Genomic DNA, 72,089 nt, shown 5'->3' with positions numbered 1-72,089 from the left:
CCCATGACTAGCAGGAGAGGACTGCCCTGTGCAAGTCCACAGGGTCAAAGATGTCGGACTGCATAACTGCAGCTATGAGCATGTCCGGCATCATTGCACCAACCTGCTTCGCCATGTACATTGGTGTGCAGCTGCTGTAAGGGGGGACCACCTCGCAACAGGGGGGGGAACCCACCCATCCACCCCTCACCCGTGTGGAGGAGCTTCTCAGCAGCCTTGTGGCACCTGGCCACCTGCAGCAACAACACCTGTCAGGGCACATTTTGGAGGTGGGTGTCAACGACACACCAGCTGAGGAGCATCAGGTAAGGCCCCGGGGCACATTGGTACACCACTCTTGTGTATGCATCTGTACAGGTACATCATGCAAATCTGAGATGTCATATACATAGTCTGCTGCTGTGTAGTAGTAATAAACAGTTGTGTATAAGCTGTAATATTGTGGAATTCTACTGTTGATGTAGCTTAATGCTGCTCTCACATTTTATGAATGCCACAGCTGTGGTCACTGACATAAACTTTCTCACACTCCTATGTAGGTCCCTCCATGATACCACCATGGCAGCAGCCCATAGCCGGTGAGTATGGTTCGTGTTCATGCATGATGATACACTGGGCATGTATTAGCTCTGGGATATCCCATGTGCACATCTAACACACCTACCCATATTGCATGCTGTACACGTTCACGATTTGTTGCTGTGAAATGCACTACATCACAGTAGAGACCATGCTGGGGTATCAGAAGGTTACAACAGACACATGCAAGGTAACTAACATCCTGTCAATGTGCAATGTGTCCACAGGGATGTGAAGTATGGCAGGACACACAGCCTACAGTAGGGACGTGTGAATCATCACCACCATGGCTGCAGCTGCACACAATCAGGTTAAGTAAACGTGGCAGACATAACCCTGACCCCACAGCACTCATGATAGCAATGTGTGCACTCCATGGGATGTGCACATGAGTAGATCTTGCAACCATGCAGAGGTCTGGGACATGTGTAGGGCACCCCCTACAGCCATGGTAAGGTCCACTGGTTGTCAGTGTAATAGTCTTGTACTGGTCATACATGCACTGCTGATGATGTGATCTGTAACACAGACATCAGGCATTCACAAATGATAGCTGTTCACTTATCATCCCAGGTATGAGTTGCTATAACACATAGAGGCTGTGAGCAGTGGAGCTGACATAACCGACACAGTACTATATATGCAGCAGTGGTTTCTACACCTGTGAGGTATGGTGTACAGTACAAGGCAGGGTGTGGAACAGGTCCACAGTAACACTTTGTACATGGGTGCAGTATTAACAACGGGAAGGGCCATCACCTACCAACACAGCCCATGCCTCACACACATGTATACTGCCACTAGCATAAAGTCACTATAGTTGCACTGCATGCTGTTGAGCACCATATGTAATGCATGTTGACAGAAGTGTAATGAGAAGACTGTGTGTACAAATGTTGTGCAAATCCACATGTAGGAGTGTGGGGTGTGTGTGTGTCACGATTGTGTTTGTAAGTGCATTCTAGTGGAATGTGGACGATGCGTGTTAGGTTGTGTGTGTGTGTGTGTGTGTGTGTGTGTGTGTGTGTGTGTCCATATATGCACAGGCAATATTGGGATTGACAACATGGCAGCACTTCCCCTTGGGATTGTGCTGTACATGTACATGCAGTGAGACAGACAACCTGTCTGGTATGTGAACACAGGACAGCTGATAGCATAACAAGGTCTGTAGCATGCATTGGGAGATGAAGTACATACCAGGTATACACATCATATTGCCAGCAGCAGATAGGCAACTTGCTACCCACATAGAGGTTCATAGGTAGGTACCAGGCTATTAGCCCTAGGGCCTATATAAGCCTAGCCAAAAAGGTACCCTGGCTTTCGCCACCCAAGAGAATTATTTTCCTGTGCCCCTGTCGAGCAGAGCCACAGAAGTGATCCCTGGGGTGAATTTCCTATTTCCCATCTAATCATCAAGATTTTTCTTGAAGAGTGCTAATGAGCTCTGTTTGACATAGATAGGTAGTCTGTTCCAGAGTATCGGAAGTCTCTGGGACAGGAATCTATCCCTCCAGCATGTTCTGTTTATTGTGGTGACAAGGTTTAGGTCCCTAGAGTGTGTAGCTTGGAGGGATTGGGATTTCGTTAAGTGGAGCATGTCCAACAGCTCTGGGTTTGACATAGCTTTGTATGTTAGGCAGAGATCGCCTCTGAGTAGGCGATATGCGACAGAGTAAAGCTGGAGTTTTTTTAGATGGTCTGCGTACGGCATCTGAGGCCAGTAATTCTCTTTGTGAGGTATTTCTGTGGCCTTTCCAGTTGTTGTAGATGTCTTGTGAGGTACATACCAAAAGGGGGGGTTGTACTCTGTAATGGGTCTGAGTGATGAGTAGAGGGGAACAATGACCTCTTTTTTTTTTTTTTTTCTGGATGAGAAACCTTTTGTGATGAGGTGAGCCATGTAGAAGGATTTCCTGACCACTGTGGTGATGTGATTACCAAAGGAGAGACTACTGTCCACTTGTGTTCCAAGGTCTGTTATCACACTTTCGGTGTTAAGTAGACTACCACTTATGTGGCAGTTCATGGGTACAGAGTTTTTACCAAAGGTGATGACGATACACTTTTTGGCATTGAGCTTCAGGCCATAGCTTTGACACCATACATCTTTCTCAGTGAGGCCCTTTTGTAGTATGTCCACATCGTTAGGAGTTTCGATTATGGCTTCTAGTTTGCAGTCATCTGCAAACTTTGTTAGCCAAAGACCTTCTGTGTTAGCCTGTACTTCAGAGAAGTAAATACCAAACAGGAGAGGACCCAGGACTGAATCCTGTAGTACTCCACGTGTCAGTGGTCTGAAGTTGGATTTAGAGTCTGCTACTTTCACAGTGTGGGTTTTGTCCATGAGCCAGTTGGCAACCCATCTTGTGACATAGGGATTTATACCTAGTTTAGTGAGCTTATCTACAATTCCAGAGTGGGGGATGGTGTCAAAAGCCTTGGTGAGATCTAGATAAGCTGTGCGAACCACCTTACTTTCATCTATGGCTTTGGTGACTGCTTCAAAGAAGTCAGTCAGGTTTAGGAGACATGATCTGCCTTTTACAAACCCAAACTGGGAAGGGTCCAGAGTTTGGAGATTGCCAATGTCTTTGTTTATGAGTTCCATGATGATACATTCCATGGTCTTGCAGACCAGGCTCGTTAGGCTAATGGGGCGATAGTTCCCGGGGTCCGTTGTGGCTCCTCCTTTGTGGAGTGGGATAACTGTCGTGGTGCGCCATTCAGTGGGCACAAAGCCTGAGGTGAAGCTATGAATGAACATCGTACTTGGGTAGGGTGCCAGTTCATTCTGCAGTTCGTGTAGAAAGCAGCCTAGGATATTGTCAGGTCCCATGGATGCTGTTCTTGGCTTTGGAGAGTGTGTTTTTTACTTGTGCAGCCGTGATTACAGGAACTTTAAATTCTTCCGGTATAGAGATGGGCTCTCTAGGGGATGAGAGGGGGGTAAAGTTAGCACTGAACCTATCTGCCAGGATGTTGGCAATATCAGTTGGTTCTGTATATTTAGTGCCATTGTGCTGTAACTCAGAGCAGATCTGAGTGTTGCCATTGAGATTCTTGACATAGCTATAGAATGCTTTGTGGTTGTCTTTAGAGTCAGTGGCAATTTTGTTTTCGTAACTAGCTTTGGAGGATTTTATGAGGGATCTCAGCTTCTTACTGAGGTTGACCAGGAAGTTCCTCCAGTCATGGGATTTTGCTCCTTTTTGCAACAGTTTCTTTCTTCTGTTTTAGAGTTTATTTATGGCAGAGGACCACCAGATTGGCTTCCTTTTTTTGGAGGATAGCATCTTGGTTCTGTTAGGGATAGCATGTTCCATGCACTCGTGTAAGTGCTTATAAAGTGCATTTGTGTAGGATTCAGCAGTCGTACCTCTGTCCGTCTGCATGGGTGTTATGAAGTTTGCCACTTCTGTCTTAAGAAGTGTGAAGTTGGCTTTGGAGAAGTTTTTTACGGTTTCCCTAATTGGGGGTGGGGGCGGGATGTGGATGTCTAGGGTGATTTAGCTTGTGGTCTGATCTGACCAACGAGGAATTGACCTCTGGTGTGGAACACTGGTTGCCCATGTTGGTAATGATCAGGTCTAGGATATTGCTGCCCCTGGTGGGGGTGTGAAAAAGTTGATCCAAGGCGTTGAAATTTATGAATTCCAGAAAACATTGAGCAAAAGAGTTGGTACATGAGTAGTTTTCCCAGTTAATGGTGGGGTAGTTGAAATCGCCCATTATTAGGGTGTTGGGTTGTACCCTAATACTTTTCAGTGTATCAAGAAATGAGGAGTGGGAATCTTGGGGCATGGTGGACGGTCTGTAGCAAGCTAGGATTTGGATTGGGGTCTTGCCCAGAGTTAGTTGCACTTGGATAATCTCGGATGCATTATGCTGTGCAACTAGCTTGGAGGTGTGGATATCCTTAATGAATATGGACATGCCTCCACCTTAAGTGCTTTGTTCTGGGTTAGGTGGCCGAAAGGTGTGGTATGAATTATAGCCTGGTAACACAGGGGAGCTCTCTGGAGCTTTGAACCAGGTCTCTGTCACTGCACAGATGTCGATGTTCTCCATTTTAAGGAGTGCCTTGAGTGAGTGCATTTTGAGGTTTAGACTTCTGGCATTGAGTAGCATTACTCTCAGATTTTGCTTGCTTGTACCTGTTACCGTGGTGATCTTGTCATTTGAACCTTGCCTAAAAAAGGCACTGTAGGGGTGGCAAGAGCCTTAGCCAGTATGTGGAATCCCAAGGGCGACAGGTGCAGGCCATCTCTGGCAAAGCATCGTAGTGTTTTGATCATGTCGTCCCAGGCAGACAAATGCTGGATCCCCTTAGAATGACACCAGAAGCTTAGATAGTTGTTGAAGTCAATCATTTTGTCCATGTATTGTGGTATCATTCTGCAGCACTACAAATGCAAAACCATAGCACATCAGTGAGTGTATCCAGGTAGTACTGTTGTCCACATGACAGGTTGCTTGTGCTGCAGATGTGGTATGGACTGAGCAAGACTGTAGTATGATGCTCTGATGTGTGACAAATGTAGTGAATGTAACGGCCCCAACCATATAGGGGCCTTGTACACCATTACTGCCCATACACCGGGTAATACGGGATGACAGCAGTGAGGCCATGTACAACTTACTCCACCCAAGTCAGGGAGGTGATGGAGTAACAGGTCAGGTGTTGTAACCACACATGTAGGCATGTAGATTTAATGATATGTTAATGGGCAGTAGTAATGCTTGTATATTAGCAAGTGCCATGCAGGATGGGGAATATATGTAACTGAATGTGGGACTGTCTGAAAGTGAGGTAGTAAGGTGGCTGTCAGTGTGAGTTTGTGTACTGTTATACAATGCTGTACAGGTCTTAAAGTGTGTATTTGTGTCACCCACAGGCGGTGAGGTGGGTCAGGGACCGTCCTGCACAGAAACTGAGGTAGGTGTCTCTACAGACACCGATGATGATGATGGTACAGGTGAGACACAGGTGGGGTTGTCAGAGGCCGATACTGCGCCAACATGTCATCACCCTCCTAGCCACTCCAAGCCCACACACAGTTACAGTGCCCCTAAAAACCCCATCACATGTGGCCATAGCAGAGGGACAGTTGGCAGTTGGTGGCAATGACCAGGAAAGTGTGTTGTCCATGCCAACTGTGTCGGGTCACAGTCTGCATAGTTGGATGTCCGGAAGGCCACCACATCGACTGATGTACCATGGTGCTTATGGGAGGACCAGAGGTCATCATCATGCCCCTGGCAGAGGTGCCACAACTGGTACCATCATGAGCACGTTTCAGGCTGTAATGGAGGCACAGGCACATATGGAAATGCACATCAGACAGGGCCTGAGGCTGCATAGGTCTGCTTTCACAGCTGTAAGTGGCAACCTCTATGAACTCGCTGGTGCCTTCTGTGAATATACCAAGGTCATGGATAGACGGTGGGGTGAGATGATGGGCCTTCTTGACCGTGGTGTGTCTGTGCTAGAACGTGTGGTGGGAGTGGTGCAACAGCCGCGTGGACATAGGCCAGAAACATCAGCAGCTGGCAGTCAACGTGGACATGCCAGGATGCCCAGTTGCTCCTGTAGTGGCAGTACCAGCCCCAGCACACCACTAGGGGGCTGCTGTCCACACCACAGCAGGCCTCGTGTATATGGCCCTGGCCAGTCCCAGGCAGGACATGGTTCCAGCGCACATATGTCATCATCGGGAGAGTAGCACCTCAAGGTCTGTCCCTGTACATGCCCATGGAACCCCTGTTAGGCACAGTCAGTGTGTCTGGGGCCAGAGGCAGTGAACTGCACACTCTGCCAGGTATGCTCTGCAGCTGTCCAACATCACCCGTATAGGGCAGCCTCATGGCAGAACTGTGTGCATGCATACCCACACACTATGCAACCGCACCTAGGGTGACCCCATACCGACACACACTACATCACCACGCCCCAGTCAATGAACCACACCCCTCACCTACACACACATGGTGACACATGTTTGGACTACCCTCAGCCTCTGGCACACCAGCAACACACCCTGTGCATATGATGATACCTGTGCCACATCCCCTGTCATCTATGACATCAATGCAGGGACAGGCTAATATGCTTTTGATGCACACGGTGAGTGTAATAGAGTGCTGCAATGTACTGCAATGTAGAATGTAGTCAGGGGTAATGTGTACTGCATACATGTCAGGTATTGTAATCATGCAGCTAAGATGACTTTCACACACCCTGTGCATATGATGATACCTGTGCCACATCCCTGTCATCCATAACATCGATGCAGGGACAGGCTAATATGGTTCTGATGCACATGGTGACCGTAATAGAGTGCTGCAATGTACTGCAGTGTAGAATGTAGTCAGGGGTAATGTGTACTGCGTACATGTCAGGTAGTGTAGCCATGCAGCTAAGATATTTTTCACACACCCTGTGCATATGATGATACCTGTGCCACATCCCTGTCATCCATAACATTGATGCAGGGACAGGCTAATATGGTTCTGATGCACATGGTGACTGTAATAGAGTGCTGCAATGTACTGCAGTGTAAGATGTTGTCAGGGGTAATGTGTAATGCATACATGTCAGGTAGTGTAGCCATGCAGTTATGATGCATCTCAGCTGTTGGTAATACCAGTTGTTATCCCCATACTGTTACCATTTGTGCTGTAGGCGTACATGTGTCAGCAGGAGGATGGTCTGCAGTCATATTCCACAAGGGTATGTCAGTGTGGTGACACCATGGCTGTGACATATCTGGTGTACAGTTGCACACATGCCACAAGTATGTATAACAGTTATTACCCATGCAAAATTGACCGGTGGCCTGCTGGTACAGGTATAATCTGCACCCTTATGTCAACCCATCCACATGCACACACATCCTTACTTGGTGACACTTTGTCTGGACCCCTACCCAGGTATGTAGTGCTACTGAACTGTGTGGCTGTCATTGCACACACGACACCATCTATAGGGTGAGGTATGTACCAGGTCACATGTTACATGCAGACAATCCACAGACACGTACAATATGTTAATGGGGATGTAATGTTTGTATACGGAGAATACATCGTGTGTCATACCATTATATACACATTGACTGACACATAACAGGTAGACACACATCTTAAGAGACCTGGTTGTATTGTTGCTAACTAACTAGTCCATGTGGCCAGTGTGTTACAGGTAGGCTGCACACAGCACATGTGTAACTGGGCTGTATCCTGTTATCTGTTACCTGTATGGGTGATGGTGACAGTGGCCACCAGAGAGTGGTACGTGGGCCATATACCAGGTGTACCATGGTGTAAAGACAGTGTACACAGCACCCACATCCCCAACTGGATATTGTACACACGAACCCATCATGATACTCTGACATACCCACTATCACACATTAGCCATGACTCCAAAACAACCCATTGCATATTATATAAGTGGTACCACAGGGATATGCATGTGATGCACACGCCACAGGCATAGAAGGTTGTTACATTGCATTGCCACACCTATAGGCAACAACAACAATATCTTTACTACTGTGTGGCAATGTGTATTGTAATAGTAGTATGTGGCCTCGGAATGGTGTACCCTACAGATATGCACACATGCACAAATACACACACATGGCAGACCTCATTGGGATTACCATGCCTACGGACCCATTAGTACAACACTGTTGTGCTGGTACTGCAAGGCACAAGTAGCTGTTAGGGAGAGGAGTGCAACAGGCTGCATGTTACGTTAATGGGGTTGAGAGACACCACACACTATACGAGTTGTACAAATAAGCAGTCAAACACGTCCGTCCTGTATTACATCCAACCTGTATGATGTCAGGCTGGTATTGGTAACATATCATGCAGTACAGTCTGTCTCCCATAGGTAATGTATTATGTGGAAGCCATCAACATTCCCAGGATACAGATACGCAGACACAGATATGCAGATACAGGTATACATCTTTGTGTATAGATATATATACATGTGACTACATATACACACGCAGTTATATGTACAGTTTGATACATAAGTGGAAGATGCACACAATATGAAACAGCCACTATGCCTACAGTTGACCCCTGGATGACTAGACACTGTATGTGCCACCCATACAAATGACAGTTGTTGCCTGTAACATACACCCACAGAGAGGTCATAGGTAAAGCACCACCCACAGGTTTGCAGACATGGAAACTTTTAATCTTGTACTATTACAGTTCTACATGCCATGCCATATAGCTGTTCAGACACTGACAACTATATCAGTGGAGTGATGCTATTGTGGACCAGTTACAGTAATACAGTAGTCTGGAAAGGTTCACAGCTGTTGCTGTCCAGGCCAAGCCATTCACATTGTACACTAGGAAAGACACACTGGGCCACAGGATACTTAATAATCAACAGTATGTAATGCAGGTGTGTAGTTCAGCAGCCTCTATCTACACACTGTACAAGCTCAGTAGGTGGTATAGATGTCATATGACCACATGGGTTGTCACTACTACATAACATGGCATAACTGACACCATCACGAGCACACCAACAAACAGAACAGTTTGTATGGCAGGGGGCAGTAGTCCTGCATTACCCAGATTCACGTCAGTAATGTGTATGTGTGTGTATATATATATATATATATATATATATATATTTATATATATATATATATATATATATATATATATATGTGTGTGTGTGTGAAGTATATAGTATTAAGTATATAGTATTGTCCATCCAGATACCTTAAGGCAGCTCAGCCCTGATACCCCCACATTTTGTAGCAGCCTATGTCATTTATGGTGATCCCTTTAGACTCAATAATACAGGGCCATATACCACTGTTGCATACACTGGGCTCTGCAGTGCATAAGGGCACACATGTATTGTGTAGGTGATGTCCACACATATGGCCTCAGCCCCACCGTATGTGTGGAGGTTACAACGGCAGTGGACTGATGGCAGCACTGGCAGTGTGTTATATTCCCAGCCCACTATGGATCAACCACCGACATCATGACATATGTGCAAAGCTTGGTATGTAGGTGATGGACAGAGGCTGGAATACAGGCACATATGTGGACAACTGTTGCCATACACTACGCAAGGTGCTGGTGTTACAGAATAGTCTGTAACATACCCTTAGTCAGGGAATTGAGAGTAGAGATGGTCATAGATGTAGCCATGTACTGAAAACATGCAACACACACTGCCAGTGTAATATCTGACACGACCTGTGTGGTGGACAGACAAGACATGATAGGCATAGCTCTGGCCAGCATGAGGATAGGCCCACAGTTGTGTGCTATGCAGACGGACTGCATTCCACGGAAAACTACTATGTACCCCCACACCTTATAATACCAGTACTATACAAAGATTAACACAACTCTACTCGCAGTCTGTCTGTAGTTCCTGATTCTCCAACAAATATGTGGCTGCCCTGAGTGTGCAGATTCTTCTGTAAGGGGTATTGATACATGCTGTCGGTAGCACTGCTTCCCACACACAGGACAGATGTCCATCACACAGGAGATGTAATGGGACCACGCACACATGATGTGGGGATCTATAATAGGTGGTTGCCATGACAGTGTTAATTGGGTGTAGTACACATGTGTAATTATGTACATCTGGCTATCTGGATAAGTATATGTACATATATTCCCACCAAATGTCCTGGACATGAAGTGTAGGCCAACCCCAGCCCGTATGTTCCCAATGTCATAGTTGCAGGGGATGTCAGGAATGTATAGCAGGTATACTAGCAGACTGTTGCTACTGTCATTGGGATTATCTTCACAGACATGGTGTGTGTGGAAGGTCACATCTGCCTATAACATATGTGCCATTGGTTACTGGCAGACATCCTAAGGACATCGTACAGTACCGCTGCTAGCACATAATGCCGCTGTGGATTGCAGCAGAGATATTGGCCAATATATGTGGAGGGTCTGACACAGTCTGTACAGTCCAGAGGTATACACATAAGCCCTTAGTGCTACACGTGTACCATGCCTGACGATATGGATGTAGATGGTAATGTAGATGGGTATAACACACAACGACCAGTATATGATGTCCAACATAGGTCATGCATTCACACACCCCTGCCTGGCTTGACATGGTATGACTGCTGGTACAGGGGTGCCATGGCCACATACTACCCAATAGGTATTGACATACATCTGCACTGCATCCCACTGCCTTGTCTGACATACATGACTGTCAAGAGAAGGCCAGCAGTGGGATATCTGGCTGGTATCTGCACATGACATCCCACTGGGTAAGTACACACAGCTGCTAGGCATTTCACAATGCACTGTGCAGGCTGCAGGCAGTCTAGTTCAACACTGGTCTACATCTCCTAAGGGGGAATGCACATGTACCTGCATATAAAGCAGGCTTAACAGGCATGTCACAGGACAGGGTAAGATACACCTATGTGAAAGTGCATATCCACAACCACTGTGAACACAGCCACATATGGTTAGCTAGCATGGTATTACAGTATATGGGCTATGTGTTTTCACCATCCTCATATGTGCCACTCGCAGACTGACCCTACATATACTGGCCTGCTACACAGTTTGGTCTGGTGGCTGTCTGTGGTATGGGACATGTGTTTATGGCCGTACAAACTTGTACGCCACTACAGTACCATACAGTGGGGCAGCATGTAACATCTGAAAGTAGGGGAACTAGAACAATGTCCTCTAGCACAGTCTGTACACAGGCTAAGGTACACATCAATACTACACAAACTGCTGACATTCATCATAGGTACACAGACCTCAGTACTGTACGAACATCCACAGAATGTGCAGGTAATGTCATGTAATGTAACCCCTGCTGTACATAGCATGTGTAGCAGTCGGATATATCAGTGGCTTAATCTCAGTTATGATGCCACAAATTATGTTGTTCAGCACATATGCACCACTTCATGCACAATATGTGCAAAGGTTGACAGAGGTTTGGCAGGAAACACGCAGGGCCAATATTGACATGTTGCTGTGATAATCACATACATTTACTGTTGTTACAGGGTTGTTGCAACATATGTCCTTTGAGGGATATGACGTCTGTGACTATCATGGCTTTCTCCATCTACTGACTGCCGTCCTCACACTAACTTCTGCAGTCGACAGCTAGATTGGGTGACGCATACAACCACGGACACAACACTGCCCAGGCTGCAGATGATCCTGCAGATGGGGATTCCCCATAAATATGGAACTGACATAGCAGGTATTGAGACATGTACAACAGCCATATCCACACAAACTCTGTTAAAACAACATTACTCCAAATGCAGTATAGCAGCACTTAGTCTGTAGTCAGGTCAGGCACATCCCTCTCATGTTTGTTGCACTTCTTTCCCAGTGTATGTTGTTAGAGGTACACCACAGTCCATCTGAGATGCTGTTTGCCACACAACAGATCTAGTTCCTGCTCACAGTGGATGAAAAGGGCCAACACCACCATGATGTTCCTAGGTATTGGAGTGTGTTTTCATACAATTGGCTATGGGAATGTTACCACAGTTGTTTCACATGCAGTCAGCTAGAGAAGGGCTGTGATTCGTGCAGAGGCCATCAGCTGACCATGAGCATCACTTACATTACACATGCTGTTGCCTAAGCAAAGCAGGTGTAGGACTTCATGTCCACCTGAGAGGGGGTGGGGACGCAGACAGAGAGAAATACGTGTCAGGGATGGGTGGGAGGGTAAAACTAAAGCATGTTTGTGTCACACACCTATCAGCACAGGGCATCAAGCCCCTGACAGTTATGTAGTGCTAGCACAGTTCGATGAAATTATTGGATGCACCACATGGGTTACCTGTTGTGGAGCACTTAGAACATATATGTGGTGGTGAGTGACATCTTCAATAGGGATACAGTAGCTGTACTGTAGGTGACATACACATGCCTGTCGGCATGAACAGGTGCCAGCGTCAACACAGCCACATTTTCACAAGGACACATGCACATTGACACACGTGGCAGGGCTAGGTGTACAACTCATCGGTTGTGTGATTGCCACATCACATCACTGTGCAGGTATCCCATGCACCACACAGGTCATATGGGGGCTGTATGGGCGATGGGTATGGGAAGGTGTCTATCATCAGACAGCATGCTGCAGCATGCCCATGGGGGTTGTAGGGAGTGTGGATGTGAACATCTGCAGCATGCAGCACACACACAAACACACAGGGTGCCAGTACTGACGTGCATGGGTGCATGTCCGCAAAGGTGTGTGATGTCCGACTGTGACAGATGGCTGTGCAAGGCTAGGAGATGGGTGTACTTTGTCATCAGGCCACATGACGATGGTCTGCATTGTGGCTCAGAGATGTAGTGTCTATTTGCCCATACAGGTGGGTATTGTATCCCCCATCTGGTCACTTGGGTGACTGTTGTGTGTGGCGAATGCTGTGCATTGCTTGCCATGTCTGTGTTCCTTCATCCATGACATGGACATTGTCTGTGATGTACACACCTCCCACATGCATGTACAGTGACATGTGGAACTGTAGCTGGGGTGTCCTGCCCATTTTGTGAACACAGATTATCATCAGATGTGCCAGTCCTGCCCACCTGTGGCGGGAACTGGTAATGGTCAGCAGCTTTACCCTGCACCTACATTGAGTGCATGCTATCCGCATTTTCTAGTGTCAGTGGTATCTGTCCATATGGGCATGTCAGGCATGGTATGTCCATTGTGGGTCACATGTGATGGCACCACAGGTGGTGCAGGTGTCCATTGGGAAACATGGTGTAGGTGCACTGTCTGCATGTACGTGCATATTGGACAGATGGACAGGGTGACATGACCTCTGTGACCCACTGCTGTCACTCCATAGTTACTAACAGGGGCCAATATGCAGTGTACTACCCACATATTGGCTGTTACCTAGGCATGTGTATGTGTGTGTGTATGACACATGGGTTGAGAGTGTGCTTTGGGTAATACTAGGGTCGCTAATTGTGATTGCCTGCCCTTGATGTCAAATGTCTGGGTATAGCTTTGCACCCCAGCCTCTCAGCCATATCACATGTGTTATCCCTGTATGGTGGACATTGTGATATAGTATGGCCACCATATACGAAATATGCAAAACCAGCTCCACATTGACCACAGGTGTCACACAGTCACAACCACCTCTACACAGGATATGGGTTACAAACACACACACATGCAGATGCACACATGTCATGTTTGGGAGCAAAACCCCTACCTAACTAGTTTATTACATTACAGCACTGCACAGTTATAGTATGTGCCATGGATATTACTGGAGTAGTCCTTCCCCAAAAGTGTATTTCACAATGACTGACAGCAAGATTGCCAAAGTAAATGACTGCGAGAGAATAGCCTAAAATGCATTGCTCCCTACACAGACAGTGACACACACAATACATCCAGAACTGCCATGTGTGGGGATGGAACCCTATGACCGTTCTAACTCACAATACAGCAGTATGCAGTTACAGGACATGCTACGGTGATTACCGGTCTGCAACCTTCCCAGAGGTGTATTTCTAGGTGCGTGACATCAGCAGCCTTGCCAAAGGTGGGTATGTGAAATGTAAGGGGTGTGAGTACCCAAAAAGCATTGCTCTCTACACAGTCAGACATGCACACATACACACATAGTAGTTCTGGGGTTAGAACTCCCAACTAACTCCTTAATCACACTATGGCCATACACTGTTACAGGACGTGCTACGGAGACTGGGCTACAATCATTTCAGAGGTGTATTTCAAGGTGCGTGACATCAGCAGCCTTACCAAAGGTGGGTATTTGAATTGTAAGGGGTGTAAGTGGCCTAAAAAGCATTGCTCTCTACACAGTCAGACATGCAAACAAACACAGACACACACACACACACACACACACACACACACACACACACACACAGTTGCCAGGTTTGGGGTTGGAACTCCTGCCTAACTAGTTTATCACACTACAGCAGTACGCAGTTACGGGATGCGCTACAGACTTCCCAGAGATGTATTTCTAGGTGGGTGACAGCAGGCTTGCCAAAGTTGGGTGTGTGAATTATAAGGGGTGTGAGTGGCCTAAAAGCATTGTTCTCTTCACAGTCAGACATGGATGCATACACACACAGTTGGCAGGTCTGGGGTTAGAATGCTCAACTAATTCCTTAATCACACTATGGCCATATGCTGTTACAGGGCATGCTACAGAGATTACTGGACTACGTATTTCAGGGTGCATGACATCAGCAGCCTTGCCAAAGGTGGGTATTTGAATTGTAAGGGGTGTGAGTGGCCGAAAAAGCATTGCCCTCTACACAGTCAGACATGCAAACAAACACATACGCACATTTGCCAGGTTTGCAGTTGGAACTCTAACTAGTTTATCACACTACAGCGGTACGTAGTTACGGGATGCACTACAGAGATTACTGGGCTACAGCCTTCCCAGAGGTGTATTTCTAGGTGGGTGACATCAGCAGCGTTGCCAAAGTTGGGTGTGTGAATTGTAAGGGGTGTGAGTGGCCTAAAAGCATTGCTCTCTACACTGTCAGACATGCAGGCATACACACATACACTTGGCAGATCTGGAGTTAGAACTCCCAACTAACTCCTTAATTACACTATGACCATATGCTGTTACAGGATGAGCTACAGAGATTACTAGGCTACAAACGTCCCAGAGGTGTATTTCAAGGTGCGTGACATCAGCAGCCTTGCCAAAGGTGGGTATTTGAATTGTAAGGGGTGTGAGTAGCCTAAAAAGCATTGCACTCTACACAGTCAGACATGCAAACAAACACAGACACACTCACACACACAGTTGCCAGGTTTGGGGTTGGAACTCATACCCAACTAGTTTATCACACTACAGTGGTACGCAGTTACAGGATGCACTACAGAGATTACTGGGCTACAGCCTTCCCAGAGGTGTATTTCTAGGTGGGTGACATAAGCAGCTTTGCCAAAGTTGGGTATGTGAATTTTAAGGGGTGTGAGTGGCCTAAAAGCATTGCTGTCTACACACTCAAACATGCACACATCCACACACACACACACACACACACACACACACACACACACACACACACACACACACAGTTGACAGGTCTGGGGTAATAACTCCCAACTAACTCCTTAATCACACTTTAGCCATACGCTATTACAGGACATGCTATGGAGATTACTGGGCTACAATTGTCCCAGAGGTGTATTTCAAGGTGCATGACATCAGCAGCCTTGCCAAAGGTGGGTATGTGAATTGTAAGGGGTGTGAGTGACCTAAAAGGCATAGCTCTCTACACAGTCAGTGACAGACAGACACACACAGACTCACACACAGTTGCCACTTCTGGGGTTTGACCTCCTACCTATCTACATTATCACACTACAGCTGTACAGAGTTATAGGATGCGCTACAGAGATCACTGGGCAACAGCCTTCCCAGGGGGGTATTTCTATGTGGGTGACATTAGCAGGCTTGCCAAAGGTGGGTATGTAAATAGTAAGGGGTGTGAGTAGCCTAAAAGGTATTGTTCTCTACACAGTCAGTGAGAGACAGACACACAAACAAACACTGACACACACACACACAATTGCCATGTCTGGGGTTAGAACTCCTAGCTAACTAGTTTATCACACTACAGCAGTATGCAGTTATGGGACATGCCACAGAGATTACTGGGCTACAACTCTCCCAAAGGTGTATTTCACATTGGATAACCTCAGCAGGCTTGTCAGGGTAGCACTATGGGGTGGGCGGTGTGTGCATGGCCCATAACCCATTCATGTAGGGGTGACATGCCACAAGCGACCACACATGGGGTCATATGTCACAGGTACATGTATAGGGCTACTAGATGATTACAATCTTGTACAGCCATGTTGTACAGTTGGCATGTGAACCACATAGTCTGTGGTGCTGACAGGCACTGGTCGCTAGTAACTGCAGTGTGTGACATCTGCACCTGATGTGTTTGGGCCCTTTGGCTGTGTGCTGGGTGGGACAGGAGTGGATGGCTCCTTGTCATGGTCACCCTCTTCCACACATTTATATCCATCTACCTTTGGCTTATTATGGTGTGTCGTCCTTCCACTGTGTGTGCAAGGCATGAGTGGTGCATACTGATGTGTCTGCACTAACAATTGCAACTGCTGGATGTGTCTGGTCCACTGGTGTTTACATACATGGCCTTCATGTGTTTGTGTGTGAGCATGCCCAGTATGACCTTTCAGTATGTTGATGACTGACATTGCCTCATTTCTCAGTGTGTGTGTGAGCTTGCCCAGTAAGGCCGTCTGTTTTACATGGAGGATCATGTCTGATGGTTTGTACTGCACTGCTGACCTTTGTGTTGTACACCGACAGGTAGCATGCTGTGTCTGCAGGGTATCCACCGATCATTTGGCATTGACTGTTACAACATGTCTGCATAGTGGAGAGAACACCTGACTATTTCTATGTTTCTACACAGGATTGGGGGGGGGTGCACCTGACTTTTACTATATTTCTATGTAGGGTGGGGGGGCACACCTGACAGTTGTACACATTTGCTAGGGCTATACTGATATGTCCTGTTGTATGTAGGTGATGGACAGAGGCTGGAATACAGGCACATATATGGACAACTGTTGCCATACACTACGCAAGGTAGTGGTGTTACAGGATAGTCTGTAACATATCCTTAGTCAGGGAATTGAGGGTAGAGATGGTTATGGATGTAGCCATGTACCGATAACGTGCAACACACACACTGCCAGTCTAATATCTGACACAAGACCTGTGTGCTGGACAGACAAGACATGATAGGCATAGCTCTGGCCGGCATGAGGATAGGCCCACGGTTGTGTGCTATGCAGATTTATTTTATTATTTTATTTTATTTGAAGTTCATTTGCCAGGATGTTCCATTGGGCCAAATGAGCCCATTTTCAATGGAGTCCTGGGGAGAAAAGCTCCACAAATACAAAATAAAGTATAAAATAAAGTAACAGTCTGTTAAAGTACAAGAAGAATATATATAAGCCAAAGTAAATGTTAATACAACTAGAATACAAAGAAGAACAATATGTAACAATTCATATGAGCTTACAATTTTTAGTTTCTATAATCACTAAAATAGATGTCAAATCAAAGACAATAGTGAGTAATTACGTACAGAAGAATTAAACATAAGCAGTTATTTACAATGTGTATGTTCTCATAGGGGGGATGTAATTGTAGGCTAAGGGGGTAAGGTAGTGGCTGGGGATGTTAAGCAGGATGGGAACATGAGTATTCCCAGAGAGATGATAAGTATGAGTGGAGGAGAGTTTTAAAGGTGGGGAGGCTGCCAGTGCTATGAATATGAGGTGGGAGGGAGTTCCAGAGACGGGCTAGGGAAAAAGAGAGTAGGAGTTTGCCTGCTGGATGGGCAGGTTTGTGGAGTTCAATCTGGTTCTTAGGAGTCTGCTAGGTAGGTGCATAGTGAAGGTTGAGGCAAGGGAGGGGCAGAGGGAGGGCTTGAAAATGAGCTTATGAGCATGAGTTAGCTGAGTTGTAGATAAGGTAGTTGGGAAGCTCTAGCCAATTTAATTTGTGGAGGGCAATCCAGTGATGAGAGGAGGATCTGTGCCCAGTGGTGAATTTAGCAATTTTGTTATAGCAGGAGGAGAGTTTTGTTTTGATAGAGGATTGTAGGTTGGTTAGGAGTGGGGCACCATAAAGGAGAGAAGGGATGAGGTATGTGGTAGAGAGGAGGAATCTAGTGGATGGGGAGAGGAAGCGAATATGGCGATAGAACATACCAAGTTTCTGGTGTGTTTTTTTTTAATGTTTGTTTGTATACATATATATATATATATATATATATATATATATATATATATATATATATATAGGTATCAAATTTAAGCTGATTATCGATGAGAGCTCCTAACAGTTTAGCACTGGAAACAATTTCAAGGGAAGTGTTGTTGTGACTGGTTATGGAGAATGAATTTATGTCGATAGTTATGTTGTTGGATGGGGTGAATATCATGAATTTGTTTTTTGATGGATTGAGAGCTAGATGGTTATCTAGCATCCATTGTTCTGTGGTTGAGAAGGCATCTTGAGTTAGTTTTATAAGGGAGGGAATGGAGTTAGCAGCACAGATAATTGTTGAATCGTCTGCATATTGGACAATTTTAGCATTAGGGATATTGTGGTGGAAGTCATTAATGAAAATGTTGAACAGTAAGGGGCCTAATATGGAACCCTAGGGTACACCAGTGACCGTGTTGAGGAATGAGGAAGTAGAATCTTCCATTTGACAGATTGTTGCCTGTTGGAAAGGTAACTGGTAAACCAGTTGATAGAAGAGGGTGAAAGATGTAGGTTAGAGAGTTTGGTCAGAAGGAGGGAGTGGGAGATTGTATCGAACGCCTTAGAAAGGTCTAGGAGGAGGGTGGAGACAATACAGTTGGAGTCTCGAGCTTTATTCACAGTTTCGAGAAAGGAGAGTAGTGCAGTAGTAGTGCTGTGACCAGGTCTGAATCCATGTTGTGTTGGGATTAGTAGGTGACTGTCGGTGAGGTAGGGTAATAATTGTATGTGGATGCATTTTTCAAGTAGTTTAGGGATGGGAGATAAGATGGCGATAGACCTAAAGTTGTAGATGTTATTATTATTTCCACCTTTGTGGAGGGGGAATAATGTAGGCTTTTTTCCAAATTTGGGATACATAGCCTTCTTGGATTGACTTGTTTATAAGAATACAGATGGGGAAGGCAATGGCTTCAGCAGCTGTCTTTAGGAAGAAGGAAGGGATATTATCAGGGGCATTAGAGCATGGTTTTAATTTTAGAAGTTTTATTTTATATAGTTGATACAGGTAAGGGTTGGAGAGAGAGAGAAGAGAGGAAGGTGGGGGGTGGAAGTACCTGAGGAGGAGGGAATAGTGGGAATTGTAGCAGGATGAGTGGAGTTATTTGTGAAGGATGATGTTAATTTAGATATGGAGTCAATGAAAAAGCTGTTAAATTTGGAGGCTAAGTCGGTATCAGAAGCATTATGATCAGGGTGTGGGTTTTCCTTTCTGCCAGGGTTGAAGAGGGAGGAGATACGATCCCAGAATTTTTTTGGAGGGTGATATCGTAGGATTTGCGGTTGGAAGTGATGAGTTTTTTTTTAACTCTGTTAAAGAGTATTTTGTATTTGTTTAGGGTGACTGGGGTTTTGTTTTTATAGTGGTTCTTCAAGGCTTTATCACGGAGGCGCATGACAGCTAACGTATCTTTGGTTAGCCATGGGATGGTTTTGCTGTTAATTCTTTTAGTTCTTAGGGGGGCCAAGGTGTCTAATAGGTTTAGAAATGATGTATTAAAATAAGTGACAGCTTCATCTAGGCAAAGAGTATTCAGAGGACTCCAGTTAAATTGTTTAAGTAAGTCAGAGAAGGTGTTGGGGTTGAAGTTTTTTTCAGGAGCGTATAGACACAGTAAGACACTTTCCGGTTCGATTCTCAGCTAGAGCGTCTTCTGTGTGGAGACATGCGTGAATGGGTGTACCTTCATTGAAGGTTGTGCATCAGGGCTGGTAACCCTGCACGTAAAAATCAACTACCAATCATTAGCGGACCGGAGTTCCGCTGTGGCGACCCCTAACCAGGAAAAGCCGAAAGATACAACAACATAGAGATGGTGGGATGTGGCAGTTGTAGGGAGGGAGAGTGACGGTGAACGAAAGTAGGAAAGTGGTCACTGAAAGAGTCAGGGAGGGTACCACTAGTGGAGATAAGGTGTGGGTGTGATACTAGAATGCAGTCTAGGGTGCTTCCAGATGAATAGTCCTTTGATGGCCTGGTTATAGAGTTGATTAGTTGATGGAAGTTGTAGAGGTTTATATTTAGGGGGTTTGTTGGGCATTGAACAGAGGACCAGTTAATATTAACGCCACCTAGGATAAGAGTTTCATTTGTAATGTTGGTGGAGAGCCAAGAGAGTATGTCCTCAAGAATAGGTATGTTATCACCAGGAGTGATATAGAGGGAGGCTAAGCATATGGTTTTATGCTTATTTAGGTGGAGTAGTGCTAGAAGTAATTTGGCATTGGCAAATTGGGGAATAGGCTTAGAATATGAAGTAACTAAAAGGGAAGAGGAATAGAGTAGAGCAACTCCGCTTCCTTTTTTATGGGTTCTGTTTTTCTTGATGATATTATAGTTGGGGGGAGTTATTTCAGAATCTTTTATGGAGGGTTTTAGCCATGTTTTGGAGATTGACAATATGTCAGGATGGTTATGGAGAAGCCAGGCATGGAGGTTGGGGATTTTGTTACATATACTTTGAGCGCTTAATGGGCTACAGCCTTCCCAGGGGAGTATTTCTAGGTGGGTGACATCAGCAGCCTTGCCAAAGGTGGGTATGTGAATAGTAAGGGGTGTGAGTAGCCTAAAAGACATTGTTCTCTACACAGTCCATGAGAGACAGACACACACAAACACTGACACACACATAGTTGCCACGTCTGGGGTTAGAACTCCTACTTAACTAGTTTATCACACTATAGCAGGTATGGGACACGCCATGGAGATTTGTGGGCTACAACTCTCCCAAAAGTGCATTTCACATTGGATAACCTCAGCAGGCTTGTCAGGGTAGCGCTATGGGGTGGGCGGTGTGTGCATGGCCCATAACCCACCCATGTTGGGGTGACACGCCACAAACGGCCACAAACAGGGGTCATATGTCACAGGTACATGTATAGGGCTACTAGATGACTATGTCCTTGAACAGCCATGTTGCATAGCTGGCACGTGGACCACATAGTCTGTGGTGCTGACAGATGCTGGTCACTAGTAACTGCAGTGTGTGAGATCTGCACCTGATGTGTTTGGGATCTTTGGCTGTGTGCTGGTTGGGACAGGCATGGATGGCTCCTTGTCACTGTCACCCTCTTCCACACATCTATATCCATCTACCTTGTTTATTATGGTGTGTTGTCCTTACATATATGTCTGTATTCCTATCCACTGTGTGTGCAAGGCATGAGTGGTGCATACTGACATGTGTCTGCACTAACAATTGCAACCGCCAGATGTGTCTGGTCCACTGGTGTTTGTTTGCATACATGGCCTTCATATGTTTGTCTGTGAGCATGCCCAGTATGACCTTTCAGTATGTTGATGACTGACATTGTTTTCATTTCTCTGTGTGTGTGAGTATACCCAGTAAGGCCGTCTGTTTTGCATGTGTGGATCATGTCCGGTGGTTTGTACTGCACTGCTGACCTTTGTGTTGTACACTGACAGGTAGCATGCTGTGTCTGCAGGGTATCCACCAATCATTTGGCATTGTCTGTTGCAACATGTCTGCATAATGGGTGGAACACCTGACTATTTCTATGTTTCTACACAGGATTAAGGGGGAGCACGCCTGACTGTTATTATATTTCTATGTAGGGTGGGGGGGACATCTGACAGATGTACACATTTGCTAGGACTGTACTGGTATGTCCTGTAGTCCATTTTAGTCAGTAGTTTTACTTATCGTGCTGGCTAAGCCATACCGGTGTACTACCGTTCTTATCTTTTGATTACATACGCATTAGTTTCTGACTTCCTAGCCATCGCAACTGACATCCCATTACCTGGCCTGCTGTAGTCTGTCCGGGTAGGCCTGGGGGGGTGGTTACCCATACCCCTCATTCAGAGGCCATAGTACGGCATTTGTTTATGTTTGTCTACACCTGTCCTGCTGGCTGTGACTGTTGTTGTGTATGTGACCCCCCTCCTGACTGGCATGTGTGAGTCCCTTATCTTGTGGGTGTCCCAGTATTGAGGGTGGTGCTGCAGGGCTGCCTATGTCAGATGCACATAGTACACTGCCTACGCATGTAATGTTTGGCATCCATTTTACTGTATGTGAGAGTCAGAGAGAGGTGCTATTCCCTGGGTCCCTCCCGTGTCAGAGTATGTGCTATGCGTTGCCTCTGCCTCCTTTTGCCTACTGGGGCAGGCTCAGGTTGTTCCTCCTCCAAGTCACTCTGTGCCTGTGCAGGCCTTGGCATTGGTGGGGGGCTATGTGGCCCTGCCCCTTGCTGCTTCTGCTGCAGCTGTTTCCAAAGAATCATATTGTGTAGCATGGCACATACAAGGGCGATTTGGGTACATGTAGTTGGTGGGTACTGCACGGCTCCACCGGATGTGTCCAGGCACCGGAACCATGACTTGAGCATCCCAAACACACGCTCTGTTATGATTCTTGTTTGTGCATGTGCCTCATTATGGAGTTCTTGTTCGGGTGTGTGTGCATTTCTGATGGGTGTCATCAGCCACGGCTCCAGTATCCCCCACTAGGTGACCGTGTGGGATGTTCCCATTGGCAAATTTCTGGTACAGCTGCGTCAGATGCCAGATGTGGGAATCGTGATAACTTCCATGGCAGCCAGCACACATGTTCAGTATTATGCCCTGGGCATCACACACGACCTGGCAGTTGATGGAGGTGAAGCCCTTGCGATTGATGTAGACCCTACCCTGCTCACCGGGTGGTGCTTTGATGCATATGTGCATGCAGTCTATTGCATTCACTACCTCAGGGTATTCTGCTATTTGGTGGAAGAGATGCATATTGCTTGCCAACGCCTCATGGGTGAGGGGGAAATATATGTGCTCACTGACATGGGCTGCCATGGCATCCAGGAACTGGTGGAGCACCCTGGATGCTGATGCCTGTGAGATTCCCATCATATCCCCAGTTGGCCTTTGGGAGGTACCTGTAGCTAGTATTCTTAGGCCTACACATACCTTCATTTCCACTTGGATGGGTTCCTCTCTGTTAGTTCTGTGTGGCCGGCACAGCTCAACAATTTTCTGTAGGAGGTCCCTGTCCACCCTATAGCACTCCACTATCTCCAGCTCATGTAGCCCTTGGTAGGTTACCCTAGGTCTGTACACTCTTCTCTGTCTCCTCACTGTGGGTTGGTTGGCAGCATTCACATCCTCACCACCCTCAGCCTCTTCCACAAGTTGTATGATGGCTGTTGCAGCCCCTAACATTTTGCTGTTGTGAGTGTTAAAAGTTCCCCGTTTGTTTACACCGGTGGTGTAGGGAGTGGGAAAAACCAAAGGGGTAGGTGTTTGCATAGTTTATAGTGATGTTCTGGGCTGGGCTGGTCTGCTGCCTGTGTAATTGGCTGGTTCCGATGTGTTTCACCTGGCAGTGAACCTAGTACCCCTTGATTAACTTCCTACTGCTGCTTTCCCTTCCCATTGCCCTTCTCTTTCAGCCTGGGGGAGCGCTGCGCAATTAGTGTACACCAATGTGCACACTGCTGCTATTTCCTGGTTTCACTTCCTTTTTTTTCCTGTAGATCCCGTTGTGTGGTGCACACACCTGCTTACACTTTGTCGTATGTGCTGGGCAGGTTTAGACACACCCCCTGACTTCACTGTGCTAAGCTGGGTGCAACCCCGAGCCACAGGGCTCCAATCTGCTGACAGTATGCCTGACACATCCACTCATGATGTCACCTACCTCCTAGTCTTGCACTCAGCTATTCATACTCTTACACTGTTGGGACCTGCCTCCCATGCTGGGGAAAACCGGGATTCACTATCCTTCCCCTCATTTGCATAGGATTGCCTGCTAATGCATAGTTACATGTGTCAAACTGTGCCTCCCCCCTTAGCAACCACTATTCACTGGCCAGGTTGTCTTTTGCCTGCCATTGACTTGCATGGCGAAATACTGATTTTAGTTAGACTGCTTTTTTTAGGTTTATTTTCTTATTTCCACACCAATCCCATTTGCGAGCTGCTGCCCTGTGCTTTAATGGCCATGATCGGCGGACATATAATAAAAGTTGTATTTTGTACATTTTGCATTGTTTGCAATGGCAATGGTCTTCTACTTGGCAATTGGCATGCTTTCTGAATGATATGCAGCCTTTATTTGGGGTTGTCATGTCTCCATTTTGGATTTTGCAGTACTGTACTCGTTTACCAACCGAGTACATTTCTGCATATTACGCTAGTCCTGCACGCCCTAATTCCTGCTTCCTGGATGGCAGATTTACCTCATTTGCATGGTTTTCACCTGCAAATGGGGTAATTTGCATACGGGGGGCTGGGAACATGCAGCACTAGTGCTAGAGTGCTCGTGCACGTCAAATGAGCACGTACGTGGATCACTCGGCCGCCATTTTGGCAAAATTTCCTCTTACACTAATCATGCACGCCTTGCAAGCTTTTTAGAATCCAGGGGGTATTCTTTTTAATTGTCACCTGCACTGAACATGAAAGTGATCTGATATAGGATAAGAACTCTACCCATTTAACAAATGGAATGTCCAGATTTTTGCATCATATTTTTGGTCTGTTTTAAATCCTCAAGTATTAAATATACTGAAATAATTGCATTCAAATATTTATTATCTAAGCTCAGTTCAGTATTTTACCAAGTTGTTAAAGGGGCAGTTCAGAGACATGACCACAATGTGATGGTTAAAATGACATTAAAACTGTATGTTTTCAGCAGTGTATAAATGCTTGCAGTAGCACATAGTTCTTGTCTCTTATAGTTAATTCAACAGTTGCAAAGAGTTAATGGAACAGTTCTAAGTCATAAATTAAATTTTGTAATTGCAAAAGAATAAATTAAAAATAAAATTAAAGCAGACACAGCCCATAATTGATAAAATATTTTCACAGAATGGTCTGCAAAAGAAAAAGTTGTTAAATACATTCAGTTTTGGTAGTAATGCTTTTATATTATTGTATTATCTGTGTAAAATTGCATTTTGACTTGTATCTAAAGAAGACTAAAGGTTTTGTTTCTTAATGTGTTTTCTATATAATGTGATAAAAAATACATATAAGTATAAAGTGTTTTGAGTGCAATAAAATAAAAAGAGAGAATTGTAAGATTATGCTCAACAGGGTTTTAAGGCTGAAAGTAATTCTGTTACAAATATGTAACATACATAATGTATAAAATAAAGCTTGCTTAAATGCTGAAACAGAGTTTAGTAATATGTGATCCGCATCCATACTAAATTACTGTGGCTTGAAAAATAAGGAACTTGCTGAATGGATACCTTTCCTTAGAGACTTAAACATGATGTATGCATTTCACTGTCAGTGAGAGCAAGAATGTAAAATCTGCTTTTTTAAAGAATGAACAAAATGACATGTTTCTATCATATGACACTGTTACAATGTGTTTCCTTAAAAAACATGCTTTTCTGTACTTATCAGCATTTGCACAAGAACAGATGTTCTTATACAAAGAAAGACAAAAACAGGGTGTTCACACTATCAGAAAAGCTGGCCTCTTATAAATTCAGCAAAAATGTGACAGGACATTGTCAAACAAGGAAACTTAAAAATAATATTAAGTCCGCATTTGCGTCAGCATCTGCAACAATTAGTATTGTTTCTACAGGATGAGCAATTCTCTAAAATAGAATATATACCAAGATGATATGTATATGTGTGTGCATGACTAAAATTGTGTATAAAGATCTGTATTAATCCAGTTATGTTAGGGGTATTGGTAGGGACACATTTGTCATGAGGTAAATGTTATAACATCCATGCTGATTGAGAAGTAAAGTAGAGCAATAACTATAAGCTGTAACATTAGTACATGTGGTTTATTATAAAAAGTTATTTGTTACTGCTCTAAGTTATATTCTGTCATTAGTGTATATTCTGCAAGTTTCTGTATGCAACAGACTGTGAATGCAACTATAACCAGACTTTGATTTCAGCAGAATCCAGCCAGCAAGAAGACTGAGTGTCTTAAGAAGACTTCAAATCCATCGCAGTAAGCAGCAACATATAATTTTTCACATTTTGCATTGTTTGCAATGCCAATAGCCTTCTACTTGGCCATTGGCATGTTTCCTGAATAATATGCAGCCTTTATTTGGGGCTGTCTTGTCTCCATTTTAGATTTTACAGTACTGTACTAGTCTACTAGCCGAGTACATTTCTGCATGTTATGTTAGTCCTGCATGCCCTAATTCCTGCTTCCTGGATGGCAGATGTACCTCATTTACATGGTTTTCACCTGGGATAATTTGCATATGGGGGCTGGAAACGTGCAGCACTAGTGCTAGAGCACTCGCACATATCAAACAAGCACGTATGTGGATCGCTCGGCTGCCATATCGCAAAATTTCTTCTTACACTCATCATGTACGCTGTGCAAGCTTTTTAGAATCCAGGGGATATTCTTTTTAATTGTCACCTGCACTGAAGATGAAAGTGATCTGATATAGGATGAGAACTCTACCCCTTTAACAAATGGAATGTCTGTTCCTCATAAAATTTGTGGTTTTCTGACAAATAGAGGATTGACGTCCCTAAATAGTGACATAAATTTGAGTTTTAGAATTCATATCCAACGACTCTAAGTTGATATGGCCACTATTTAAAATCTGTCCCTATTTTTGGGCATTTGTCCTCCCATTATTTTAGGCTTTATCCGGTTTTCTTGTATTAAGAGGTTGAGAGTTATGGAAAGCTAGCTACATTACATCTCAAGTTTACTTCATTATGAGGAATGTTCCTCATTTTGAGCCATAAAAAAAAATCCATGTAACTCAACAATGTCTTTAGATTCACCGTTGCAGTATACCTTACTAATGGCAATTCCCTGCTGTGAAGTCCTCCGTCCGGCCAGTTTACAAAAGTTTTTCGTTGCTTTAAGGTACGCTGAACGTCACCTGTCACTCCTTGCGTAAGGTAGGGCATAAAGGTGACATTCAGGCATACCATCCTCAGAACTTCTTTGCCACCAGTCTGAACTCTGTTTTAACTGACTGTCTGTTGCAGACATCCATTTTTAACCATTTTTCTGTTTATTGGCTTTTCTGTGCTTAGTCCTGTTTGCTGGAGTCATCACAGTTGCAGATAAGTACCCAGATGGGTTTTTGGTTACTTTTCTGTTTGTTTAGTGCTGTTTAATGTCATCCAGGAGGGGTAAATGCCAGTGTGGGAGACTGATTCCCCATAAAGACTGCCACGTTAAGTGTCTTTTTTGTCTTGGTGCTGCTCACGACCATAAGTCTTGTTCAGTTTGTCAGGCATTTGTCCCCAAATCTCTTCGCAGTAGGCTTTCTTCCCTTTTGTTGTACCTTGAGAACCAGTGACTTAAGCTTCTTGCTGCAGGTACTATGGATGGAACTTCCTGCCCCGAGGGTCAGCTGTCTGGGAAGAAGAAGGTGCATAAGGTACGACTGGAATCTTCTGCTGTCCAGCCTCTGCTGTGAGTTTCTCCTCAGGGTAGTATGCATCGGAGGCTAACCCGGTTGTTTTGTCAGATTTTTCTACTGGGTCTGGGTTAGAGGCTGGTGAGGATCTGGTAGGAAGCATGCCCAATGAAGCTTTGCAGGTATCCATTTTGGGCATTCAGAGAGAACCACGGTTGACTGTTTCCGAGGGGTCTAGTGGGGTTCCGCAGTTTCTATTTAGGGAAGAGGTTCCTACTGCAGTTGTGAAATGCCGTCCTAAGTCTGGACCTTCTCAGGTTTCCAGGATGGCTGTCCCTTTGAAGAAGAGACAGAAAAGTAACCATGTTTCTTCTGCTGCTAGTGATCCACAAAGTGAGTGGCAGGCCTTTACCTAGCAGTTATTTAATGTTTTACTGCCATTGCGGCCTCCTCAAGGGGTTTCAGTTCCTGCTCCTCCTTGGTCCAAGAGGGGAGACCCCTAAAAGGCACAGAGAATTGCATTCTTCTGAAGTGGATTCTGATGATGACTCCCTTGCGTATTCTGCCCATATTCTTCTCCTTTAGACTACAGGTTTGAGGAGGAGGATTCTCATACTCTAGATAATTCCTCTGAGGAAATTTCTTTGGGGACCCAATCTCTTGGATGATGGACTTTTTTAAGTGGGATTTTGCCCAAGTTTTGGATATCCATAACAGGTACTATGAGTTACTGCAAATGGAATCTCCTACACCAGCTATTCCTCCTGTCTTGCCTGCTTTTTGGTTGTTTTTTCCACTGCCTCTAAAGTGCCGGATTCTCTGTTCCCTGTTCCCAGGAAGTCTGATATGTTTTATAGGGTGCTTGAGGAGTGTTCCTTTTTGTTTAAATGTCCTGCTGCTGACCCCTCTGTGGTGTCTGTAACCTCTGATAAGCCATTTCAATTGCTTTCTTCATCCAAGTTACTGACTTCTGATAAGGACTGTAGGTCCATGGGTAGGCTGGGTAAGAAAGTTTATACTCCCTCTACCCTAGCTTGTAGGGATATTATCAAACCCATATCTCTAGGTATGTCTTGGCTCTTCTTTCTCAGGCCTCTCAGGTTCTTTCTGATCTTCCAGACTCTGAGGGTAAATCTTCTACTCTTTCCTTGCTTGGGACTTCCTCTCAGGTAGTTCGTCATTCTATCAAATGTAGTTATGATGCTTCAGATGCCTCTTCAAGGGCTGCTGCTTTTGATTCGGTTCTGAGGAGATGTTCATGTGTTTGGCTTCAACTTTTGCCTGATGACATTAAGGCTGTGTTGCTGGATGCTCCTCTGGATAATACTCTTTTGTTTGTTGAAGCAGCTGATGGTTTATTTAAGTCTCTTCAGGGCAAGGGGAAGGCTTTACAGGAGCTTAAGCTTGTCTTTTATTCTCCTGTGCCTAAATTTCAACGGAACTACCCTTCTAAGCCAACCTTTGTTCCTAGGCAGTCTCGCCATCCTTCTAAAGGAAAAAAGGGTAGTAAACAGACTCCTCCTGCTAAGTTCACTCAGACTGCAGGGATTCTTAAGCCTTTCTTTCCTGACAAACCAGGTACTGTCTGTTTATCCACCCATTCCCAGCCACATTCCTCTTTCTCTTCACCTTTCTCTTCTTGTTTGCCTCTGGATCACCCAGGATTCTTGGGTTTTGTCAATCATTTGTCAAGGGTACTTCATGGTCTGGATTTCCCATCCCCCTTTTATGGTTATTCCTCAACCTCTATGGGCACAGCTTCCTTTTTTCCCCAGAGGTTCTGCAGGACCTCTTGTCTCAGGGTACTATTCAAGAAGTGTCTGTGTCCCAAAGGGGGAAAGGGTTTTATTCAAGAATGTTTCTAGTGCCCAGAAAAGAAGGTACTTGGAGACCTCTTCTAGACCTCTCCTATCTAACTATTCTAGACCTCTCCCATCTCCCTTTTTCCTCTCTTGCTCCCTCAGATCTTTCTGGTGTCTCTGGACCTCACGGATGCTTATCTCCATATTCCATTCCATCCTCTTTACAGGAGATGTTTGCATTTCTCTGTTGCTTCCTGGTATTTTCATTTCTGTGCTTTGCCCTTTGGCCTTTCTACTGCCCCAAGGGAGTTCACCAAATGCCTCATTCCTGCAATTGCCTTTTGCAGGCTTAAAGGGATCCAAATCTTTTCTTGTTTGGATGACCTGCTGATTTAGGCGTCTTCTCCAGAGGTCCTTTTGCAAAATCTTCATTTTACCATTTCTCTTCTTCAGAAGCCTGGGGTTCACAGTAAACTTCAACAAGTCTTCCCTGACTCCTTCTCAGGATCATGACTTTCTGGGTTGCAGGTTTCAAATGGTGCCAATGTTGGCATCCCTGCCTCCTCCAAAAACATTAACTCTCATTTCTTTCTTTCAAACTCTTTTTTTTCCCTGGCCTCCATTTCAGCCAGGGAGTTTCTGAGAGCTCTGGGGTTCATGGCTTCTAACATTCTGATGCTTCCTCTGGCTAGACTCCACATGAAGAAGTTCCAATGGTTTCTGTAGTCGGTGTGGCTTCTGCACGCGCATCCTCTAGACTTTCCTGTTCATCTTCTCCTGTGTCTCAAGGACGAACTTCTGTGGTGGATTCAGCAGTTGTCTCTGAATTCAGGGCTCCCTTTTCAGCCTCCACTTCCCTCTCAGGATCTGTATACAGATGCTTCAGATGTGGAATGGGGAGCAATGTTCGGCTCCCTGAGGGTTCAAGGAGTGTGGTCGCCTTGTCAGCAGAAGGAGCACATCAACATCAAAGAGATGAGGGCTGTTATGCTGGCTCTTCAGGCCTTTCATCCTCTCTTTTCTGCAGGGCCTCTCAAGGTATTCACGGACAATACCACAGTCATGTGGTATATCAACAAACAGGGGGGTACGAGATCCTACCATCTTTGCAGGCTGGCACTTCTGGTATGGGATCTGGCTATCCTATATCATGTAACTCTTCAGACAGTTTACATTCCTTTAGATCAAAATGTTGTGGCAGACAATCTGAGCAGGTCCTTCACTCAATTCCATGAATGGATGCTTCACAGGGATGTGTTTCTGGACATTGTTCACCAGTGGGGTACTCCTCAAGTAGATCTCTTTGCCTCCCCTCTGAACAGACACCTTCCTCTGTTTTGTGCCAGAGACCCAGGTCCTCTGGTATGGAAGATGTATGCCATCTCATTTTCTTGGAAGGGGATGTTTCTTTATGCATTCCCTCCCCTTCCTCTCATTCCGAGAGTCCTGCTCAAGATTCAACAGGATTCTCCCAGAATCTTGTTGGTGACTCCCTTTTGTCCGCAACAGCACTGGTTCCCTGTACTTCTGCATCTAGCCAGGGGCAGTCATTGCAAGTTATCTCACAGGTGGATCTCCTCGCACAAGATCTAATCTATCTAATCCATCCCCACCTGTCCACACTTCAACTGACACTGTGGGTGATAGGGTTTTGATTCCTCATAGACATCTTTTTTTTCTGAGGACGTGCTGCAGGTCCTGCTGGAGGCCAGGAAACCTACTGCTAGGAAATCCTACTTATCTAAATGGAAGAGTTTTTTTATTTGGTGTCTCTCTTGTGACCTGGACACACTTTCTATGGATGTTCCTTTGGTTCTTTCTTATTTGTGTGAGTTGCTCAATGCTGGTTTGGCCTATTCTTCCATTAAGGCCCACTTATCTTTCTGCGTGTCTGCCTTTAACTCTCCCATTAGTTCTAGATTTGGGGCTAAGCAATTTCTTAAAGGCATCCTTAATATTAGATCTCCCAGAAAGTCTGTTCCTCCTCCCTAGGATCTTAATTTTGTTATGGAAAAGTTGACTCAGGCTCCTTTTGAGCCTGCTGTTTCAGCTTCCTTGCAACATTGTTCTTGGAAGACAGTTCTTTTGTTAGCTCTTACATCTGCCAGATAAGTGTCTGAGTTGCAAGCCCTTATGGCTTGTCCACCTTTTTTTGACATTTCATGAGGACAGGGTGTCCTTGTGTACTAATCCTTCTTTCACGCCCAAGGTGGTTAATGAGTTGTCACTTAATCAGTCTATTAATTTGCCTACTTTTTTCCCCCTCTGCAATTTGACAGTGAGAGAGTGCTGCATGCTTTAGATGTGCATAGACAGCTCATATTTTATTTGGATAAAACTAAAGCTAGTTATTTGTTTCCTTTCATCCTAGGTCTTTAGGTTTGGCTAAAACCAAGCAAACTATTTCCACTTTGATTTCAAATGCTATTTCCGTTTGTTACACTTTTCATGGCGAGAGCCTTCCTTCTTCTATAAAGGCTCATTCCACTAGAGCTGTGGCTTCTTCTGGTGCTTTTTTCAAAGGCTTAGATGCTAATTCTATTCCTGATGCTGCTACCTGGACTTGCCAAACATTACCAGTTGGATGGTATCTCCAGAGCTAGAGCTGGTTTTGCTGCTGCCATTCCTCATGGCTTCTTGGAGGGCTCTGCTGCTTCCTCCTGCCAGGTTTCTTCTTGAGCTTTGGCACTCTCCCATTCGTAAGGAGTACTGCAGCGGTGAATGTAAGGACATAGTACAGTTGTGTAAAATCTTACCATAACAGTAGATGTCCTTGCTTTCAACACTGCAGTATTCACTCCCTCCATCCCCCTGGTATTTTTCCGTTCCTGGATGTGCAGATTCCCCTTGGTTTTCCTTGGACTGCTGTTCCTAATGGGGCAATATGTTCTGAGGATGGTATGCCTGAATGTCATCTATATGCCCTACCTTATGCAAGGAGTGCGCAGGTGATGTTCAGCGTACGATAGACTTTTGTAAACTGGTGATTGAAGGTTAAGAGCTATGGGTAGCCAGGTTTTTCAGATTTGTACCCACAGCTTCCAAACTGCCACTTCCCTTCCAAGCTATATTCCATCATTATGCTACTCTCCACACACCCCTTCTTTACTGCAGTCCAGGCCATAATCCCATTACAGTGCTACTGCTGCCCTTCACCCAACCTCCAAGCAAATGTAATATCAGGAAGCTAGTCATTTACATCATAGAACACTAAAACAAAAATGAACATTTTTATTGCAAATTGCATCTTCCCCATTACATTATGACACACACTACTCCAGTGAAACTGTATTTATCTGGCCACTCAGTACTCACACGATTGGCTTTTTTTTAATAACTAAGTTTACTGAAATTTTAATGGACAAAATCTGTTGCTTAACAGTGAACTGTACCACAAACTAAATATTACTACAAAAAATTAATATAACTTATGTTAAAACAATCCATGCATAGATCAAAATTTTTTCAGTTCTAAAAAATTAGTGTCAACTCTTAAGAGCTGGATGTAACCTATTACTGTAATAATGAAGGTCAGGTTTAATGTTGCTATTTAGTACTTTCCAGTACTTGAAAATAATTGTGGAAACAGTCATTTGGACATGAAGTAGCAATGTTTCTTCTGAGTTACAATGGTTAAAAGTTTTACCAGTGTGTCTAATAGCCAGAAACCTAAGTCTAAGAGTAAGGTGTATTTTTTCTTTATTGCATGCGAGCTAGCTTCATGTATCGTTTCTCAAATATTCCTAATTGTCAGATCTATAACAAACACATATAATTAGCACATCTTTCTCCTCACCTCCAAAATCGGCCTTAGCACCAGCTGTGTTTTTCCTTGCATGTGCATGAAATATCAAAATGTACTTACTTGAACTGAGTAAAGTACATAGGATATAAAGATGACATTATCTTGTTTCTTGCCAGTAGGTGGTGTCAGAACAGGCCGTCAATATTCAGATTTAGAAGTAGACACCACTGATGTTGTTCTTTTACAAACACAGCTGGACTATTGTCATCAATGATGTTAAGTAAAGCGATTAGATGAGATTTAGCAGTGCACAGAGTTGATTCCCAATCAATCAATGTGTTAACTGTATTACCTCTTTTAGTAATGACCTGACTGAGGCTAAATAGATGTAAGTATTGCCAGCACTGAATAGTGTCATTACATTTTTGTTTACATTCTACAAAGAGCAAAGATTTAGAGTCCTCTTTGGGAAAAAGTCAAGCCAAAATAATATATCTCCAGCTATCCAACCCTGCCAAAAGATAGACCTACTCTCTATGTCTGCCTAATCATTAGCCCAAAACCTATCCCAGTGATTCAGAGAGTTACCTAAGGATTTTCCCTGGATTAACCTTTTACATATTTTATTGTAAAGCCAGCCTGGTTCCAAACTCTATTGCTTTCCCTTGGGGTGAGGTATGATTATATTTTAGTAGCAGTGCTGCAGTGTGATAAGCCACAAAACATATGTCTGTATTACATTAAGGTATCCAGCCCCACAGAGGTGCATTTACACCACAAAACTGTGCCTGGCAAAGACACACACCAGCATGTTCTGTAGATTGTTTAAACTGCTAGCATACTCAGCAGAATTGTATGATGCAACTATTTTCACATATCAAGTGTAAAACACACCAGAGTCCACTAGGCACATACCATGCCCACTTGTTTTAACCTAAATTCACACTTGTTCTATTCAGGTAGCTCAACACCACTGCATACTACTTACCAAGGTTGCCCAATAAACCTTGATAACCATAATACCCAATGACAAGTAAAATATTCTACTGAAAAGTGGATTACTAGATGAATAATTGCTTATCTTTGTTGATACAGAATGGTAAATGATAAACATAGTATGCAGTAAACAGTTATTTCCATGTAACCAGTACTGACAACAAGTTGAACCCTTAAACAAACTGTATCAATTCATAGGCATGCATTCTTTTACTTAGAAAAACATTCACAGTGCTTTTTTGTCAAATGTTCAGTCACAAAAAAAAAAGCTTATTACTATTATTAACAATGGGAAGTTAAACCTTCATGACACTGGTGTTGCCAGTCATAACATGACTCAGGGAAGCAGATAAGCTGTTTGGTGCTCTGGTTTTGGTTCACTAACAGTGGTAATAACCTACACCATTATCAGTAAACTGCATAGTCCTTCTTTCTGTATATAGAAAAAATGATCTTAAGAAGCATTATTAAATTGTGCTGTGAAGTAGTAGATGGAACATATATGGACACGCAGATTCTTGCCTTAGCATACATTTTATCCAACTGTGTTATACATCTAAAGTTACATACTGCTGCTTATACAGCTATAAAAGTGTCACTCACAACCACAGCAAACATATTATCTCCAGTACATAGACAGTACAGCCACTGCTCCTCAATTTGAGCAAGTGATTGTATGAACCACACTGCTTCTTACTGATGCAACACACACACACAAACCTAGAAAGCACTTTATAATTTCTTGCAAAACAAGTTTCTGCTCTAATCATTGCATGGATTGAAAGTTGTCAGTACCCAGTTATGCCCATGTCTGTATTGTCATGCATGTGCATCAGCACCAATCCTGCTAAACATTATTCACCCTTTCAGTTTCAGAGCTGGGTCTTTATCCTTCTCAAGACACTAAAATATTCTATCTATGTATTCAACACTGTTTGGCATTATTGCCAGAATAGTTAATGCAGTGTTGAAATCAGGATAGAAATTTGTGTTTAACTGCTGCAACATGTCAACAATAATGCTAGGGTGCTGGTTCCATGGTATTATGTTCCATCTTGTCCATATATGAAGTTCTTCTAATGCACTGTGCAGAGTAGGAAAACCAGTTTTGTAAGCCTCATGTAATTCATTGGCTTTCCCAATATCCTGAAGCATGTCCATTGCACTGGGCACCAAATGTTGCTTCAGGAAGTGTGGATGGTTTTCAGTAAGGAACTCATTCAGTTTTCTCATCACATGGACCAAGAACAGCATGTGTTCCTTGTGTAATACTCTATTGGTTCAGCAGTACTAATATTATTCCTTGTGGTAGCCTACCACATATTTTAGGGATGCTTCCCTCAGCAAATGCACAGTGTACAAGATATTTTTACCTTTTTTTCAGCACTTTGAAATTGGTGGTAGCATCGTCTCTAATACATTTAAGAGTCTCAATGATTATTTTTCACATCTTCCAGTGTCTATCAAATGAGTCTGTTCATACTGAAGGTACAGATGATGCCCAATGTAGATTGCATGGTTTCCATCTGAACAACAGAAATGAATTTGGTAATAGAGTAAAGTTATCTTTCTGTTTTTTTTTTGTCAAATTCAGCAATTGGTAATAGAGTAAAGTTATCTTTCTGTTTTTTTGTCAAATTCAGTAATTACCGTCAAAGTGTTGCAGTAGCAAATTATTTCATTTTAGAGTCATGAAAGCAGTCAATCTGAATTATTCACCTTGTTGCATCTGGTGCATATAAAGCTGTACTTTGCTCACTTATGTTTCTGCCTTGGTCAAAGTCAAGTCATCATTCAGTGCCACTGCTTTTTTATTTTTTGTTGACCATGTTAGTCCCACTAGACTAATGGCCTCTTTTCAGGTGAGACCTGAGGTGGTATTTATACTACTAGGGGAAGTTTGGCCATGGCATTGGGGAACTTCCCCTACTCATACAAGCGTACGGGGACACTTCTGTGTGGTGCTTCCTGACTTCCATTTTGAGCATGTAGGCGGCTTGGAGAAGCAGGACACATGGAGGAGGGAGAAGTTGTTGGTGGTGCTGGCAAGAATAGATCTGTTATTCAAACAGCTAAGGGAGTCAACATGATGGAGAATGAGTCAGAAATCATACAAAATGAGCAGAACTAGCTGGTTTCTCAGTAGTAGCACTTGCTCTAGAACCTGCTGGAAAACACTAGGAAGCCTTAAACTGATGTCTTTGTTAATAAGGAGAAATTAATCGTAGGCACTAAACAGCCTATAATTGCAAAGTACCTTGTAAAGATAAGGGAAAACAACTCTTGTACTTTACAAAAAAAGCACCTAAACAAGCATGTCCAAGGGTCAGCTTCCGGTGATTTCTCCTGTCCACCTGGTGAATCTGGGCATACTGGGGCAATGCAGTAACTGCCTCATGTAGACAGACAACCCTCTCCTCCTACCACCCAACACTACAACCTGCAAGAGATGCACTTGCATAGCCAAACTGGAAGCAAAGCTCTCTCCAGCCAAGATTGTGCTAGACAGTCAAGAGGTGAAGGTTAACACCTGCACTATACCTCAAGAAACACATAGCCCCCCAAAACCCATACATAGCATCACTGAACCCACATATGAGGAGGCCCTTAACATTAACCTGCCCAAGCAACAAGGACCTCTGAAGCTGAAATGCAAACAAACACCAGTCACAACCAAAGTGACATAGCTCACAACACCAGTATGGCACCTAACAACAGCCCCTAAGGCAAGACAACGTACCCAACACTTTAGTCATAGGTGACTCTATAGTCAGGCACACTGATATCCTACTCACCAGCCTGAACAAGGAGAATATTACAGTTAGCTGCCTATTGGGTGCCAGGATCTGCCACATAACACATGCACTTAAGTGACTCCACAACAAGTACAAATATGAATCTGTCATTGTCCATGTTGGAGTGATTGACTTGAGACGTACCTCCCTGGACTGCATGAAAAGAGACATGGAAGAGCTCTCGGATCATGTGGCCCAGGCAGGTATGAACCTAGCCCTGAGTTGCATCCTGCCTTCGCCCAGAATGATACCACAGTATAAAGACAAAATGATTGACTTCAACAATTAGCTATGTTTCTGGTGTCATTCAAAGGGGATCCAGTATCTGTCTGCCTGGGACGACATGATCGACAAACCACAATGCTTTGCCAGAGATGGTCTGCACCTGTCGCCCCTGGAATTCAGGTTACTGGCTAAAGCTCTTGCCACCCCTATAGTGCTTTTTTAGGCAAGGTTCAAAGGCAAAACCACCAACGTAACAGATACAAGCATGCAAAATCTGAAGTTAATGCTAATTGATGCTAGAAGTCTAAACCTCAAAATGCACTCTGTCGAGGCACTCCTAAAAATGGAGAACATCGGTATCTGTGCAGTAACTGAGACCTGGTTCAAGGCTCCAGAGAGCACCCCTGCAATACCAGGCTACAATACTTACCACACATTTCGGCCACCAATCCAAGACCGAAACACTAAAGATGGAGGAGTGTCCATATTCACCAAGGATATTCACACCTCCAGGCTAGTTTCCCAACATAATGCATCTGAAATTCTCCAGTTGCAATTAACACTAGGTAAGACTGCAATCTAAACTGTAGCTTGCTACAGATCCCCCACCATGCCTCAAGATTCCCACTACACCTTTCTAAACATACTGGAAAATATTAAGATACAACCAAACACCCTAATACTGGGTGATTTCAACTACCCTGCCATTAACTGGGAAAACTACTCGGGTACCAACACCTTTTCCCAACGGTTCTTGGAATTCATAAATTCCAATGTCTTGGATCAACTAATCCATTGTCCCACCAGGGGCTCCAATATCCTACACCTGGTCATTACCAACATGGGAGATAGATGCTTCACACCAGTGGTCACCCCCTAATTGGTCAGGTCTGATCATAAGCTAATCACCCTTGACATCCACATCCCACCCCCACCCCCTAGTAAGGAAACCTCCATAAAAAACGTCTCCAAAGCCAACTTCATGCTACTCATTTCAGAAGTGAGAAACCTCATGACACCCATGCAGATGGGAGCTGAAAGTTCGACTGCTGAATCCTACACTGAGGCACTGTACGAGCACATCTACCCGTGCATGAACCGCGCCATTCCAAATAGAACCAAGAAGCTCTCCTCCAAAAAAGGAAGCCAATCTGTTGGTCCCCTGCCATAAACAAACTATACAACCGAAGGAAGAAACTGTTACAGGAAAAAGGAAAATCCCAGGATGCAAAAAAACTCCCTTACCAGCCTCAGTAAGAAGCTGAGATCCCTCATAAAATCCTTCACAGCTAGTTATGAAAATAAAATTGGCAAAGATTCCAAAGACAACCACAAGGCATTCTATAGTTATGTCAAGAATCTAAATGGCAATGCTCAGATCTGCTCTGAGCTACAACAGAATGGCATTAAATATACTGATCCCAAGGATATTGCCAATATCCTGGAGATCGATTTAGTGCCAACTTCACCCCCCCTCTCACCCCCTAAAGGGTCCATCTCAATACCAAAAGATTGCCAAATTCTGGTAATCATGGCCACACAGGTAGAAACCACACTCTCCAAAGCAAAGAATACAGCATCCATGGGACCAAATGACATCCCGGGCTGTGTACTATATGAACTGCAAAATGAACTGGCACCTCACCTAAGTGTCATGTTTAATCATAGCCTCACCTCAGGCTTTGTGCCCACTGAGTGGCGCACAGTTACAGTTATCCCACTCCACAAGGGAGGATCCACCTTGGGTCTAGGGAACTACTGTCCCATCTGTCTGACGAGCCTGATCCACAAGGGTATGGAACGCATTATCATGGAACTTATAAACAAAGACATTGGCAACCTTCAAACACTGGACCCCCACCCAGTTTGGGTTCGTGAAGGGCTGATCTTGTCTCCTGAACTTGACTGACTTCTTCAAATCAGTCTCCAGAGCTGTGGACGAGGGTAAGACAGTCCACACAACCTATCTGGACCTTGCCAAGGCCTTCAACACCATCACCCACTCTGGAATCATAGATAAACTTACTAAGCTGGGCATAAATCCCTACATCACTCGATGGGTTGCCAACTGGCTTACTGACAGAACCCATACTGTAAAAGTAGCCGACTCCAAATCCAGCGCCAGACAAGTGGAGCACCTCAGGGTTCAGTCCTGGGATCGCTTTTGTTTGGCATCTACTTTTCTGAAGTACAGGCCAACACTAAGGGACTCTGGCTAACAAAGTTCACAGATGACTGCAAACTGGGAGCCATTATTGAATCCCCAAATGATGTGGATATTCTACAAAAAGGCCTTACAGAAACAGATGCTTGGTTCCAGAGCCATGGGCTCAAGCTTAATGCCAAGAAATGTATAGTTATCCCCTTTGGGAAAAAACATGTACCTATGAATTACCACATAGGTGGCAGTACACTAAACACTGAAAGTGTGATGAGAGACTTAGGGACACAGGTGAACAGAGGTCTTACCTTCAATAACCACATCACCACAACAGTCAGGAAATCCTTCTATGTGGCACACCTCATCACTAAGGGCTTTTCATCCAGAAAAAAAGAGTTCATTGTCCCACTGTACTCATCCCTCATTAGATTCATTATAGAGTACAATACTCCGTTTGGTATGTACCTCACAAGACATCTGCAACAGCTAGAAAGGCCACAGAAATACCTCACTAAAAGAATCACAGGCATAAAGTGGATGCACTATGCTGACTGTCTAAAAAAACTCCAGCTATACTCTGTGGCATATCGTCTACTCAGAGGCGATCTCTGCTTAACATACAAGACCATGTCAAACCCTGAGCCGTTGGACATGCTCCACTTAAAGAAATCCCAGTCCTTCAGGGCCACATACTCCAGGGATCTAAACCTTGACATCACAATGAACAAAACATGCTGGAGGGATAGGTTCCTGACCCAGAGGCTCCCCATACTCTGGAATAGACTACCCATACATGTCAAGCAGAGCGCCTCCTTAGCCCTCTTCAAAAGGAACCTTGATGATTGGATGGGACATAGGAAATGAATTCATCCCGGGGATTATGTCAGTCACCCTGCTAGACAGGGGTCCAGGGAAGTTAATATTGTGGGAAGAAATATCCAGGGAATTGTTATGGCTAGGCTTGTATAGGGCCAATAGCCTAGTACCAAACTATGAACCTAAACAAAAATAGAGGACATGTGAGTAAGAGGCAAAAGGAGGAAGATGGAGTAGAAATAGTTAATTCCGATGAGTTATTTCAGCACAATCTTTTTGTAATTCATATTGCAACAACTGAGTGTGTTGTTACAATACTCCAATCGGGGGGGGGGGGTTTGCAGGATGTTTATCTAAAGGAATTAATGGATCAAAGTGAGCTGGAGAGTAAAGAAAGCAGTGTCTTGGAGAGAAGTAATGGACAGGATTTAAGAAGATGAAAACAAAGAGACAAAAAAAGAAAAGAAGTCATATGTACAAATGGTAAAGGAAGGTGAAAGGAAAGAAATGAAGAAGGCAGATGTTAAAAGAAAGTATTGGGTGAGGATAAGTAACAAAACAGAAAAGGAACTAGACTGGTATGAAATGTGGGACAGCATCATTTCACCACTGGGTGTTGAACCCAGAGAGGTAAGGGCTTTTATTTGTATTAATAAAGAGACTTTCTGTGCGATATATATATATATATATATATATATATATATATATATATATATATATATATATATATATATGAAAGATTATCTCAAGACACAATGGCTATGCCCATGTCCTGAACCTGACTAAACTAACACATCGAACTTTCTTATCAAATCTATCCAGACCACTATCCCCTTCTTTCTTGCTCCCAACTACTGATCTTGAAATCCTCTTTACCCAAAATATTAGCGGGTGACTCTTGAATTCGTATATATACTATTAGTATTTAACATATCTCTGCTATGTATACCAACCAATCTATCTTTGTCCCATAATTCTTCTATATAAAATCGTACTTTTATACTAATCTTGTAAATGTAACACGTCAACTTGATTATACTTTTTTATAATCTTGTATTTTTTATAACCTGTATTTTTTATAACTTGTTTTTTCAACTTGTGATTTACCATTTATGTTGGAGCTTTTCTCCTCGGGCCTCTACTGAAAAAGGATATGTATCCAGCTAGACTAGCCCGGTTAACAAATATAAAATAAAATAAATAATAAAATAAATAATAAAATATATATATATATATATATATATTTGAGGAGGCACAGTACATGGGAAAATTTCTAGAACATTATGAAAAGAAAAAAGATATGAACCCTTGGAACTTGTATGTTGTTCAGCCATTCAACAGAGAGTAAAAAAAAGTGTATTTATACAATTTTGAGCTGAAGATGAAAGACGTGATTTAAATGACTAATTACAAACTGTGTGTAGTGATGTTATGGATGTCACAAAAATATATGATAACAGAGGTTTATGGACTGGGGAATGGGAATGTGGTATAATATTGAGAACACAAAATGATAAAATTGTGCATTTAGCAAGTATAATCAATGTAGAGGGAAGTAAAAATATGGATGTGAAAGATGTAAGAATGGATGTGAGGAATGGTATGAATGAAACAAAAGGAAAAGAAGGAGAGGTATTGGCAGAAGTTAGCAACTGAAGTGATGAAAGAGAAGATAAATGAGTAAGAGTGAGAAGCAAAAAAAAGCAATCTAGGAAAAAGAGTGAAAGAAAACATAAGTTTAAAAATGTAACTATAGTGGAAAACAAAAAGGAAAAAGATAAAATGTATATAACAAAAACCTCTCTTTATAGTGAGAGTCATAACCATTAACATTAATAATATAAAGAGCTTTCAGCATAGGCTAGGAGTATTGGAATGGTGTGGAGTATTATACATGGATATTGTAGTATTATTAGACATAAGAATAACAAAAGAAGAAGAAAGAATACAAATGAATGGATTATGGGAAGGTAAGGGGATATGGAACTTAGTGAAAAGTGTTCAGCTATAGCTATCTCTTGTAAAGAATGTCTAGAAATTTTGGACTATGTGATAGTTATGATTGGAAGAATATTAATATTAGACATAAGATTAAAAAAAAAAACAAATTTATAGAGTGATTGCACTTTATGCATACAGCTTACAAAAGCAAAGAGAAATAATGTTTAGAAAAATACTGAATTACGTTGAATGTGACTATGCAAATAGTAGTAATAGGAGACTTTAACTGTGATTTAAGACCTAGGTGGAAAGAAGGGACAGATGTTAAAGTTATCTTAGACATGGTCAAAACAGTAAGATGTATTTATGGAAAAATAAGCACTTGATATAAAAAAGACATTATTTAAGAACTGAAATTGATTATTTTATAGTATTAGCGAGCTTAAGCATATTACATCAAGGGTGTAAAATTACATGATTTTCAGATCACTTAGCTATATGGAAAGAGATTTGTGGAAAAATAGGCTACATAAAATAGGTAGAGGAATAAAACTGACTAATGAATCCAAACTAGATGAGTACATAAGGGATATAATACAGCAACTATGGCTGGATCATATAAATATGAAAAAAATTTATAAAGATTGGACAAGTTTGTGGATTAGTTTAAAAGAAAAATATAGAAAAGAAGTACTAGCATGACAGAAAACAAAAAGATTACAAGATAGATATAGATAAATATAAGGAGACTAACAATAAGGTATTTAAAAATGTAATAGATAATAGAAAAGAGTATATAGCAAAAGAGAAAATGTTATCAGAAATGAACAAGAAATATATATATATTATTAAAACAAAGATATTTTCTACAAGGAAGGAAATAAGAAGTAGCACCTTATCTAAATAAATTGGCCAAAGAAAAACTAAGAATAATAAGAGAGTCGAGAAATGAAAAAGGATGTATAGTGAATACACAAAAAATAAATTATGCAAATAGTTAAGAAACATATTTTGGATACCTTTTCTTCATGTGACACTATAAAAAAATGAATGAGAGTTAAATAAAATAACTGAAGAAGGTAATAAGAGATTGGAAGAAAAGATCACTATGATTGAACTTAAACATGTGCTAAAAAGAGCAAATGTAGAAGCAGATGCAGGTTTAGATAAACCTGAATTCTTAATGTATAAAGATATGGAAGAATGGCAAAATGAATGCTTCTTAAAAGCATTAAATGAATGATTTGAAAAAGGTGTAAATGATGAAAAAATATGCTAGGTGTAATGAAATTTATATGGAAAAAGAACATATATAAAAACTGGAGAGCACTGGTATCAAATAATTTAGATTTTAAGATTGTTATGAAAATAGTAGGAAAAAATAGTAAGCAAAGCAAATAAGCTATTATCTGAAACCGTCTTTGGAACAAAACAGAAAGAAAGTCAAGAAGTTTTGATGTTAATAAGAGACTTGATAGATGACATAATATATGGGGAACAAAATTAAAAATAATAGTAAATGACGTGAGTAAAGCTTTTCATAAAATTCAACGTGAAGCACTGTGGGAGGTTTTGAAAGAGTATGAGTATAACTAATAAAATAATAAACATTTTGAAATCTGTGTATAGTGAGAATAAAGTCAAATTAGTGATTAATAGATGGTTAAGTGAGGTAATATAAATAAATAATGGTGTTAAGGATGTCAGGCAAGTAGCATTTTGATTGCATTCGTTATGAATGCAGTGGTTACTAAGATAAACTTGACTTTGGAGAAAGCTAAATACCATATACCAGAGGGAACTCAGATTCCAGTGATGCTTACATATGCAGATTGTGCCGACTCTTTGCCAGGGTCATGGAGATAATGGAGAAGGGAATAACTGAACCCCAGACAATAAAGTTCAGTAAATTCTTTCCATAATTTACAGCGAGTGATAATTTTGATAGTTTTATTCATATATTTGAAAGAGTATGTAAACAGTATAATGTTGATCAAGAGCTGTGGGTACGGTTCTTGACCCCCTTATTCCGTGGTGAAGCTGTACCTCCTGTTTCTAAATTATCTGATATTGATTGTCTAAATTATGATAAAGTCAAATGTTGTTGACTTGAATGCTTTAAGTTAACACCTAAAGCTTACAGAAAAAAAGATTTGTGAGCATAGATGCAAGGCAGATGAAAGTGTGTGTGATTATGCTGCTGAGTTAAGTACTTATTTTCATAGGAGGGTGAGTGGGTGTCAGGTCACCACTTTTGAAGGGCTGGCAGAGGGAACAAGCCCTTAGCGCTTTGCCTGAGGACATGAGAATCTGGATGGCAGACCGAGAGTGCAACTCTGCAGATGAGCTGGGGAAAAGGGGGATCTCTGCTATGCAGGCAGGGCATCACTGTACAGGAAGGGGACACCCAGTGCTGCACATGGATATAAGGGAACCCACAGTGGGCAGCCTAAACCACCTCAAGAGAGTCCAACAGTAACAGGGGAAGCCACTAGTTCAGGTACACAGCCAGGATCAAGGGCTAAATGTTTAAATATAACCAGTGGGGCCATGTATCATACCGATGTCCACAGAGGCAAGGTGAGGAACAAAAGGTGGGGAGTCAGCAAGTGGGAATAACAGTATGCCAGTGGTAAGTTGTCTGGTGAAAACAGAGGTAGATGGAAAACAGGCTACTGCTAAGAGAGGCACAGCCGCTGGCATAACCATTGTGAAGCCTGCAGTAGCTAAAGAGGAACAGTACTTGCTTGGGCAGTCCACTCCAGTCAGAGCTTTAGAAGGACCCCATTCCAAATGCCTTTGGCTAGTGCTCACCTTGACTGGGAGGGTGGAAAAGGAAGTAAGCAAGTAAGTGTGTTTGAGGAGATCCCTGCAGATGTCCTGATAGGGAATGATTTTGATAATGCAGTACCTTGTGTGCATGCAGTTACACACAGTCAGACTTGGGGACAGGCATGTGGGTCTGGTAGCCTGGGGGAGGCCCAGACAGTCACCACACTTGAAGCAATGGCTGCTGGTGTGGCTATTTCAGGGAGAGAGCTACCCTGTAGTAATGAGCCTGAAGGTGAGCCACAGCTGCTGGTAGGTACTGATGTTCCCTTGGACAGAGTGACTGCAAGGGCAGAGGTGAGTGGTACTACCGAGGCTGAAAGTGAGGCACAGTTTTCAGACTTCCTGTGGAAGGGGAACTGGGAAGAGCCACAAAATTAGAGCTGATACAGGCTCAGCTCTGAAACCATACATTACAAGACTTAAGGGAGGTAGCTAAGGGGGGGCACCTGATTCTCAAGGAAAGGGGGAATCTGTATACTGGAACAAATGGTTTCTGTATAGAGAGTGGACCCTTAAGGGAGGGCTAGAGGGTGAGATAATAAAGCCATTGGTAGTGTCTAGAGCCTACTGTCTAGTAATTCTAGCCATAGTCCATGACATTCCTTTTGTGGATCATATGGGCATAAAACATACCAAAAGATATATTATGTAGAACTTTTACTGGCCTGGGATTGCAAGGGATGTAAGAGGATACTGCAGGACCTGTGAGCAGTGCCAAAAGTAGGCAAGGCAGGAGACAATGTCAAGGCTCCTTTGATGCCTTTGCCTGTGATTGAGGAGCCATTTTAGAGGGTAGCTATGGATATTGCAGGGCCTGTGAGTACTCCAAGTTCCACAGAGAAGAAGTATATCCTGGTGGTAGTAGATTATGTTACTAGATATCCTGAAGTGGTGGCTCTCTCCTTCATTGAGGCAGAGAAGGTGGCAAACACTTTGTTAGAGATTTTTAGCAGGGGAGAATTCCCGAGAGAAATACTGACTGACAGATGTGCCAATTTTATGTCAGTCCTGCTGGCTTGGCTGTGGAAGCACTGTGGGGTGAAGCACCTAAAGACCACCCCTTACCATCCCCAGACTAATGGTCTTGTGGAGAGGTTACACTCTACACTACAGACCATGTTACAGGCCTTTGCAGACCAGTTTAAGAGAGAATGGGACAAATGTTTGCCCCATCTACTGTTTGCTTACAAGATGTACCCAAGAATCCACAGGTTTTTCACCCTTTGAGTTGCTGTATGGGCATAGAGTGAGGGAGCCTTTAGATTTTATTCATGATGAGTGGGAGGGTGAGTGTAAATCCCACAGTAGTCTGTTGTGGCATATGTCCTAAACCTCAGGACAAGGCTTATGGAGCTCATGGGCTTGGCCCAAGAGAACCTGGCAAGAGCTCATCAGCAGAAAAAGGTCTCGTATGACAGGAATGTTCGAGCCAGAGAGTATGCTGTAGGGCAGCAGGTTATGGTTCTCATTCCTGTCAGACACATTAAGCTGCAGGGGCTCATATTGTACCATGTTAATATGATGAAACCTTACCATGATATGGAGCCCCTGGTGCTAAGTATTTGCAGTAGGAGGAAGGAGGGGTCTAAATTGGATCTATGGCTACAGTAAGCCAGCCATCAAAATGCCAAGCTACTATGGTGGAGCCTAGGGTTGCAGGCATATGACATGAAACTACAGCACTGTAGTGGAGCCAACAATGCCAAGGCAGATGGGATCTCAGGACAGGGTATAGGATAATGTATTCCTGGATAGGCTTATTCCTCTCAAGCAAAGTTCCTCAAGGGGCACTTGAAAAACTAGCTTTAGTCGTCAAAAAGGGGAGAGATGTGATGATAGGAGGTACTGCTAGCTATGCTAGGAGAAGTAGTGCAGTGGATGCATAACATATGCCAGCACAGCTAGCTGGAATTTTCTAAAGAATTATATGTTATTTGAATTTCAAACTGATTTGTTCAGATACTTAAGTTGCTTGTGTTAAAAATCTATCAACGGTGTGCCCTTCTGGAAAGAAGAGAAATGTACATGCATTATTGTAACTGTTTAAATGTATATATTGTAACAGAGGATACTGGAAGAGAAGAGGTTAAGCTCAGTCCCAGCTAACTTTGGAAAATAGCTCAAATTAAATTAGGCCATAAAGATTTATCTTACATTTCTGATTGCAGCCAGAGATGAAATATCTGTGAGAAGCCTGGCTTGGTAGCCCTGTAGGAGGGAGTAGAAGATCTGAAATTGTTTTATGACTTCCAGGAGCTGCAGCAGATCTGAGCAAAGCTCTGTGTGTATGGTAACACATAGGTGCTAAAATCCTAGCAGTTTCTAGTGTCGGTGATAGTGTGGGAAACAGAGTCAGATGACCAGATGTGATGTAATTCTGTAAGCTATCCCAGAAATAATATATAGATATTATATTGAGAAGTCTCTCAGATTGGGCAGTCTGTTTCTTGGAACCTGACATAGAAGGATCCCTCACTTGTCATCTTGCATTGCTTTAGTAAGTAATCAGGGAATAATAAATCTTTAGTCAGAAAAATATAATGAGAATAGTTAAGTATTGTTTTTCTGTAACTGTGTGAATCTTTCCAGCTGTGTTATTTTTAATATTTCCTGTGATTGAAACTCTGGCATTTACTGTAAATTGATATTTGGTATTTTCATGTTCTTTTATTATTTATTATTACATATATTTAAACTTTTTTATTGTGGCTAGTTCTTTTAGTAAATATTTAAGTTTTGAGAGTATTTGCATATATTTATTTGGTGATAACTCTGGACACTCCCGAAACTTGTTGTTTGGTCAACATTACTATTTGTATTAATATTAACTTCACTCAGTGTAATCAGATACCCTTTCTGGGTAAAGTTGGTAGAATGGGTAATTTGTGCCAGCCTTTCCCAGGTGTGTGTGTCTATATATATGTGTGTGTGTGTGTGTGTGTGTGTGTGTGTGTGTGTGTTTGCAAATCAAATCTTAAAAAGTGTGTGTTTGTGTCAGATGCTTGGAGCAGAGATACAAAGTATTGATTTCACAGACAGGGTGCAGGAGGACTTGGCTTGGGCACTCGGCTAAGGACTTAAGTCAACAGCTCTGCCAGTGGGGAGCCTTACTGGGGACCTGGGGAGAGATAGAGAGAGAAACGCAGACCCCGGGCTGAGTGTCTTGCCTGTGTGCTCCTAAGGGAAATTGTGCTTGATGCAGAGAGGTCTGATCTGGAAATACTGAGTGTATCCATTTGTATTCAAACTGGATGTCCCTCTCCAGTTTCATTGTGAGGATTCAGGCTTCTTGATTATTGGCCCAGAGTGGGGATGTCATGCAAATGATTTAGTATTAGCGGTTAAAATATAGAATGGATAAGTATAGCCATAGAAATACTCAACAAATAATTAAAAATTTTAGGATTAAGTATTAATGAGGAGAAGAGTAAAGGAATGGGTTTTTCCTCGAGAAATAAGAGGTATCAAGTTTAATAAAGAAAAAATAGAAATTCTGAGAATAATGTTTAGAACTGAACAACTGAGGGAGACACAATGGAAAGATATAATAGTTCAAATCCTTAGGTAAAATAGCACATTTGGCAAATATATTCACAATTCCATTAGTATGTAAAAAAGACTTAATGAACCCAATTTTTACATTTATACGGGGATCTAGACTGAATCCTGTTAAAAGAGATATTCTTTATGTTAACAATAAGGAAGGAGGGTTAAGTTTAATACACCCAGTTGTGTATATATCCTCATTAAGCCTATATAAAATATTAATAGGAATGCAAGAAAATGGAAAATTGTTAATAAGGATTATAGAGAAGAAACATAAATCAGTTGGGGAAAAGCTTAAATGTTTAAAAAAAGAAGTAAGTAAAAAGATTAGATGTTTGGAGATAGTTATATCAAGAGAAAATACTGTTATGGGAGATGGATTTAGGAAATATAAAAAAATAGGAAAGCATGGTATGAGAATATAATGGAAAAATGTATTATGGTTATCCTTGAGATCATACAGATGATAAAACAGTTAAATCAGTAAAAGCAAGAATGAAAAAAAATGTAAAAAAATATTTGGAATGTACAGACTTTCATGGAGTTTGTCTAAAAATAAGCTCCCAGTTAAAGCAAACATGCCATACAAAACAATAAAAGATAGTATTTACATATATTGTGGAGAGTTAAAGACAACCAAACAAGTTTTCGTAAAATGTAAAAGGTTATATCAGTTGTGGAAGGAAACGTATGATAAAGAATTTAAAAGAACTGAAAACTGATTGTGGATGCTAAGGCATCTACAACATTTACTATTGCACAATATATTGATTTTCACTTAAATGGTGTTGGGGAGAGTATCAGTTATGTATATAATGATTCATGGGATTTCTTGGGTAGAATTACTGATGACTGCTGATTTGATTTTTGTGACAATAGATGTTAAAGACCTTTATTCGGTTATCCTCATGAGTTAGGCTTGGAATGGTTTTATTAATTTTATGTTTTAACTCTGATATAAATCATAACAAGATAAAAACTTTAAAACCTTCTATGGAATTGGTTTTGAACAACACTTACATTACCTTCGAGGGCCAACAATTTAAACAAATGTAGGACGTAGCCTTGGGTTCCACCTGTGCCCCTATATTCACAAATTTAGTTATGGCTTACTGGGAAAATGAATTTGTCTTTACTTCAGGATATAAAGATGATATTGTTATCTTTTAGACATATACGGTTGATTAATAGAAACATTTCTTAGAATGCCTGCACTGTACTACAGAAGTTTTAAAATTTACCATGAAATTTAGTTTTGATCAGATTAACTATTTGGACGTTTTCTTATTTATTTTAAAAACAACGAGACAAAAAGATTTGCTTCATCCATCTATAAAAAATAAATAAATAAATAAAAAATAGGTATTCAAATGCATTGTTGCATTTTGATAGTTGGCACCCCTTATATTAGAAGAGGTCCCTAGTAAAAAGGCACATTGTTAGACTATCAGCAATGATCTCCAAGAACACTATGTTTGAAGATGAAAGTTCTAAATTGTTGTCTCTGTTTTTAGGGGAGGTTATCCCCCTAGATTTCTAAAAGGAATATTCCAAGAAGTTAGTGATAAGCAGGAAAGAGGTTAGTTTTATCCTTTACTTGATAATAGAAATAGACCATACAATAATTTACTCTCAGGAGAGCTAGAACATGTTTCTGCTGATTATAGCAGAGCCTGCGTCATCTCATTTGACTCTGACGTTTTTTATATTAAAATGGTCCTGGAGAAGAGTTGGAACATTGTAAGTTTCTAGGCTTGGTCTCAAGAATAGTGTATAAAAGGATAGTTGTTTTAAAACAATGCTAGAGAGGGCAGGACCTGACAAGCATAACAGGAAGATGACAAAATGTGGGCACTGCAAACCAAACAATGTAAACATATTCTTGAAGGGTCTGCATTTTATATTCAGAATTATGGTATGGTTAGATTAGGACAAATATATAATTGTTCAAATTCTGGGGTTATATATGTGGCACAGTGTCAACTGTGCCCTTGTTTCTATATTGCTAAGACAGTGCAACCTTTCAGAGCACATATTTACCACCATTTACATGATATCATGAACAGGATAATCACAATGCACTATATAACCATATTAGTTGTAATGTTGCACTCAGATTTGGATTTTTTTGTGATTGATCATAATTATATGGGTGCAGGGGGTTTGGACTGGGGGATGATTTCTTGGAGTACAAGGAACTACAGTGCCAATTAAAAACTAGTGCCACCTCATACCCTGGCTTCAATGATATGGTCTCTATTTCTAGTGTCTTGAAGCTTAAATCAGCTTTTTTCTTTTAATTGTTATATTTAAAGTCAATCATTGACTGGATTTTAGTCTTTGTATGTATATTTTATATATTTAAATATATATAAATAAACAGCATATTTTTTAAAAAGTTTTTTTTTTGCTAGGATGTGTATAGTTTGCTGATCAATAGAATTTATGTTTTACTGTGTAGGTTTATTTAATCATGCTTATTAGTGGCATGTGACTTGGTGAGAGTGTATAAAATTGAAGTGTTTGATTTTTTTTTTCAGTGTTAACAAGAAGTCCTTATGCATGGAAGAAAGGGCATAAAATGTTTTTGAATAAAGTGGATGGTAGTGGATTTGGTTCCTGGCTTTCTTTTTATTCTTGATCCATGGTCTCAGTATACTGTTCCAGATATGAATATGGTGCTAAAAAAGAAATTAATAGTTCAAGTTCAATTTAGGACTGTAGAAATATTTAAAAAATGCTGTGACAATGTATTTTGAATCTAAGTATTAAAACTTGCATGAAAATAATAACATTTATGACCAATGTCAAGTTTGGAATGGTGTGTGGGAGGTTTGGGTAGCTTTACAAGAAAATCAATTGTCAAATATATCCCTGGTTATTACCAGTAATGGATTTTGTACATATGCCATGCATAGAGGGCAGCCAAAGTCTTTTTTTGTGACTTGTATCAACAACTTACAAATGATTGCCTATGTTCAAAATGTTCACAAGTGCAGTAGGGTGGGTCATTTACCTAAAACATGTACATCATTTTGTAGGAAATGTAAGACCCTGGGGCATGTTTAACTTAATTGTCTTGCACTTATCGAGACTGAAAAAAGTGAAGGTTTGATTTGATACAGTTCATGAACCTTCTGTTGTTTCTATGGCTGATACTGTGATTGTTAATTGCACTAAAGGTGTGGGCTTAAATACTGATAATAATGATTCTGATGCTGACAACATTAGTGATTAAGTGTTGATCTCAGTGATAGAGTTTATTTATTGACTGATTGATTTACAAAACCAAACCTATGCTTTTCCAACCTACAAGAGCCACAGAGCCCCCCTCCTGCATTCTGTATCATATCTGTAGGTAATGCCACTATAGTTCCTGTTTTCCAAACAAAACTACTAGCTGTTGTTATTGCCAATAACTTGAAATTTGACATTCATGTATCACAGACATTAAAGAAGGTACATAAAAACTTGGCACCCTATACATAATTTCTAACCAGTAACACTAAAATAGCCATCGCGTGAGCCCACCTACTCTCTACTCTCCTTTATGTTTCACCCATACCCACCAATCTCAAAAAAAACAGATCTAGGAAAACTAGAAGCTTGCTGCAATAAAATATCAAAGTTTGCCACATATCCATATAGATCCCACCACTGCTTAGCCCTGAAACAACTAACTTAGTTATAATTACCTCATCATCTATCTTATACCCAGCTCACCATGACTCATAAACTACTATACCAACCTGAAAAAAACATATCCTACAAAACTTACTACAACCTTATTCCAACAATTTTATCTTATGTTCCACAAATAAATCACTGTTAAAAGTAACCAAAGCCAGTAATATTGCAGATGACTCTCTTTACTCAAATCATACAGCCAGAATCTGGAACACTCTCCCTCAAACTATAGGATCTATATCCCATACTGCTCATTTAAAAAGTAGCTCAAAAGCCATTAATTCAATTTATGGCTCTGTCCATGCTCCAGCCCTATTTAGCTAACACTAATTCTTCATACTAACCTACTTTCTGCTTTGTCTTACTGCCACAGATAGCACTGTCCTTCAAACTTCTCTTTTTATCACCCTTATGCTCTACATACCATGATACCAACAATTTACCACCCCATAATAATATTCAAATAATTTCTTGTTAACCTAATTATACCAATGACATTCACTGTAATGTCTTGTTAAAATTTACTAAAAGGAAAACTCCAGCTTTGAAGGGAAAAAAACTATTTTTTCACCCTATCTCTGTTTTCTGAGTTATTTTAACATCTCAAAATCACTTTGACTGCTTCTTATAGAATTTTAATATGTTTTCTGCAAAATGGCTGTCAATGGGGCTTGACGTATCAATGTGATCTTATTTTTCTTCAAGCCTTTCTCTTTCCCATAATCCATTTTAAGTTTGCTTTATATGAGACATGCTAGTCATAAGGAAGTAGTGGTGCATTCCCATTCCATTGACATATTATGGGATTAGTGTCAGTCACTGTCATCTTATATGTTGTCTGTAACAGGACTGTTTCTTTTATTTCTTGCATGTCCCTCAATTGTGTGCGTCTCTGGGTTTGTTTTATATTATACTAAGGAATTATACCGTTACAACCAAAACAGTTGCTAAATTGCAGGCCTTTGTTCAAAGTATCTTTTTGTAGTCCAAGACAAATTGATAGCCCCTCCCCCTACACTTTGGTAAATGTGCTGATACTTTACAAAAATTACAAGAAGAAATATTTTCTGACTTTTCTGTAAATGTCATAAACATCTTTGATATCCATTCATGTCATCTTAAAATGTACAGTAGTATAAACAACAAACATTTAAAGTTTAAAGCTTAGCATTTCAGTACTGTCATGCTGCTTATATAAATTTGTCAAAAGAGGTGACAACTGCCTTTCAACGATTAACTGATCTAATTGCTCTGTTTTGCTATGAAATTCATGGATACACTAGAAGCAGCTGTGAATCAGTGTAAGTTCTCTTTCTATCTGCAATAAAGAAAATGGAAAACAGTTTCAAACCTCTCTATCTTATTTACAGCAGCCTGAGCTCCTGACTACAAATTTCTCTTTGTCGGTGGTATGTCACGCAGGTGTAGATATATTTCTTTGCAACTTATGTGAGATGTTAAGCTTAAAAAAAGTGGGTGGTCTTTCCCTTCCTTTGATACCAAAGGGAGGAAATGAAATAAAGTACAAGCAGTTTTCAAGTACCTACACAGTACTGGAATCATATTATAGGGAGAAAAGCATCCTAAGAGTTGAGTTAAACTGTAGGAGAAGGTGGAGTTTTCCTTTAAAATTTCCATAGATGAGGAACAATATATATCCTTGTCTCGCTACCATGTAGTGTTTGTATCTTGGAATATATGTTTCCTTTGTTATTCTTTGAATTATTTGTACTAATGTAACATTCACTTTATTTTGCTTATATTTTATGTAAATCTTGTTTCATGACTGTGGAGCTTTTCTTCCCAGGCCTCCACTGAAAATGGGTTTCTACCCAGTTGGACTTTCCCAGTAAAAAATGTCAAATAAATAAATAAATAAATATTAGATTTTTTGTAGCTGTCTTGTAGGAGAATTTATTACTTTAATTGATGTTAGACTGAGTTACAACAAAAACAGGTAAAACTTATATGGGGCCACAAAACTGTAGGGACATATGGTTCAGATCTTTATGGTAGCCTTGCTTTATTGTATACAGCTTATTCTATTTTATTGGATGTTGTTATAGCACTGCCAGGGAGAGTAATGATGTGTGATTTATATACTGCTAATGGACTTGTTAGAATTATTTGTATCTGTGCTCCTACATCTTGTAAAGGTGGGGAAGAGTTGTTTCTTCTTTTACATAATTATGTCACTTTGAATTTCCGTATTGTTTTATGGGACATTTAAACTTCCATTTGAGAAATCCTTCTGTGAAGAAGTCTTCTAATCCTTCTTTGATTTTTCAAATTCTTAAGTGTGGTCAGTTGTGGCTTGGTCCTGACACTGGCCATACTTATGGAAGAGGTGGTCTGGCAACTAAAGTTGATAATTTTGCATTGTCACAAAACATTAGGGCTATTCATGTACAAAATATAGATTTATAATTTACAGATAATTCTGCTTTATTATTTGAACTTGGACTTAGCAGTATTTACCTTAAGGAAGGTAAAGATATAAAAAGATAATAGAAATCAGTTTTTGGCAATCTCAGTATGAGCTGTTTTGAAAACAAAAACTTTCCATGAGTCCTTTTACGTCTCATGGACGTTGTAGTGAATATCTTTTAAGCATAAAGTTAAAATGTTTTTTTGAGAAGTTAAACATTTTGTTCTGCAGTGTTATAAAGTTAGGTATTTGGATATTTCCTGTTCTTATAATTATTCCATAGTTAATGATATATCTGTATGTTGTAATTTTGAAAGAGTTTTAAGGATAATGAATAAGGTGAGACTTTGATAACTTTTTACATTAGCAAAACTGTTATTTCAAGCAGCAGGAGAAAAATATCCCCATTCCTTTGTAAACTTCTGAGGAAAACAATAATAAAAGCCTTGCAAGGAGAAATGGGGGATATACTTACTCAACAATCTGATAAGTAGAATCCTACATTGTGAAAATGTGTGCTGTATTTCCCTTACATCTTAAGATGTGGAATGTTCCCATTTCTGAAAAAAGGAATGCTTATTTGCAGAAATTGATTTCATTAGATGAACTGAATGTGAATTCTATAACCATATAAATTGTAAAAAACAAACAAAAAAAAAACTTGAATGAGTGGATGATCAATAATAATATGGGGGTTGAGATTTGTGAAGGTGTTTTTTATTTATAAGAAAGAACATGTAGACAATTTACATAATTATAGGCCACTATCTCTAAGTAATGATGACTATAAATTTTTTTGCAAAATACATTTATACTTGTTTAAGTTCTGTTTTCCATACTATATTATTTGAAAGGGTATATGGCATTAAGGGCAAATTTAAGTTTGCTATATTGCTGTTAATTAAGCAAATTGTTGAAAGTATTGGCAATCACAATAAGAATGATTTATTGTTAAGTTGTGATATAAACAACGCGTTTGATTTATTATTACATGACTCAATATGGAATACCTAGAAAAATGTTCAGGTATGTGACAGTATTTTACACATGCTTCCACACATTTACACTAATTCCAGGGTAAGACCATTGGTGAATGGGTGGTTTGGGAAGAGAATACTGATTAGTAGAGGAGTTAAGCAAGATTTTCCATTAAGTTGTATGTTATTTGGATTACTTTTATCTGCTATTCTTTCAGAATCTACTGAATTTGTACAACAAGGCTGCATAGACATTTACTTGAGAGATTGTTGCCTTTATGCAATGGTTATTTCCTTTATTTGATAACCTTACCCAGCAGTTTAATATGTGTGTATTGTTTTTCAATTATACAGAATGCAAAGGATATGGTCATGATATGTTATTACAAGATATCAAAGTTGATTTACATTCTATTACAATATTAATCATTCAGTTTGGGGATGCAGCCAGCTACAAGATGAAATGGGAAAATCTTATTTGTGATATCCCATGCATGTTAAATAGCTGAAAGATATTCATGCTTTAATTTAGAAAGAAAGACTGTGTCCTCATTTCGCTTATTCTAAGTAAGTTGGGATATTTAGAATATGTTCTTCTGTTTCCTAAGTGTGCATTTGTTGATTATTTATTTTAGTTTTATTTGGGGACGCAAATTAAACCTATTTAAAAGAAATGTATTATATTGCTACACAGAGCATGGTGGTTTAGGACTTAAAACTCCTGTTATTTTCTTGATTGTTTGCATTTATATCAGATAATTACTAAATTACAAAATAACGATTCCTGTCTTATAGAATCCATGTTTAGTTTAAATATAAATAGTCAGAAAAAAATTGAGTTTAGATAAGGAAAAACTGCTTATTATATACTCTGTACTTTTTGAATATGCGGATAAAATCAAGATTATGGCATATTCAGGTTGCAGGTACATTACCTTGCTGGATATTGTGGTATGAAAAATGTTACGAATACTTACTGTTATGAGAAACCTGGGGAAACTTTAGCTGATAAGAGCAAGCAATATCTGAGAGAAATACTTTGTTTTAAACCAATGTTAGAGATGCAGGACTTTTTATGGAGATTATCCTTAGGGAAATTACCTGTAAAAGGTCAGACGGAATATAAAACTGTCTTTGAGACCATGTCAGATGACTACAGATTTCCCACCATGAACCAAGAGAAGCACACTATCTACCTGTGCTTACTAGAGTCACTCACTATGCAACCAAACACTTTGGTAATGGTAGATTCCAACTGTCCTTCCATCAATTGGGTGACATACATGAAAACAAACATGCTAACCCTGAGGTTCCTGGACTTTGTCAATGCAAATACCCTGGAACAGCTAGTCTGTAACCCCACAAGGGGCTCAAATGTCCAAGACTTAGTACTCACCAATATGGGGGGGGGGTCACTGCACTACCCTCTGTGTGTTGCCCTCCCTGGTAATGTCAGACCATAAATCTGTCTTGTTTGAAGTAACGATCAGACCTGACACCCCCCACAGGAGCAAAAAACTGACAAATTTCTCCAAAGCAAACTACAGCCTACTAGGCGATGATATAAAAAGTTTCAAACCCCCTGCTAACACAGCCAGCAATGACTCCTATGCAGAGGAGTACACAGATGCCCTGTATAACCACCTAAACAAATGTATAGACTTGGCTGTACCTGACTGGATCAAAACCAGAACTTCCCCAAAAAACAGGCTACCTTGGTGGACCCCAGGTATAAATAGGTTCTATAACAAAAGGAAGAAACTGATGTCTAAGAACAATAGGAAACTTATTCAGCAGAAGAACAATACCCTCTACAGCTTGAACAAACAAATCAGATATCTTGTAAAGTTCTCTAAAGCTAGTTATGAAGCTAAATTAGCATCCCTAACTAAGGACAGTTATAAGGCATTCTTTAGCTATGTCCAAAATTTAAAAGGAATGCCCAGCTATGTGCTGAACTTGTAGTGGATGGTACTTCTCATACTGAAACTAAGGAAATTGCCAATCTGCTAGCTGACAGATTTGGTGCATACTTCACCATCTGTCCCCACCAGCCATACTCCAAAGCATACCTGACACCAGTTCTCTACCTAGTATCTTCAAAGAGCAGGTCATATCCATGCTTTCCAAGGCCAGAAACATGGCCTCTATGGGACCTAATAACATCCCAGGCTGCTTACTAAACAATCTAAAACAAGATCTAGTGCAAACAATTGCCACTCTCTCTTTAACTTCAGCCTGAGCACTGTCTTTTTTCCAGCAGAGTGGGGAACAGCAACAGTAATCCCCTTGCACAAAAGGGGTCCATCAACTGACTCTGGGAAATATAGACCCATAAGCCTAACTAGCCTTATCTGCAAGGCCATGGAAAGTATCATCATGGACCTTATCAACAGGGACATAGGCGACCTTCAAACTCTTGATACAACCTGGTTTGGCTTCATTAAGGGTAGATCATGCTTACTGAACCTGGTGGACTTCTTCGAGAATGTCACCAAAGCTCTGGATGAAGGAAAAACAGTACATACTGTCTATCATGACAGTATGTACTGTTTTGCCCTGGATGAAGGCAAAACAGTACATACCGTCTATCATGACTTAGCCTTGTGCCAAAGCCACAGACTAAAACTAAATGTAAAAAAGTGCATTATTATCCCCTTTGGCAAAGAGGAAATCCCTGCAGATTACAGTATTGATAGCATCCCCCTAAGCTCAAGCCCAGTGATGCTTGATTTGGGAACACAGGTTGTTAGCAATCTACACTTCAATCACCATGTGTCTACAGTGGTAAGGAAAGCCTTCTACATTGCACATCTCATAAGTAAGGGCATCACATCCAAGACTAAGGATGTTATAACTCCACTGTACTCAACTCTCATCAGACCACTAATAGAGTACAATGCTCCCTTTTGCATGCACCTCACCAGACAACTGCAGCAGCTGGAGAGACCACAGAGGTTTCTCACCAAGAAAATTCAGGGCCTCCAAAATATGACCTACATGGAAAGACTGAAAGTTCTATCACTGTACTCTATATCCTACAGGCTGCTGAGAGACGACTTGTGCCTGGCCTACAGAGCAGTCTCTGACCCTGCCCTAATTGTAATGCTGCATGCTCGCAAGTCTAATGGGACAAGAGTCACTCGCTCCAGGGATCTTAACCTAGCCTGTGACATTAACAGAGCATGCTGGAGATAAAGATATATCTTCCAAAGATTGCCACTCCTCTGGAAAAAACTCCCAATTAATGTGAGGCAGAACTCTTCAATGACCTTATTCAAGTGCAACATAGACAGTTGGATGGGAGACCGTAAATTCACCCCAGGGGTGGCACCTATGTCTCTCATGGACAGTGGCAGTCAGTGCTGATTATAGACTCGAGCTGTAAATAACAACCATCTAACCAAGTTAATTTAGGGAACACTGGTATAACATGGCTAGGCTTTAAAGACCCTAGAGCCATTAGCCTAGTAACCTATGAACCTATAAAACCATGGAGCATGCATTATTAAATTGTGAAATGGTTAAACTAGTATGGAATTCTATTTTGGCAACTTTTGATTTTCTCAACATTGAGCCATTAACACTGCATATGTTGATGTACGGGTTTTACTGCAAAAATAGTAGAACAGAACAAGACAGACTTGATAACACGATTTGTAGTGTTACTTGGATTATATGAATAAGTAGGTGTGAAAATCATTTGTATAATTTATGGAATTGTGATCTTATAGGAAAATTGAAAAGATTGTTGGTGCAGAAGGGTTGTCGAGATGCTGTATTGTAATTTTGCTGCTTATTCCTCTTTCTCTGTACTTGATTGATCTTTTTCATATGTATTGCTTTTGATTGTTATATGCTGCTTTAGTTATGTTTGATTGATGTTTTTCAGTAAAGAACCCCTACTCTTTTTGATAGATATTGTGGGATATTTTACATTCTCCTGAGCTACCACCGACTCAAGCAGATGGGATGTTGGTTTAATGTCTCATTTGAAGGATAACGCACTCAGGAGTGCATCCCCTCTTATACTGCAGTGCACTGTCAGCAATCCTTCTACCTGGTATGGGAATAGAACCCACAGCTTTCTGCACCAATACTAAGTGTACTACCTTTTGTGATACTGACACTACCTGCTAAGGTATTTTGAGTGATGTCAGAAGTCTCTGCAAATTCAAAGTCTGCTTAAATTTCAACCTTCCTGCTGCTGGGATGTACATATCTTAGAATCATTGCAATCTGCTGTTGTGAGAGATGTCAGTAGTACTATATGCAGTCTAACTGAAGTAGAGTGCATCTTTCAGTTTATTAGAATATTCTACTGAATCTGCAAGGCAGTAAGATAAATCAGTTCAATCTGTATCTATGTGTAAGTATAAAGAGCATTTATGGGTGTTGCAGATATTATGCAAACAAAGGGTCCAGTTCAGTAATATACTGCAGCAAAGCTTTGAACATCACAGTGTCTGTTAGTCATCTTCATATCTGTAAATTCTTCCACACATGATAATGATCCTTAGAATTTCAGACATGTGGTATGTGTTTTTTTCATTTATCTTATCCATCTATCCAATAAAGTACAGTGCTGATTCTGTCCTGTCACCCCACACTTCTAATAAATGCCTTGGAAATCCACATCCCTCTCACCCCCCCCCCCCCCCCGCAAAGGTAACCACAATGAAAAACTTTTCCAAAGCTAACTTTGGGCTCCTAAAAACAAAGGTGGCTAACTTCATGGCATGTAACTGAATTGCCAAACACTTTATAGGGTTCATAGGTTCATACGTGTGTACTAGGCTAATGCCTCTGGGGCCTTTACAAGCCTATCCATAGGATTACCCTGGCATTGTGCCACCCGACCTTAGTTCCCAGTGCCTGTGTCAAGTAGAGCCACTGGAGTTATCCCTGGGGTGAATTTTCTATTTCCCATCCACTCATCAAGATTTCTCTTGAAGAGGGTAAGTGAAATGCACTGCTTGACATGTGTGGGAAGTCTAATCCATAGCATGGGCAGTCTCTGGGTTATGAACCTGTCCCTCCAGTACGTTCTGTTGATTGTGGTTGAGGTCTCTGGAATGTGTGGTGTAGAGGGATTGGAATTTCTTCAGATGTAGCATTTCTAACAGAGCTGGGTCAGGCATGGCTTTGTAAGTCAAGCAGAGATTGTCTGTAAGTAGGAGATATGAGACAGAGAATAGTTCTAGATTTTTGAGTCTGTCCATATGGGACAAGTGTTTAAGGCCTAGGATCCTCTTTGTGAGGTACTTTTGCGGCCTCTTCAGTTGTTGCACGTGTCTAGTCAGGTACATGCCAAATGGGGCATTGTATTCGATGATTGGCCTAATGAGGGAAGAGTAGAGGGATGCAAAACCCTTAGTAATGAGATGTGCCACATAGAAGGACTTTCTGACCACAGTGGTAATGTGGTGATCAAAAGAGAGGTTGCTGTCAACCTGTGTTCCCAGATCTCTTATAACACCTTCTGTGTTCAGTGGACTACCATCGATGTTGTAATTCGCGGTAACCAGGTTTTTCCCAAAGGGGATGACAACACATTTTTTGGCATTGAACCTAAGGCCATGGTTCTGACACCAGTCGTTGGTCTCAGTGAGGCCATTCTGTTGAATGCCAACATCACTTGGGGAGTTAATAATAGCTCCCAACTTGCAGTCATCGGCAAACTTTCTCAGCCACAGTCCCTTCGTGTTGGCCTGGACTTCAGAGAAGTAGATACCAAACAGGAGGGGGACCCAGGACCGAGCCCTTTTGGACTCCACTCGTGACTAGTCGACAGTATGACTTGGAGTCGGCTACTTTCACACTGTGGGTTCTATCTGTGAGCCAGTTTGCAGCCCACCTAGTGATATAGGGGCTGATGCCTAGCTTAGTGAGTTTTTCTATGATTCCTGAGTGGAGAATGGTATCAAAGGCCTTGGCCAGATCAAGGTAGGCTGTATGAACCACCTTGCCTTCATCCACAGCTCTGGTGACTGACTCAAATAAGTTGACCAAGTTAAGCAGGCATGAGCTACCCTTCACAAAACCAAACTGTGTGGGATCCAGAGTTTGGAGATTCCCTATATTCTTGTTTATTAGGTCCATGATGATGTGTCCCATAGCTTTGCATATCAGACTTGTCAGTCTAATGGGGCGATAGTTCCCAGGGTCTGTAGTCACTCCTCCTTTGTGGAGAGGGATGATTGCAGCAGTCCGCCATTCAGTAGGGACAAAGTCTGAGGTGAGGTTGTGATTGAACAGGACACAGGTGAGGTGCCAGTTCCCTCCGTAGTTCATGTAGAACATAGCCAGGGATATTGTCAAGTCCTGTAGAAGCTGTATTATTGGCCTTGGACAGTGCTGTTTTAACCTGTGCAGCAGTACTGAGTGCCTGGCAATCTACTGGTATTGTGATTGGCCCTTTGGGGGAAGGGATAAAGTTGGCACTGAATCTGTCGGCCAGTATATTGGCAATATCTGTTGGCTCAGTATAGGAGGTACCATTGTGCAGTAGCTCAGAGCAAATCAGGGTATTGCCGTGGAAATTCTTTACATAACTATAGAAGGCCTTGTGGTTGTCTTTACTATCTGCTGCAATTCTGTTTTCATAGCTAGCTTTAGAGGATTTGATGAGGGATCTCAACTTTTTGTTGAGGCTGATAAGGGAGTTTTTCCAGTCTTGGGACTTTACCTTATTGCGCATCAGTTTCCTCCTTCTGTTGTAGAGTTTATTTATGGCAGGGGACCACCAGATTGGCTTCCTTTTTTTGTTAGGAGAGCGTCTTGGTTCTTTTGGGTATGGCGAGATCCATGCATTTGTGTATGTGTTCATACAGTGCATTGGTGTGTGACTCGGTGGTCATACAACTATTCTCCATTTGCATGGGTGCCATGAAGTAAGCCACCTTTGTTTTTAGGAGCCCAAAGTTAGCTTTGGAGAAGTTTTCATGGTGGTTACCTTTGCGGGGGGGGGGGGTGAGAGGGATGTGGATTTCCAAGGTGATTAGTTTGTGGTCGGATCTAACCAGGAAGGAGTTGACTGTTGGTGTAGAGCAACAATCACCCATGTTAGTAATGACCAGGTCAAGGATGTTGCTGCCTCTAGTGGGGGTAAGAAGAGCTGGTCCAGGGCATTGGAATTAATGAATTCCAGGAAATGTTGGGCAAGTGTATTGGTACATGAGTAGTTTTCCCAGTTAATGGAGGGGTAGTTGAGGTTGCCTAGTGTGAGAGTGTTAGGTTGGACCCTAATATTCTCCAGGGCTCTTAGGAACTTGGAGTGTGAGTGTTGAGACATGGTTGGGGACCTATAGCAGGCTACAACCTGAATCGCTGTCTTACCCAATGTTAGCTGCACCTGAAGTATCTCAGATGCATTATGTTGGGCTACCGGTCTGGAGGTGTGCACATCCTTTATGAATATGGAAACACCACCGCCTTTGGAGCTTTGGTCCAAGTTCTGGGGCTGAAAGGTGTGGAATGAGTTATAGCCTGGTAGTGCGGGGGTGCTTTCTGCTGCCTTGAACTAGGTCTCTGTTACAGCACAAATGTTGGTGTTTGCCATTTTAAGGAGTGCTTCGAGGAAGTGCATTTTGAGATTTAGACTTCTAGCGTTGAGCAGCATGACCCTCAGATTGCATTTGTTTGTAGCTGTTATGGTGGTAATTTGGTCTTTGGAACACTGCCTAAAAAAGACACTATAGGGGTGGCAAGAGCCTTGGCCAGTATCCCGGAAGCCCAGGTGTGACAGATGCAGGCCATCTCTGGCAAAGCATTGAGGTCTGTCAGTCATGTCATCCCAGGCAGACAGATACTGGATCCCCTTAGAATGTCACCAGAAACTTAGCCAGTTGTTGAAATAAATCATTTTCTGATTGTACTGTAGTATCATTCTGGGTGATGGTAGGATGTTGCTCAGAGTTAGAGTCATACCCGCCTGGGCTACATAATCTGAGAGCTCCTCCATGTCTCTTTTCATGTAGTCCAGGGAGGTACATCTCAGGTCCTTCTCACCCACATGTACAATGACAGAGTCATATTTGTACCTGTTGTTGAGGAACCTGAGTGCGTGCATTATGTGGTGGATCCTGGCACCTGACAGGTAGCTAACTGTTACTTCCTCCATATTCAATCTAATGAGTTTGACATCAGTGTGCCTCAATATTAAGTCACCTATGACTAGTGTGTTGGGCATGCTGTTTTGCCTTAGGGGCTTTGGTTGAGTGGCACACTGTTTAGGAGAGTTATATGTCTCGTTATTAGTGTTGTGTTGTGGTCGAGTGCTTTTCTGCCTTGGAGGTCTCTGCTGTTTTGGTTGATTTTTATTAAGAACCTCCATGAAGGTGGGTGTGTGGTTTGTGTTTTTATGTGAAAGCAGTGCTGGTGTGTGGTCTGGAGTGCTATGTGTTCCATGTGGTGTGGTGCAAGTGTTGACCTTCTCCTCTTTACCAGCTATTCTGGTCTTGGCTGGAGAGTGAGTGGCTTCCAGTTTGGATATATAAGTGCATCTCTCGAAACCAACCCTTCTACTATAAAGAAACTCCTTCAGAAAAATTGAATGTACAAATGCACCTGATAACATTCCCTCTTATTTCTCCTAAGTATAGCTGCTAGCAAAATTGCCTATCCTATAAAGCATTCTAATAACCGTCCATCCTTGAATGGCGTACAGTGCCCCAACTCTGGAAACAAGCTCCCATCATTCTCATAAAGGTAAAGGAGGTAACAACTCAACAATTTCCGTCCCATTGTCCGTCCTGTCCCCATCTCCCCTTCCCTAAAAAAAAATGTAAAACAACCTGGTTACAACTTAACTCTACTAATAAATAATAACCATCTACTACCCCTTACTCAGACCAGGTTTAGACACTCTCATAGCTCTGCTAGCTCTACTACAGACTGATGGCAGAGATCATTGACTCTGTCGGACATGGTTGAACTGTTTCACTTTTACTCTCTAAAACTACTAAAGCCTTATCACACACAGCCTACTCTTAACTTCAAGTCTGAATGCTGGGAGGTAAAAGGAGAGGGTTGTCAGTGTACATGAGGTAGTTGCTGCAATGCCTCAGGATGCCCAAGTTCACCAGGTTAATAGGAGAAAGCACAGGGAGCTGACCTGTAGACATGCCTGGAGGGGTGGGCATTAATAATACGTACTGGATCTGTTTCCTTGTACAACGTTTAGTGCATGTAGCATTTTTGTGTGCTATAATAATTGCTACAAGAAGTCTGGTAAAGTGTTACACTAATAAGCTAGTAAAAGTGCAGGAGAGGAGAGAACTAGCAGATCTAAGGGAAAAATTGAAGAGCAGACTTTGCCACCACTCAGAAGCATACAAACAGTCCTGGATACAGCAAATTTGCATCTGGACCAGACTAGTTACAGAAAAGGTGGGAAACAAGTGCAAACGTAGGCTTTTAAGCCACAAAGTTGAGAGAGATGGAAAAATTGTCCAAATGGCCAATAAACTACAATTTCCGGGCCAGAAACCACTCCTCTTGTGGTAGATAGGCTACCTAGTGTTTACCACATCCACTGATAAGCTAGAAGGCTTCTCTCCAAACCAGAAAGTCTTGGGTGGGGGATTAGAAGCTTGCATACAGTTTTGGATACAGCAAATCTGTATCTGGAATAGGCTAGTTACAGTTAAGGTGGGAAAAGTGCAAACACAGCCTTTTAAACCAGAAAGTTGAAAGAGATGGAAAAAACTGCCCAAACGGCCAATAACTACAATTTCTGGGCCAGAAACCACTCCTCTTGTGGTAGATAGGCTACTTAGTGCTTACCACTCCCACTGATAAGCTAGAAGGCTTCACTCCAACACAGAAAGGCTTGGGGGGCGCAGAAGCTTCCAAACAGTCCTGGATACAGCCAATCTGTATCTGGACTAGACTAGTTACAGGAAAGCAGAAAACAAGCTCAGATGTGGGCTTTTAAACCAAAAAAGTTGAGAGAGATGGAAAAAACTGCCCAAATGGCCAGTAACTACACTTTCTGGGCCAGAAACCACTCCTTTAGTTACAGGAAAGGCAGGAAACAAGCTTAGATTTTTTTCCCACAGAAAAGCAGCTTAAACAGCACTAAAAACAATTCAAGTGCAACGCAAGCTAGCACACCTGAGTGTGTAGCAATATTAGAGCAATTACAGTTTAAATAAATGCAATTTATTCAACTGTATTCTGAAATGAAATTAATTATTGTTTTATTGAACTCTGAACAGTTAAAAAGTGCCAAAAATATACTTATCAGCTGAGAAGCATACTCAGTCAGAATACAAGGAGATTCTAGCATTTTTTTTAATTTTTTTTTAGTAAAATGGAGATTCTAGCAATTTTTTTTTTTTTTAGTAAAATGCAGGAACAGAAGATAATTCAAGGTTAAGAAACTAAGTGGGTTGGCCTTCTCAAATGTTCTCTCTGTATTAGTTAGAATGAGCTAATGACACTAGACTGGGAGGAATGTCCCAGATCAAATTTACAGTATGGGCAGGCAACTGCAAAGCCACCAAGTATAAAAACCAGACATCAATTAAACTATTACAGCTACTAGCTCTAGCCACAAAATGAAAGTTTTAAATAAATAAAGGAACAAGGAAACTCTAGAGAATGCTTTTAATTGCAAACAAATCAGTTATATGATACCTGACTAGAACACAGAAACCTCACAAAAATGTACAGAAAAGCACAGATAGAACATTCACAAACAGAAAATACAACTCTTAGTATGAAAAAGCAGTTTACAGTTAAGTAATTCAGTAAAATTGCAATTAGAGTAATGAAACAGTATCTAGAAATGAAAAATACAGTTAAAACAGTATAAAACAGTACACAAATGCAGTAAAACAGTAAAACAAGCTTTATAACAGTGCAAAATGTAGTAGATTAGCTGTATAGCACAACTGTAAGTGTTAAAGAAGTGCAATTCAATGAAATAAATTTAAGAAATAACTTATTCTGCTCTTGGAATCTTAAGGAATTTCTGCTTTGTCCCAGTGATGAATCACCATTCCACAGCCTGGTAACTACAACCACAGCCCCCTGCAGACAGAGGGTTTATATACCAGAAAGGATGGAAGAATCTAGAAGCTCGAATTACTACCCAGTCCTGCTAGCCTCTGCTCTTACACCAATCACTCATGCTAGAGAACATCAGGAAACCCTGTTACTCTCAATAACAAAGAAGATAAGACACTATAGAGTTGCTTCTGTCTCCAGTGTCTTCCTTGTGTACACCAGTTCATCTTTTGTGTGGAGATCAACACAATCCCCAGGATTCAATAAAGTCTGTGTAGGCTGTCTGTAGAGCCTACATGAAATGTATCCATGTACATGGCCATGGTTCCCCCTCAGCAGTGCACCATAGATATTAATTATGGTGCGCACCTAAGGGAGGTCACAGCAACACGGATATTGAATCTGTGTAAGACTGACAGTGTAGCCACATACCTTTCGGCCTGTTAACCTTCACCAAAAGGTGTACAAGACATTTTATTTTATTACATTTTAATTTTTTTAAGTTTATGTGCTTTTTTCACACATATACATCATCTAAAGATAGAAACCGGATGCATTCAGTGTTAATAAATATTTTTTTATGTGTTTGTGCAATGAGCCATGTTGCTAAGCTAGGCATAGTGCAGCATACCTAAGCATTAGACATCTGCTAGACATCTAAAAATAGAAACAATATTAATATATATATATATATATATATATATATATATATATATATATATATATATATATACATGTGCTTGTTTGCATGATGCGGCACTTGCTTAACTAAGCGTACTTAAGCAGTAGACAGCTAAAAATAGAAACTGGATGTATTCAATTGTTGTAGTTTGCTATGTTTAGCAATGCTCAAACCCAGGCAACGAAGCTGTACAATGCTTACAGGCACCTCCGCAGTATATCTGAAGATATTCGAGTTCCCTTCACTATCCCAGTGGCTAGATGACTTGAGTCATGATCTATAGTGTAGGAGGTCCAATGATTAAGTCCTGGGTAGTAATGCTTTTTACATATAGTTCTTTGAAACTGTCAGATGACAGAAACATCGGTTGACTTTAAATAAATAATTGTTACATTTAGAAAAGCTGCTGAATGCTAAGCAATGCTTAACATGGTCAATGGTCTTCTTTTCCAGTTTGCGCATTGCTAAGCTTTGCTTAAACATGATCTGTACAAGTTTGCTCAATGCTAAGCGACGTGGCATGTTTTTAAAAGTTACATTATGACGTGTAATGGCAGGAATGCAGCCTATTTAAAGGTCAGTAGGTGGGAATTTCACATCATTCCTTGGAGCCTGACCTTGACTGTGGGTATGGCTGCAGGTGTTGGTGAGGGTGTGAAGTTTAGGGCACAAAAGTGGGATGTGCAGGAGTCCAGCGTTTTCATTGGACTCCTTGTATGACATCACGACCCTCAGCTGTTGCAGGGTGACTACCAAGGCTCAGAGTGTAAGTCTGAGGCCTGGGATAGTTTGGCCAGGGACCTAACCAGTTCAACTTGTATTCCCCACACTGGTGAGCAGTGTCATCACCACTTTGACGACCTGTAACGTAGGAAGAGGGGAATCTTGGACATCTGGTTTCAGGAGGTTAGGGATATGCACATCCCACAAATACGTAAGTATGTTTTCCAGTAATTTATAAATATACAAGCTGAATCTGTGCAAAACTGGTATGCATAATGGTTTGCTTCTCTTACCACAGCTGCAGAAAAGAGGGCTAACGATGTACAGTCCCATGTGAAGTGTTTGGCCAGGATGAGGCAGGCAGTATGTAAGAAAATTAATAAAGTAATAACTTAATGCATAACTTAATAATAATACAATAAAGTAAATACAGGTTTTACGGTCTTAACAGTCAGGTATGAAATACCTGGGACATCATACATCTTTATTAGTGTGTCAGTGCATATCTGAAATGGTAAATCAAGGTAAAGCAAATAAGCATGCAGTACTGTGTAGCATAGCTTCCAACCATTAGTTAATGCTGTGGTCTACCCAGATTGAGTCACTGTTCTGGCCTGCTTATTTTCTGAAATATGCTGTAGATTGTATTCAGTAAATGAACAGGGTATACAGGTAGTAAATTAATAGAAGTTCTAGACAGCTATCCATGTATGTAAATGCCATATTTGAAGCAACATTAATCTCTAAAGTGTAAAAGGAGATGGTGCTTTGATAATTTAAGGTTTTCAAATAAAATGGTCAGTATTCCTGTCATCACCGCTTGTGGGTTCTAAACCGACACCAGACAACTGCCAAATGTGAAGTACTAAATAATGTGTCAACATATGTCATAAATAAATGTAGTGCAATACCCAGATTAAGGATCAAGCTTGTGTTCTGCTCATTTTGTTTGATACATGCTGTAGGTTCCAGTTAATAAATGAATAGGGTAAATGTGTAAGGTAATGGAAATTCTACACATCTATGCATGTGTGTAAATTAAGATTTGAAACGACATACATCAATAAAGTGTAAAAGGAGATGTTGCTCTGATAATTTGAGGTTTTCAAATAAAATGTTCAGTATTCCCTAGTCACTGCTTGTGGGTTCTAATCCGACACCAGACAACTGACAAATTTAAATTATGAAATAATGTGTCAACATATGTCATAAATAAATGTAGTGCAATACCCAGATTAAGGATCAAGCTTGTGTTCTGCTTATTTTGTTTGATACATGCTGTAGGTTCCAGTTAATAAATGAATAGGGTAAATGTGTAAGGTGATGGAAATTCTTTACAGCTGTGCATGTGTGTAAATCAAGATTTGAAACAACATATGTCAGTAAAGTGTAAGAAGAGATGTTGCTATGATAATTTAAGGTTTTCAAATAAAATGTTCAGTATTCCATAGTCACTGCTTGTGGTTTCTATTCTGACACCAGACAACTGACAAATGTAAAGTATGAATAAATGTGTCAACATATGTCATAAATAAATGCAGTGCAATACTCAGCTTAAGGGTCAAGCTTATGTTCTGCTCATTTGTCTGATATATGCTGTAGGTTGCATTTAATAAATGTTGTGTCTTTTGGCTTTTCCCGGTTAGGGGTCGCCACAGCGGAACTCCGGTCCACTAATGATTGATTGGCAGTGGATTTTTACGTGCCGAGTTGCCAGCCCTGACGCACAACCTTCAACGAAGGTACGCCCATTCACGCATGTCTCCACACAGAAAATGCTCTAGCTGAGAATCGAACAGGACGTCTTACTTTGAGGCTACAACGCTACCGCAGCACCACATTTAATAAATGAATAGGGTAAATGTGTAAGGTAACGGTACTCCTATAAGTTTGTGTAAATGCACGATTTGACACAATATGAATCAGGAAAAGTTTTAAAGGAGATGGTGGTCTGATAATTTACTTTTTAAAATAAAACTTTCAGTATTCCTGTAGTCACTGCTTGTGGGTTCTAATCCCACACCAGCCAACTAAGAAATGTCCAGTTGTCTAGTGTAATCAATGTACATGAACATACCTCTCAACTGTCACGATGTTTGCAGAATGTAATGAATATTGCCCCATATTTTTAAGAAGAGCCTGAGCACTTATTACAGGAACAAGTGCAAGCTAGAAGGGCATTAATGCCGTGCTTTAAATATTTGTATGCATGTATATTTATTTATTTATTTTTTTATTTGACATTTGTTGACCGGGTTGGTCCATCTGGGCTGAGGCTCTTTTTCAGTGGAGACCCGGGAAGAAAAGCTCCATAGTTACAAAATATATACAAGCTCCAAGAATAAAAACATTTGCTAGTACAGAAAAAAAATACATATCAATGTAAAGCGGGTATACAATAATAATACTGATTACAGATTATATGCAATGTTGGCTAGCTATTTATATTAAGGTAGGTAGTCCAGGAGAAATTTAATTTAAAGTAAAGAGAAAATAAGCTAGTAAGGAGTTTTGGGTAACAGTGAAGGAGAGATAAGAGTGCAACAGTAGTTGTTGAACATTCTACTGGTGAGGAGATTGTAATAGTAAAGGATAGTTTAGGGGTAAGAGTAGGGGAAAGGGTTTAGTAGGGAAGATGGGAGGTTGAGTTTGGAAGGAGGTAGTGTTAGTTACTAGTAAGAGAAAAAGAGGTGAGAGATTGGTCTGGAGAGGTGGGTTAGTCGGGGGGGGGGGGGCTGATAACAGAGGCAAAGTTTATTTAAGCTAATAAGATTTTTCACGGTCTTTTTGAATAGAAGTTTGGATGTAGTGTTTCGTATTTCCAGTGGGAGTTTATTCCAGTGTTTGGTGGGATAATAGCTATACAAGTTTTTCCTGTGTTGTTTGGGTTTGGTTATGGTCAAAAGGTGTTGGTCAGAGCTCCGGAGTGTCCTAGTTAGGGTGTAGGATGAGATGATGGGTGATATGGCGGGGCAGAATGTGGGCTGGTATAAAATAGAATGGATTATTTGGAGCTGGGAGGAGTAAGGTTGTGAGGGAACTCTAACAATTTAAGTTTTTGTAGAGCAAGACAGTGGTGAGAGGAGCAAGGAAGTCTGAGCCTTTGATTTGCAGATATATAACATTACTTGAAATGCAATTTAATGGCAAATCTGTTATAAGAACAACATGCTAATATTGTACAAGCACACTGTGTAAGAAAGTTCCCTGTCATTGTGCCTTTATACCACCATTATGTATGGCTTGGCCCATAATGTCCCATGCTAACAGGTACATGGAACATCATATATACAATATAAGCAGTCAGTATTCTCAAAAGTGAAATCTAACATATCTAGAAGCATGTAGTTGTAGTCTGTTTAGTTAAATTATCTCTGAAGTTACTAATATTCTTATTTTTTCTCTCACCCCACCCCTTTTCTTCATTTATTTATTAATTATATTTATTATTATCATTTGATATTATCATTGTATTTGTAATTGCCTTTTATGTTGGCCTTATGTATAATTTAATATATTGCTTTGCTGTTAATAAACTTTCATTTAAATTATTTATTGTTGTGTTCCGCATTATATTATTTTCAATATATTTCCATTACTCATTATTGTTTTCTCTTATGTTATTACATTTGTTTTGGTTATGGTTATTTTTCCTTATGTTTATATTTAATTTGCCACAGGACGACAAGGTAGGCCTGTTTCCGGTGATCCACCTACCTTGGCTCCCCTGGCCAAGGCACTGGGACCCAGCACATTTGGACTGCAGCCTGATGGCACCCCCTCTACTGCCCTTGCACTACCTGCACCATCAGGTAGTTCTGCCGCACTGCCTGGGGTGGGATCCCCTCTGGGAGTGGAGGTGGAGGAGGAGCTTTTGTCATCCAAGCCCAACTATCAGGCATGGCGCGTAGACTTCTGCACCAAACTGTTGG

Source organism: Protopterus annectens, chromosome 10.part0 (assembly GCF_019279795.1).
Source record: "Protopterus annectens isolate FY-2018-M chromosome 10.part0, PAN1.0, whole genome shotgun sequence".
Classification (NCBI taxonomy): domain Eukaryota; kingdom Metazoa; phylum Chordata; order Ceratodontiformes; family Protopteridae; genus Protopterus; species Protopterus annectens.
Note: the sequence above shows the minus strand (reverse complement) of the source record.